Below are 60,948 nucleotides of genomic sequence, written 5' to 3' on the forward strand. Positions count from 1 at the left end.
CAAACTTTAGTATCTTTGATACTTTACAAATATCATTTATGTACATAATAAACATTTTCGGACCCAATACTGATCCTTGAGGTACTCCACATTCAATATCCATCCATTTAGATTTAAACTCATTTATTTGTACATATTGCTGTCGATTCATCACATAGCTGTTTATCCAATCCAGTACCACACCCCTCAACCCATATTTTTCCAGTTTGATTTTTAGAATTTCGTGGTCAACAGTATCAAATGCTTTTTTTTAGATCTAGAAAGACTCCTAGTGCATACTTCTTGTTATCCATACATTCTGTTATTTCTTCCATTAAATCCATCAATGCCAAAACTGTTGATCTATTATTTCTAAACCCATACTGGCAATTTGCCAACAAATCATGTTTATCCACAAAGCTATCAAATCTTTTTAGAAATAGTTTTTCCAGTATCTTAGAAAAGAGTTGGGAACAGATAAATGAGTATTCATTCCTATACTTTTTATTTTACTGTGCTTTGAATCCACCTGAAGAGCATACAGTAGCTGTAGTTGGTGTGTTCAAGTTATGGCCCAAAGAATTGGGCCAGTACATGTTCACTGGAACCCTTGTTTCACCCTTGGTTGACAATTTACATCACGTGGACCTAATCAGACTCTTACATATAGAAGTACAACACCTGCATAACAAAGGGAAGCAGAAAAAGCATCAGCAGAAGTGTGTAACGAGATAGACTGATGAGTGGATGATGGCTTCCTTAAACTCTGTCCAGAAGGATTATTTGACATCATCTCTGTTTCACTTTGATCGCTTCAAAGAAAGCCTTGAATTCGACGCTGGAGAATCGCACGACAGGCACGTTTGCAGTAAAACAGGCGCTATCATACATCTTCAAATATTTTCACTTGTCACTCAAGTCCAAACAAACTGCGGAGCCTCTGCCCTGCATGAAAACAAGAAGACTGAAGAGTAATTCCAAGTGAACCAGCAAGAAAACACTTATAAAAAAGTTCAGGGTTTCTGAGTTTTAAGGAGACTGAGGAACTTACGCATTTCCCACATTTCTCTCAAGGCTGACTGCCGTTTGGTCTGTGTTGGTGTTTGGCTCTTTGTTCAATTCACTGCAAAGCGCTGGTGTGTAAAGGGTAATACTGACTGTTTACACTTCTTACTTCTCAGACTTACCTATGCCAATGGCCCTGAATTCCTCCTATCATCCTCCTAAAAAAGCCTCAAAGTTAATCATAATCCACTATTTTTTATGTGTGTACAATGCATTTCTCGATCTCTGATGACCAAATTGACAAGAAAATCGATTAAAGTAATGACATTTCAATACTCTAAGGTAAATTATAAATTTCAAATAGAATTCTTTAGCGCATGGACTGGAATGCAAGCGCACGGCAATGAAAAACAACTAAAAGGTGATATTTGCTGGTGTGTACAGTGGTCTATTCAGGTGGTTGGTTTTCCTGCTTGCTTCTGTCACCTGCCCTCTCCTGTCCTCCTCTCCCCTCTCCTGTCATCTCTCCTGTTGCTGCAGTGACTGCCTCGGGGCGACAGACACTTCCATGTCATGTCAGGGGGCTCTGATGCTGATCAGTCCTGATGGAAAGTGCTTTGTCCCTGTTTGTTAACCTAAAGCATTGGCATGTCACAGCACCACCTGGGAGGGGAACTGTCTGTCATTCAGATGCATGCTGATATATTCACTTTGAATACTCTGAATTCTTTTCCTTTGTTGTTTTGATAGCTTTCCCCCCCCCCCCCCACATATGTTCCCATTGAAAATTGTAAAGAAAAAAAGAAATTGCAAATAAATAAATAATTTATTCATGTAGTAAGTTAGCTAATTAGTTAGTAAATGTGTATAAAAGTCAGCGTGATTATTTAATTCTGATTCAGTTCTCCATATAGCATCAAATCATAACAACAGTTGTCTCAAGGTTATTAATCTTATGAGGTAAAAAACCTTACAATAATAAAACCCTAATAATCAGGCAACACCTTATGACAGGGAACAGGAAAAAGTGGAGACAAAAAACTCCTTTTCAACAGGAAGAAGCCTCCAGGAGTACCAGACTCAGGGAGGGGCAGCCATCTGATGAAACTGCCAAAATGAACCTAAACTGTGGTGTCTTCTGGTTTAAATCAGCGGCTCCCGAACTTTTTTGCACCATGGACCAGTTTATGTCGGACAATATTTTCATGGATCAGCCTTTAAGGTGTCGCGGATAAATACAACAACACACGGGAAAAGACTCAGGGAACCGAGTTAACCATAAAATTGATTTAAAAAATAATGATAAAAACTGATAATATCCCTGAAAACCATAAATTTCACACCTGAGTCTCAACCCTCGCAGCCCGGTACCGGTCCATGGCCCGGGGGTTGGGGACCGCTGGTTTAAATCAAACAAACACTGCAGAAGTTAAAGATTCGCAATGAGGCTTCAAGTTGGAGATTCCAAAACAATTGGTGATTCCATGGTGGCCATCTTTGTCAAATTGTGCTTCAACAAAACAATACTACAACAGCAATAACGATCATTACAACTACACCTGTATTTCATGTACACTACATGATTCAGAGCCACAGCTTCAACCAGAAGGTAAACCAGATGGACTTTCACTACGGCACTGCACAAGAAGACACTCCTGATGGCCTCGGGTAAAAGAGTTCACCATTTAAATGCTCTGTAAATAACACCTCTGTTCATGTATCTGATTGGCTGCTAGACAGCCAACTAACTAGCGAATGTTTAGATAGGTAGATGGATAGATAAAGTCATTTCTCTCTCACACACACTCACCAATTCTCCACATAATGAGAGTCCAGTTCTAATGGAGGAGGGGTGGACTTCACTCGGAATATCATCATTCAGGCGGGGCTCGCAAGGCAAGTCGTGATTAGCTGACAATTTATTCTGGCGGGCACGATTGAGAGGAAGGGGCCCTGAAATGGTAATGTGTTTAAATGTCAGAGGAAAGGTAAGGTTCTCATCAACCCTTGGTCACCCGTCTGCTTTGAATATTCTTATTGCCATCATGTATTAGTAATGAGAGTTGAAAAGTAAGTAAAATTTAACCTTCGCTGTACCTGAGGAAACTATGAATATTAACGAGGCCTATTATGTGTACCTGATCTGAAAGAATTTTAACCCCACTCTTGGCTGGCTCACTGGCTTTCTCCTTCCTCAAGTTTTCTATTTCCATCCTGATCTCTGCCTCTTTTCCACTTTTTTTTGGTATTCTTCTCTTTCCCTTTTCAACCATCCGTCTTCCTCTTTTCCCTCCCTGTCATTCATTCAGCTCCTCTTCGTTTTTCTAGCAGCCATTTCCTCTCTCTGTCACTTACTCCATCTGCCTGGCCCTCTCACTGAGCTTTCCTCTGTCTTGCCCTTTGACTTTCCTCTTTTATGCTGTTGCTCTCTTCTCTAGTTCATCTCTTTCAGTCTCCTACTTGATTTCCATGCCTGCATCTACGAGTTCCTTGCCTTTTAATTCGTAACACTGTAGGATTCATCAACAACTCAGTATAATAGATTACTTACACATGTCTTACTTTACAGTTAGATAAATGATTTTGAATGCCTGTGTTAGAAAAACCTGAAAAGAAAAACTCTTGTTAGAAAGTGCTGAACTGACTGAGAGCAAGCCAGTTGTCATTGGGATAAACGAGCACTGTGTAGCAGCTACTGAACTTTAACTCAGCTTAGTTCACTTAGTCAGTTCACTCCTATACATAAAATACATACAGTGACATCCTTCATTAGTTAGCAGTCTCCTATTCTGAAGCCTCAACCTGAACGCATCGGTCATGTTGGTGTTTTGAAACTGGACGATCGAGGAGTGGATCTGATGGAAAAACTAAAGAACACTGTAAATGCGTACATTAATTCACATGTTGCTTGCAAGATACCATCTAAATCTTAAACAGACAAGGAAGAAAAATACACTCCAACTCATCACATACCTTCTTAAAGATGGCAGCTGACTAACACCTAGCACAAATGTGTCTCAGCAATGCTTTACTTTGTGTTAAAGACGTGATTTTGTTCATGGCACAAGGCCTACTAAATGGGATCTTACATTTTAATGTGTTTTATCAGGGATGTTACATTGATAAGATCAGTGTATTTCTTATGACCAGCTGTGGGGGCTACCAAAAAGTCCCTCTTTCTCACTTGATTTAAATCACTAAACACTATTCTCATGCAGTTATGATGTGCTAGCTTTGGATAATTTTCAATATATCGTGATATTCGTTTGATAAATTATGATCTCATTTAGACTAAAAGTGACTATGCATCATTAGGACAACAGAAGAATCCAAGGCCACGTATTCCTTTAGGACAAGTCCTTGGGTTCTCACTCGCATCCACTTCTTTCTTGTAACAACTTGTTTCATAACGTCTAAAATGGAGACAGTAAAAATGCTGAATGCAGGGTTTCAAACCTGTCATATACAGTGGGGCAAAAAAGTATTTAGTCAGCCACCGATTGTGCAAGTTCCCCCACCTAAAATGATGACAGAGGTCAGTAATTTGCACCAGAGGTACACTTCAACTGTGAGAGACAGAATGTGAAAAAAAAATCCATGAATCCACATGGTAGGATTTGTAAAGAATTTATTCGTAAATCAGGGTGGAAAATAAGTATTTGGTCACCTCAAACAAGGAAAATTTCTGGCTCTCACAGACCTGTAACGTCTTCTGTAAGAAGCTTTTCTGTCCCCCACTCGTTACCTGTATGAATGGCACCTGTTTGAACTCATCATCTGTATAAAAGACACCTGTCCACAGCCTCAAACAATCAGACTCCAAACTCTGCCATGGCCAAGACCAAAGAGCTTTCGAAGGACACCAGGAAAAGTATTGTAGACCTGCACCAGACTGGGAAGAGTGAATCTACAATAGGCAAGCAGCTTGGTGTGAAAAAAATCAACTGTGGGCGCAATCATCAGAAAATGGAAGACATACAAGACCACTGATAATCTCCCTCGATCTGGGGCTCCACGCAAGATCTCATCCCGTGGGGTCAAAATGATCATGAGAACGGTGAGCAAAGATCCCAGAACCACACGGGGGGACCTGGTGAATGACCTGCAGAGAGCTGGGACCAAAGTAACAAAGGTCACCATCAGTAACACACTACAACGGCAGGGAATCAAATCCCGCAGTGCCAGACGTGTTCCGCTGCTGAAGCCAGTGCATGTCCAGGCCCGTCTGAAGTTTGCCAGAGAGCACATGGATGATACAGCAGAGGATTGGGAGAATGTCATGTGGTCAGATGAAACCAAAGTAGAACTTTTTGGTATAAACTCAACTCGTCGTGTTTGGAGGAAGAAGAATACTGAGTTGCATCCCAAGAACACCATACCTACTGTGAAGCATGGGGGTGGAAACATCATGCTATGGGGCTGTTTTTCTGCCAAGGGGACAGGACGACTGATCCGTGTTAAGGACAGAATGAATGGGGCCATGTATCGTGAGATTTTGAGCCAAAACCTCCTTCCATCAGTGAGAACTTTGAAGATGAAACGAGGCTGGGTCTTCCAACATGACAATGATCCAAAACACACCGCCCGGGCAACAAAGGAGTGGCTCCGTAAGAAGCATTTGAAAGTCCTGGAGTGGCCTAGCCAGTCTCCAGACCTCAACCCCATAGAAAATCTGTGGCGGGAGTTGAAAGTCCGTGTTGCTCGGCGACAGCCCCAAAACACCACTGCTCTCGAGAAGATCTGCATGGAGGAATGGGCCAAAATACCAGCTACTGTGTGTGCAAACCTGGTAAAGACCTATAGTAAACGTTTGACCTCTGTTATTGCCAACAAAGGTTATGTTACAAAGTATTGAGTTGTATTTTTGTTATTGACCAAATACTTATTTTCCACCCTGATTTACGAATAAATTCTTTACAAATCCTACCATGTGGATTCATGGAATTTTTTTTTACATTCTGTCTCTCACAGTTGAAGTGTACCTCTGGTGCAAATTACTGACCTCTGTCATCATTTTAGGTGGGGGAACTTGCAAAATTGGTGGCTGACTAAATACTTTTTTGCCCCACTGTAGTTTTCAGTAAGGCTTGAAACTGATGATTGAAACCATAAAATCATCCGGAAAAATCAAACCAAGGGAGCATTGGAGTCAGTTTCTTGTAGACTTTTATACAACCAGATTTGTTTTTGCAGTCTGAGGAGCTGCCCCCTGTTGGCCAATGCAAAAATCCCCAATGCCTTCACACTGGTTTCACATTTTATACCCCGAAGCTATGTCCTTCTTTTATATACAGGCTTCATTAGAGGTGTGTTTTCCAGTTGAATGGCTGTTTATTCTGTGGCTTAATTATTAATGACAGAGTTTAAGGGGCAACTTTCAGTGGATGCTAGGTGCATTGATCTATGGGGCATTTATTGTTTTGGATAGAATAATACATTCTGCTGCCAATAACTGGAAGACATAGTTAAAAATAGAAGATGCTAGTATACTATCTGTTCTCGAGCTGATTCCGAAAAGGAAGCAACGGGGAAACTTAGAGGACTCTGGTAACTTATTCAAAGTATTTTTTTTTAAATAATGAATTAGTCGATAAATATTTGTAATGATCTTGGGAATAACACATTCATTCCTATTGGTTTCTCTTTGTTTATCTTTCCTCGTGTTTTCTGTTGTTGATGTCTGCCTCTGTCGGCCTGTTCTGTGTGTGTTTATGTGCTAGTGTGTGTCTGCCTGTCTGTCCGGGCTTGATGCCAATCAGCAGCACACCTAAGATTCATTTGAGACCCAGCAGTATTTAAAGCCAGGCTCTTCAAATTATTCTCTATGACACTGTTTCTGTGTGCTACAGCTAACTTGAAGTTAGACAGCGACCCTTGTTTAAGCTCATTGTCTGGAGTTAGCCTTTCTCACATGAAGGACGGAGTGGGAGATATTTTACTTCATCTGCGTCCTCAGTGCCGAGCATGCTGAGCAAGGGTGTTGCCAGAGGGGTTGTAATTCCACCAGACTATTAACTGTGCTGTTCTCACATCCGTGGAAATCGATACAGTCAGACATCAGACAGGCTTACTATGGGAGCTGGCAACTTTTAGTGTCAAATCTAACTATGCCACACATTTGTCTTCTCTCATGCACCTGGGCAAAGATAAAAACAGCTTATGTCTCAGGTTAAGTTCTTTCTCTCATGAGTGGGCCTGTTGCCAGTTTCATCCAGAGTTCCTGCACCTTGTCTCCGTGGATAAAGCCGGCCTTGTCCCACTCTCCAGTCCACCTTCCACTCAGCACCCATCAGCTGGTCTTGTTCTGAGCTCTCTTCACCAGCCCCCAGCTAAATTCTTGCAAGCGCTCCTGATACTCAGTGCCAAACATCAGATATAAATGATGACTGCTGTTTGTCCTGTTACGCCAAGTGTGTCATATCTGATACATGAAGTTTTGGGAGTTTATGAAATTTCTACATCATCAGTGGGATTGTTTGAAAATGTCAGAAGGCTCATTAAACACTTCATTTTCAACATAATAATAATAATCATATTATATAAAGTTATATTATATAAAGTTACTTATGGTTTCAGGCTTTAAAGAGTTTATGTCAAGCAAGTGTAAGAACTGTACAATTTCAGTAAAATAATCCATCATTCTTCTTCTACATACCCAGTTCAGGGTTGCAGTGGGGCTGGAGCCTATCCCAGCTGCCACAGGGTGAGAGGTGGGATGTCTGAGCAGGTTTGTAGTCTGCTGCAGGACTAACACATAAAGAGATACAACCAGATGCACCAGTGCTTCCCTTTGTACTGTGGGAGGAAGCCGGAGTGCCCAGAGACAACCCACACAGGTACACAGAGAACATTCAAACTCAACACGGGATGGGCAACAGCACTAGCCACCACTCCAATGTGCTACTTTAATAAAGGAATGATAGTAAATTAATCCAGGTATTAATTATATAATCTACAAAGACGGTATGGTGGCCTAACTCTGTGAGTCTCGGCTGGGGGGGGGGGGGGGGAGATGGTTAACTGAAGCAAAACAATCGACTCTAAATAACAGCTTCTCTTCTCCTTATTCCCCACTCCTCCTCATTCATTTGCTCTGTCTTCTCATTTCTCTCTGCCGTGAGAAGACTGTTTACCATGCAGAGATAGTGTTTGCATAGATCAGGCTGAAGTGGGACAAGTGTGTGTGTGTGTGTGCGTGTCTTTTATAGAGGGGGTGTTATTCCCTGGATTAAGGCTTGATCAAGGCACACCATTAACGCACACGCCCTCACTCCCACCTCCCTCCTGAGAGTCTGGGGTTTTGGGGGGGGCACATCTATCCGCAATGGACAACAAAGAAAGAGGAGATGTTTGCTGAAAAAGCCAAGAGTGTCTCTTCCAACCTCTCTCTTGCTGTCACTTATGATCCCAAAATGCTGCATGTGGAAAAACAGTCTGAGGCAGCTGTGTGCGTGTCTCTCCTTGTACAAATACTGGGATAGCAACCTGCCAGTGTGTACTTGTGTAATTAGATAGTATGTGTATTGGCATGCCTTAGCTTTTATGGATATATGTGTGTGCGTGTATATGAGTTTGCAGCGGACACCTATCCTGCATAATAATGCAGCAAATTGTTCTATACTATAAATACTGCAAACATCCCAAACACGGGTTAATTCCATAAAGAACAAAAACAAAATGCACAAAGTTTGCACATCTCCCAGTAGTAATTGTTTGCGTTTTGCATATTTAAATTGTACTTCTATTAATTGCATGAGGTACCACTCAGGCATTTAAAGTACACCCTCCCACCCCTACACATGCGTTTCCCCCAGGGTTTCCTTTCTCTCTCTCACCCCAGATAATGTCCACCAGCTTGGGCCTTTTTGTCCTTAAAGCACAGCCTCTCTACGCCTGCTGTGATCTCAGGGTAAGCCGGTAACTGCCCCGCTCTTATTAGCTCTCTTTATTGATTTGGAGAAGGGATTCAGAGCTGAGCCGCTCTCATTAACACTGGATAAAGTCATAATCCACCAACCAGCAACGGTCGGAGTCCTTCTGCTTTTCACCTCAGCGCTCGACTGCTTCTCAATCACTGCCTTGAGTTCACATCTAACGAGCTGCCGCCAAGATGTTTTGCTTGTTAAATGATAATGAGGCTTTCTTCAGAGATACAATGACGAAACAAGAGGTTTTTTCTGAGACATGCTGATGGTGTTGACAAGAGCATCGAAAGCTACAAGTAAAATGCCATCAGCCTGTTTGTCTTAATCGTAAATAGACAAGAAGGTGAGATTTAAGTGTCGAGGTATGAGAAACCATTTAATATTTATTAATGCCATTTATACCAAGTTAATGGTATGACCCCTGCTCTCCGAAGCTGCTGAGTTTGTTTTGGTTTTTTTACTCATTTTGTACACAATAAATAAAGTGCACTACTCATTTCATATCTTATTGCCTTTGTGCCTTTTATAATTGCGTCTCATAGAAGCTTTATTTTCTGTTGTAGATGTGCTTTTACTTATGGAACATCTGTTACTAAAGAGAGACATACAATTTGATGTTTTGATTTAATACACTCTAAGGCTACGTCCACACGTAACCGGGTATTTTTGAAAACGCAGATTTTTCTATGCGTTTGCACCTTTCGTCCACACGTAAACGGCGTTTTCGGTCACTGAAAACTGTGATTTTTAAAAACTCCTGCCAGGGTGGAGATTTTTGAAAACTCTGGACGTAGCCTAAAAGATCAACTTAACCTCCGGGTCTGAAAAGGGAATCCTGCATTCTTCCTAATGGCCAGCAGGGGGCGACCTCTGGGATTGTATAGAATATAGAAAAATGACTTAGCTCACTTAAATTAAGGCACTCATAAACACTTTTGTGATGACTTTATGGTCTCATTTGCCAGCTTTAAAGCTTCCTCAATGCTGCGCGATATTAGTTATATACACTTTGGTCCAATTTAGACAAAAACGGCCTATAAATCTGTTCAGAGCTATGTTATGATAGACAAGTATAAGTGCGATTGTATAAGAGTGCATAGGGTCTCTGGTTTCTTAGTTACATCCTCGCTTGTAACGACTGGTTTCATAAAATACAAAATGGTTCTACTCAGGTCAAAAGCTCTGTTCTACAATGCTTTAAATCAATTTTGGCAACATAAAATGCTCAATGTTCAGCAACAAATAAGTAGTTGAGGGTGTCACTAGCATTTCGCTCTCTCATTGGAAATTTGTTTGTTTGGCAGCTTGAGACCAACGCTACGGTAACTCAATCATTGTGCAATTATTTGTCACTGCTGATGCTAAAATCTGCCAATTTATGGCAGACGTACAAGGTTCATCAAATCTTTTGAAGTTGTTATAAAGTACAAAATAAACTCAGGTTAACTTGCAATGAAAAATCACGCAGCAGAGCAGTAATTTACATTAGAACCACCACGGGGGTCATTTTGACCCACTGCATTTTAAAAACTCATGTAAGCTGAATTAAAATCCCATCATCTCATGTATTTTTTTTCTTTAGGATCAGCATACAAAACTATCTGTATTAATTGAAAACTACCACACTTGTAGTTATAATTCAGTCTGAGGCTTTGTTTTCCTGACAGAAAATTCTCCTCCTGCAGTTTTCCTTTTTTCCCCCTTAAAATGTCCAAGCAGTGACTTTCCGGCAGTCTTGTAATCACTGCTTTATGTCAGCCTGTCAGTCACTTAGTCATTCTGCACATCACACCTCCCTCCTCAGTAGGGCTTGAGGAAAGCATCCTCACCCTCTCCTCCTTCTCCTCCACTTCCTCCTCCTTCTTGTCTTCCTCCTCAAGCTCTCTGCACAAAATTCACTCCTGGCCTGCTCCAAGCGGAGAGTTATTGATCTGCCGGTGTGATAGAGGTGGGAGGTGCGTTCACAATGCAGCGGGGGTCAATCGATACCGACTCCTTTTCTCCCCATCAAAGCTTTTCATTCATACAGACAAACAAGGAGGGAAGGGAGACGTGAGGAGCAGCGGAAAGAGAGGGAGAATTGTGAGTGACATGAGAGTTCTCTTCTTACTTTTCTCCCACTTGTCTTTCTCTTCTATCCTCCCTGGACTCGTTGCCTGGCCTCAGGGTCAAACCCAAGAGAGAGAGGGGAGTGAGAGGAAAGAATAGAAAGCGGTAGATGAAGAGAAAAGGGCGAGAGAAGCAAGCAGGAGGTCGAGCAATAAAAAGAGTCACATAGGAGGGGAAAAGGGAAAGGCAGGTGGAGGGAGGTGAAATGATAAAAGACTGATACCTATATGCTAATTTGAGGAATGAGAGTTGAGGAATATATACACTGAAGATGTTGTCGATGAACAGAAGACAGAGGTAGATGCAAGGACGGGGTGTGCACACCAATATTACAGTAGAAGGCATGAAAGAATAGGCCGAGGATGTAAGGATTGTAAACACACACTAACTGTAATAACGTTTGCCCTCAGCAGGCTTCAGCAAGGTTGCTCTGTAGTTTGAACCTCAAGGTTTTTACATCACTTAGGATGAAAAGGGTATGAAAGAAGGAGACGAGTATAATGCCTGTTACTTCCTTCTTATTCACCTTCACCTTCCTTGTCTGCTTTCCTACAGCCATTCTACATCTCCCAGTGTCAAACCTTCGTCGACTCCCTTCTCCTTTCTTTTGTTCTATATTTCAGTTTGTCCATCCAGAGTCACTTCTTCTTAGTTCAGCCAATAACAGCGCTGCATTTTAATTGTATATGAGCAGATTAATTTCTTATCAAGTTTAGTGCTTTGCAGTCTTTGTGAGGGAAGTTGTTTGTATTCACAAATATCGATCGGAAAGTCCTCGAGCATACGGAAAGTCCTTTTGAATACAAATCTGTCTTTCTAAAAGGGAGAGAGATGAAGTGTCTGAATCTATGATGCTACACTTTCTTTACCAGCGGGTTTGCTCAGTGGGTAACACACATCTAGTTTGTCACCTTTTGCAGAACACAGAGCAGCAGCTGAGTTTCATAGTGATGTAAATTTGCTAGCTGGTTTGTGGAAGCAGCACATGCACATTTCATTTTTATTCTCCCACGTAAAAATGAGATGTTTGGTAGTGATGGGATCTCAAAACCTCTCAGACTTCTACATTGGAGAGACCAAACAGCCACTTCACAAGCGCATGGCACAACACAGAAGAGCCACCTCCACAGGACAAGACTCAGCAGTCCATCTGCATCTTAAGGATAAAGGACACTCTTTCGAGGATGCCAATGTTTGAATTTTGGACAGAGAGGACAGATGGTTTGAAAGAGGAGTGAAAGAAGCCATCTATGTCCACTGTGAGCGACCATCTTTGAACAGAGGCGGGGGTTTACGACACCAACTCTCTGCCATCTATAATCCAGTTTTGAGATCCTTTCCCAGACGACTTAACGCCCACTCACATCCTGGGCCATCTGACCTCAGGAATTCACATGATAAGGTGGGGCCAGGTTTCACAATGAACACACCCGAAACTCTGGCTGATTGGGACCCACGCCCAGTTTCCCACCTTGGCTCAGGCGATTAGAGGATCATCAGGGGGTCCTTTTGTCCCTCTGTGGGGGGTCACTCCCACTAGGTTTATATCTGGGACTCTCCACCATTTGACCTTAGAACTGAAGAAGCTTCTCGGATGAGAGGTGAAACGTCTTCAAGCAACTTAAAGAAGTCCAGACGCTTTTCTTTGCAAGCTCCTTTGACAACCTCTAGAAATGTGCATTTGGTGAATGTGCAGAACACGTAGCCAAAACAAGTCTTTTGGTACTAACCGTTTTGTAGTTCTATTATGACGTCTTATTTCAGCTACATACAGGTAAACAGTTCATGTGGAGAGCAAAATATGAAGCACATTTGCAATAATGCAATCGTGGAAGCCATCAACTATTACTGCCGGAGTTTTAGAGCTGAAGGAGAATAGCTGATCTGTTCCCATAGCTTAAATCTGATTGGTAAAATGTCCAAAATAAGAGCTTTAAAGATCAGATAATTAAGATAATCACTGTGAGATAATGACATGTTTTTCAATAATGTATATTATACAGTATCCGCATCAACTCTTGAGTGGGTGATTTATGGATATAATGCTGAGTGAAATAATCTTCTCTTATGCTGCATGTAAAAGGTGGGATTTGTAAGGTTAAATGTCACTCATTAACAAAGTCTTAATTATTCGAACAGAGACACCACTGTTCTGTATCCTTCATGTATTAAAGACTTTACTGACAACAACCCCCCTTTAGCTGATTTATTGGTTAATAAAGATCAAATGATATTAAGAAAAACTCGGAAGATTTTCAATAAATACATTCAGCAGTAAACACAGCGCCGTCTGCAAGTAAACTTTCCTTGAGAGCTTTTCCTATGTCTCAGCTAGTAATGCCATCCGTGGCTCGAGGCATCAGAGACAATTACAATTTGGTTATATCGCTTCTTTTCTTCACCAGAGGTTCTTGCTAATTTGATGCTCTGGCGAGGAAGATCGTTGGCTTTAATACAAATCATGTTTCAATCGTTACTTGAAGACCTTAAGCCCCAGCCCGGTTCTCTGGAGGACCACAGTAATGAGGCCTGCTGGGATTTCAATCATTTTTACATCTGTTGAAAAATAAGGAGAAAAGAGAAGAGAAAAATAAAAGAGAGGGAGAAAAAAAGAGAAAATCAGCCACCCACAACCCTCCCCTCCCCTCCCCACAGAAGAAAAAAAAATATTTGTTTTGAGGATTGATAATGAAAAAAATATATAAAGAGCTGCTTTTTTCTTCTACATTTGTGCTCTCAAATTTCTCCGGCCTTGACATCTCCCAGTACAGTACCTCAATGCTGAAAACTCCCCCAACAATTTCTTAAGCCCTCTTGTCTCCCTCTCCTTGTTGCAAAATAAATAAATCCGTCTGATATTTGATTTCAGACACCTCTTTATTGCACAAACGTACTCTTTCTCCCCGCCATCTGCGCCGTCTCTCAGAAAACAGTAGCTCCCCCCACTGCACAGAAACTTTACTTCCTTCCTTTTTCACACCACCCGCTCGCCTCCTTTGTATTCCCAGCTTTAATTCGCTTTAAGTTAAAAGGAACAAGAAACATGCAGCCTTAAGTGCCAACAGCAGTAAAGATGAGAATTAATCCTGCCTGGGAGCCTCAACACAAAATACTGTGTATTCTGTACACAAAATTAATTAATAAATAAATAATCTTAGCTCAAAACAGGTAATACCTTTTTGCAACATGTAACTTTCATTGGTCTTTTTTATTTCAGTGTTGCCATGGAGATTTTCAGAAAGTAATGTTGGCTGTGAGTTTGGATAAAGCAACATGAACGATGTGTAATTTATTCTCTCGTTAAATCACATTTTCCAATTTGGTGTGTGTGTCTGCTCTGACGCATGCCACACTCTGTGCCCAGAACTCTGAGATAAGTATGTGACACATGATTATGAATTACTTAGCAGCTCCATTTCACTCACAATTAAGACTCCACTAATGCATCAGTTTGAAAATATCACCGCCTTGATTATAGCAGCTTCTCAAGATTTGGTGAAGGCCAGCGTAATAAAGACAGTAGGTCTGCATACATATACCAGAAAATCAACTGAAATTCAATAAATATCATATCTTCATGACATCTTTCTGTGAATTAGGGAGCTAGTTTCTGTGAAAAAACATGTTTTCGTTCCTCACCTCACAGTATTTAATTTCACTCTCTACTTTTAATGCCTGGAGTGCAGCTTATTTGGTGGGAACGTGTTTTAGGTTAGCGGGGTAAGACTGTCCCAGGTGAGGAGAAATGGCTCCGAAATCTACATTGCAAAGCAGCCGAGAGGGTTATCCACAGTCTTGCAGCACTGATGTAACGGTTACAGAGGAAGGTCCCATTTATAAAACGCTTCCTTTTTTTAGCGCTAAGAGAGTTTCGCAAAAATACACAAGTTCATTAAGAGGCTCGCATCAGTTTCAGCACATGTTCATGCATCCATCCAATCACAGGTTTCCTGTCTGCTGGTGTAAGAAGACTCTAACAACACTTTACATCATTGATGCCAACAGGTTAAAGACATCTCCCTTAATGCAAATAAGCTTCTTTTCTCTCACATTATTGTCTGATTGAGCTCACCGTGCATTATTACTCTTCTCCCTAAAGTGGATTAAGGAGTTTGTCCTAATGCAGGATTTGTTGGTTCATCTATTCATTCACGATCTGATGACTTTTGTATCCATTGTGTTTGTACCAGCTTGCCCTGTTTTGAGTCCATATTTTTTTTAATTTGAGCATTAATGACAATAAAGTATTGATGGGAGTGTGGACTGGTTATCATCTGTTATCCCCTTGAATGTAATTTGTCACCTCAGGTCAAACTGTTGTGATTGTATTGTATTTATTCTCTGCAGTTGCATCTAACATGAAAAAAGTATCAAAATCTGTTACTGTGTATCTGTATACAAACTGTGTTAGTGTGTACAAACAGTAAGTGAGGTATTTTCTGACTTGTTCTATCTAAAATGTTTTGATACCTGTGGCAATATCTGATCACTTGATCGTTTCTGAGAAAAATCTAATATATTTTTGAATATCAAGCTATCAGGCAGACATATCACTGAAATCTGGCTGCCGGAGCAGCCTTTGAAGCCTCCTGGCAGAGCTGCGCCAGGGAGCTCCGAGCTGGCTGCATTGAAGTTAGCGTTAACACTCCACCTCCACGGCAGATCAGAAGCTCCCTGTAGCGAGACACCTCACCTCAACGCCACAACTTCAGAGGCAGGCCCGCCTCTACGGGTGGAAAGGACGGCTTGCTTTGCTTCTCGCATCAACACATGTGTATGTCGCTGCTGCTTTCTGTTTGACTGATGCTTCTTCTGTGCGCGCTCGTCTGTCTTCCTGCATCAACGGTCGACTTCCTCCTCTCTCTCTCTGCCTGTCACTTTGACTTTCCAGCTTGGCCTCCCAAGTGCTTTTTTGTCCATCTCATTGCTTCTTCAGTTAGCTGACAACACTGTGTATGTTCACCTGCCAGTTTACCTTCATAGTTGTCAGTTTGTGTGACAACCTCTCCGTTGACTTCCTCTTCACCTCTGCCTGCATTGCTCTTACTGATCTGGGTTTGACAGACGACAAAGGAAGGATTTTCATGCACGTTTTTTTTTACTGCACCCATGATTTTATTTATTAAAGGACAAAAGATATCCAAATCTATCTGGCCCTATGAGAACAAAATAAGTTCCCCCTAAACCCAATAACTGTTTGTGTCACCTTTGGCAGCAAAAACTGCAATCAAGCATTTGTGATTACTGGCAATGAGTATTTCACATCACTGTGAAAGGTTTGGACCACTCTTCTTTGGAGAATTGTTTAAATCAATTTGTTTTAATGCATCTTGATCAGATTTGAATCAAGACCTTGAAGAGGCCACTCCAAAACCTTCATTTTGTCTTGTAGAGAGCAAAATTCATGAGTCGGTCAATAACAAGTCGTAGAGGTCCTGAAGCAGCAAAGCAGCCCCTGACCATCACACTTCCACCTCCATGTTTGACTGTTGGTATGATGTTCCCTTTCATGAAATGCTTCTAATGGGCGTCATATCTTCTAAAAAGTCCAGATTTTATCATGTCAGTCCACAGAATATTTTCCCAAAAAACTTGGGGATCATCGAGATTGTTTTTTGCAAATTTTAGATGAGCCTTTGTGTTGTTTTTGGTCAGCAGTGGTTTTCACCTTGTAACTCTCCCATGGATGCCATTTTTCCCCGTCTCTTTCTTATAGTTAAATGATGAACTCTGACCTTAACCGAAGTGAGGCCTGCAGTTCTTTAGATGGTGTCCTGGGATTTTGTGAGACTTCTTGGATGAGTGTTTGGCGCGTTCTTGGAGTTCACCACTGTTCCGAGTTTTCTCCATTTGTGGATAAAAGCTCTCAGTGTGGTTCGCTGAAGTCTTCAACCAAAGTCATCACACTTTATCCTTCTATCTTACATACAGTAAATGTGTGCCAGCAGGAAATGTTAGTAAAGGGTGTTGTTAGCAGCAGTCAGTCTGTTCAGCTTACTCTTCTCAAAAGGTAATGTTTGTCTACGATTTATACTTTATGTGCTACAAATAATCTGAAGACAACCTGCTTTAACTTGTCTTCATACTGATGTCATTCATGAATTATTTGTACCTTTCTGTATAATGGCTGAAGTCTGGGGCTGTGAGTGGGTGACTGTTTATGAGCTGTTTGCATTTGTGTACTTGCGTATGGTACATAATGCTGTATTAATAATAATTATAATTTATAAAGCACCTAAGACCAGAGTTTACAAAGTGCCTCATCAGACAAGCAAATACAAAACGCTAAATTTTAAAAATGAGCCAAAAAGATAAAAATGAAAGTAGAGAGCAAGAAAAAAGACAAAATGCAAAATTTAAAAGAATAATATCAATATAATTAACAAATGCCTAATAAATAAACATTAATATGTACCAAGGGAAAAACACAATGAAACCAATAATGAAGAAAATCAATTCACAAGAAAACAAACAAACAACAACAAAAAAAATAAAGATAATAATAAGAGGCAACAAATACTCAAATGTATCATATTTAATACATGAAACCTTTCATCATGAGTATGATTCCACCCAAAAAAACCTAAATTCATTTTTAAGGTATAAAATGTAAATAAAAAAAAATCCTGGATTCAGGAAATGTTATAGAATAAAACTAATTTTGCAAAACTGCAAATTATGCAAATATTAATTTTTTTTTTTGTTGTCAGGAGATTAACAAACACGTTATTTTTTTAAAAAGAAAGTGAACTCTCATTCAATTATTTCAAGGTTCAGGCTTTAAAGGATCAAAAGTCTGTTAAAAATGTGATCTACAGGAAGTCACAGATTTTTCAATCCAAAGCCCTCGTGGCAAAGGTGCATGAGCAGTGAGTTATCCTTACATAAAATCTAGTCGGACTCATAAACAGTGAGTAACCACCTGCTCCAGCAAACAGACAAAATGTTAAAAGATCAAGGCGACAGATACAATGGTGCGCTGTCACACCACACTTCAGAGCAATCAGCCTGACAGACAGTCAGCCAGTGAGGGTATCACAGGCTCAGGCCTTCTCCTCTGCAGTTGTCAGACACTGGATGAGTGACAGCTAACCTCCCTCAGTGCCACTTATTGATCAGCCTGGGACTCTGCTGCTGCAATCCACACATGTATTGCTGTGTGTATTGACAGACAGAGAGAGAGAAAGAGAGAGAGAGCATCACAATGAATCACTTTGGGTTCAGAGGTCATAAATACAGTTTTTAGTAACCCCCCTTTTTAAATGGTCTGCTTCTACAGGTGCTGGCAGCAGGAATCTACCCGACACAGAGCTGTGTAAGAGCACATGTAGTGACACAACAACTTCATTTTCCTTGAAGTTGAATCTTTTTGGTCCTTCAAGTAAGCAGATACATAAATTAAGAGGAATCACAAAGAATATCAAAATGAACTATTGTATAATCTTTGTTGATTGGTTCAGTTTCATAAGCTTTGCTTTATGTGTTTTTCCAAACAGGCTTTGGCCGGTGAGCACTTTGAGTCCTTCAGTTTATAAAATGTGCTAAATAAAGATGGCCTGACTTAATTATGATTATAAAGTTCAAGCGTTGTGGGTTCTGATCTTTTAAAGTAGCTACTTAATCAACCTTGAGGGCTGAATGATCTTTTCCTGATACTGAAATTCAGTTAATCTGAAGCTAAAACTGTTGTACAGTCACAATCTGTATATGAAAGATGGACATAGCTACCAGCTCTGAAATGTGACACCAGCACATAAGTGTCTTAAACCAACAGGGGGAGACTCTTTTGTTTGCAGGAAGAGATCTGATTGTATAGAAATCGATGGGAAAATGACCCATCGGCTCCTTTGATCTGTAATTCAAGCCAAACTTGATGCATTTCTGGGATCACTTCCTCTCTTTAACTCTTATTTAATAAAACATGTTTATTTTGTAAATGTATGCCGTGATTAGAGTCAAATAAGAAGTAAGCCTGAGTGTGTGGCTACACTGTGATTGCTAAATCATCCTGCAAGTCAGGTTTTCAAAAACTAAGATGTAGATTACGTAAAGAATTAAAAATAAAACTCAGCTTAAACACTAAAACAGAGTTTTATCAACCAGTGGGTGAATATATATTGGAAAAACCCTCTGGCTGGACACATATAGCAATTCATGCCTAAATGGAATGGGGGGGTCCCATAAGAAAAAAGTAGCTGTCTGAAAAAGCTAAAGTAGAGGCTGAAAAAAGTGGAGGTTGGAGGCTAAATGAATCACAAAACCTGATAAAAATGTTCCAGACTGTGTCAGACATCATACACCACATCTCCTAGCGTGAAATAATTCTGGCTGGAGTCCTCAAAAAATATATTATAAGCTGAGCCATTTAGAAGCCAGTGAGTTAAAAGGTAAATGGCCTCTGTAAGGCTGGGAAAGCACTGCACAGGTATAAATTTTACCAAAACTGCTGCCAGGAAGCCAGAGCTCCCTGAAGCTAGCTCGCCGGGCTTGTAGCAGGTTGTCTCACAGCCCCCTGCTTCACGTTTTTTCTAAGGCCTTTAATTCCTGGCTGCAGCAGGGGTAGCGCACTGCTAGGCCTTCTGACTCCTCCAGCAAATAATCATTATAGTGCTCCAATACTGACACTGTGTGGTCACAAATAGTACTGCATCAACTCAAAAGCTCCAGAATGATTAAGCACAGTTTCCTCTTTTATTTCCTTTGTTCTTGCTGTTTTGTTTTGTTGTCCACACCACTTCTACCCATCATTTTTTCTACCATTACTTTCTAACAGTCTTCTTCCTTTTGACATTCTCTGTAGCTCCTCAAATGTTTCCATTCTGTGGAATTCTCAGCTGATCTTCTCTGGGCCACTAACTGCTCTCTTACATTGCTTAACCTTTTCTCATCAGAATGTTTTTCCTTTGTTATACCACCTCTTGTTATCCACCCTTCTTTAACTTTGACCCTCTACCCCCTTCCTTTTACGCCTTTCTTTCCTTTGCAAGCAAATTTTCCTTCTTTTTTTAAAAGGATTCTATTTTCTTCCTCTTTATGTCTCCCTCAGCAGAGAATGTGCTTTTCTTTTGGTTCTCTTCTTCTACTCTTTCTAACGCTCTGTGTCTCTTTTTCCCTCCCTCTTCAATTGCCTAAACTCATTGTGGAAAGTAGAGCATCTATTTATTATTAAAGAGAGTCGCTATGTGGTGAATGGAAGAGGTTATATAAACATTTGTGCTCTCTGCACTTTGTTGCTCACTTGGTTTTACAGAACACCTGGGACCGGCAGTACCAATACCTTTACTGATAACTAACCAGGTCAGAAAAAAGAAATCATTTCCTTTTAACCTATTGGTTCTGCTGTGGTTGACAAACGCTGAGCTGAGCTTAAAATATTGTACTGCTTTACAGCTTGTGGGGAGGTATATGGTTTAAGACTTGAAATGGGAACTGAAATTTGATCAAACATAAACCAAAATCCGAACTTTATACCTTATAATTTGATTTCTTTTCCTCCAAAACCATGGAGGACAATCTTTAACAGCCTCCACTATTCTGCTTTTAGCCCACAGGAATTTGCAGGGGGGATTAAGTGGGATTGCCGGTGATGTTGCAACCATGAAGTTGGTTGACGCTTGGCTCATGGGCTGACATTGTAGTACACCCTAGGGTGTCAGATGGCACCGCAACCAGCAGTCAAATACTAGAAAGAAAAAAACCCTCCTACGTCTGTTTCTAATCATTCTGGAAAGCATGACTAGGTCAAGCAAAGGTTTGAAGGAACATTTATCGAGACCTTGAATCTTAGATTCATTACCCAGTGTTTTATTTTCATGTTGTTTCATGCAGGTCACATGAAGCTTAACAGCTGGTAAACAAAAACATGTCATTCAGTCCACTTATATTTTCTCTTCCAGGATAACTATTGCCTTTGCAATGTGACAAAAAATTAACACATCCAACACACAAACAAAAAAAGCTGAAAATTGTCCACAAACCTTTGGCCAATTAGTATAGTGCGCACACTGAAATACTACAATAAAGCTGTGGTCACACACTGAATTCCCAAATTGACCAAGAAGCATTAAGAATCATGTGTTTGCTCAGTTGCATGAAGGTGTGTAGATGGTCGGGGTTGAATGGGTTCAAACAGATATTTTTAAAGTAAAAATGATAAAATTCTAATAATAGATAACTAGTAGTTGTATCCTAAAATATATTTAGGATTGTAGCTAAATAGCTAACCTATCCTATTCTGTTAACAAACGAAAAACAAAAGGAAAACAAAAAAATAGTGTAGTGAACTTGTCTTTGTGATTTCGCTTATTGTGGTGGTTTGATTTCAGCAACTTTTATCTGTGGTTGTATTGTTTTCTTCTGCACTGTGCTTTTACTGACTTTTGTCTCATATCAAAGCAGTTTTATGTACAGATAAAATGTGTTCTATCTTATACACTCTCTTTCATCCAAAAGGGAGCTTTTATATCTTTGAATGTGGTGGTCATGTGCCAATATGGCCACAAGAGGGAGCTAAAACTCCACAAACGATTGAGAATTTTCTTCTTTGATAAATCAAATAATTCATCAGGAACTTCGACTTTTCTAAAAGAGCAAACTAATATTTGGTGCAGGCAAAAATGACAACCTTTATTGAAATTTTTATTGTTCAAATAACAAACAAATGGATAAAATCTTGACTTTTTTCTGGCATTTGTTTTACAGAAAAGTCACTGATCAAGGTTTTTAAATCTTACTCCCATGCAGATCTGATTTAATGGTCATAACTGAAAGGCTTTTTTGATGCCTGTGTTTCTCTGAACCCTTTTCTACCATCCTGAATGTTTGCAGAAAGAAAAGTTCTCCTTGATACCAACAGGAGGCGTCAAATACTCTGGTATAGGCCTAAGAAAACTGTCTCAAAGGTGCAGTCCTCCTATGAGGTATGTCTAGCAGCATTAGCATCCAGGTCCTAGCACCTGCAGACAGTTTGCCATATATGATATTTGACCTAAATGGTGTATCATTCTAACATGGTTTAATCAGCTATGTGATTACAGAATCCAGTGCACACAATCTGTGCATGTACTGCACCTGCGCAATCACGGCTTGGTTGTTGGACTGAGGGTATTTGGTTGAATTAAGTTGCACAGTGTCATAGTGCTTTATAAAAAGCAGTAAGTAAGTAAGTAAAAGGGTATTAAAGGTGTACAATTTTGTGTCAATCTCATAATTTGTCAGTGAAGATGTTCAACTAAAAAATTTGCTGTTAAAAACTGTTAAACAGACACTGAGAAGACTAATTTGAACTTTTCAGACAGGCATGTGGATGCTGGTGTGTTTGTGTGTGTGTTTACACTGTGACCTTTCCTTCCTGTGAAAGCAGTGGGCAGTCTGTTACCCAGAGTCCCTAGCGGGGCCAGCTGTCAGGGCCTCCATCCAGTCCAGCGTTTTTCAGCTCAGACTGTGGGAAAGTGGGAACCCCAGCGAGTCCCATAAGGTTTGCTAATATCTAACAACTGCCTTCCTTTCTCATCCTGCTTCCCGCACCAAACGGCTAAAAATAATGCTCTGGCCATGGATTTCCCGCTTTGTCCCAAAATACAGCAGTGACATCAAACATGTTCTTTTGGAGATTTTACTTCCAAATTTTTCTCTCTCTAAGCTTTGATGTTGTCATTTCTGTTGCTTAGCTAGAATCCTATTTAAACTTTAAACTGTATCCAAATGATGCACTTCTACATGCACAGATTTTCATGCACCATGAAAGGAGGTGCATGCACAATGAAACAAATAATGCATTTTATTAGTTGTGAGTGAGTTCCTCACCTTGCAGACAAAGTTAACCTAAACATTAACCACACCAGGTTGTGGCGGATCTCCAGAGCAAAACGAGATATGGCGCTCCCAGCTGCGGTCTAGGATGGTGGAGCTGAAGTCTGTCCCATTGTCCTATACATGATATTCTCTGGGGAAGCAGCTGAATTATATCAAGAACTGCCACAACAGCTACCTGGCCAGTGGGCCAGCTGGCAGTAAAGACAACAGGGAAAGAAACCTTGTCTGACGGGTCTGCAGTGACTGAACTCTCAAAATAAGAGGCAGTTGTCTGATTACAAATGGTAGCATTGTTTTAGATGGAGGAAGCAAATACAAATAGTCCCATAAATATAATTTTAATATAAATATATTTACAGCTTTCTAAAAGTTTCTTCACAGTTTGATGTCCCAGTCCCCTCATAATGTCCCAGTTTCTATGCTTTATGGTTGAAATATTCTAAGACTAACCCAACTTGGCTGGATGGATAGATGAATGGATGGTTGGTTGCATGGCTGCCTGAGTACACACAGCACTTAACCCCATCACTGAATACCACACCACATCAGCAGAAGGCCATTACTGTTCAGGAAATATGCTGAATTATTCAATCACTTCCTCTCTGCATTCTCTACAGGATGCAAAGTGTTGCAAGAAAATCACAGTGTGTGTGTGTGTGTGTGTGTGTGTGTGTGTGTGTGTGTGTGTGTGTGTGTGTGTGTGTGTGTGTATTGAAGTGCTCACAAAGAGTGTGAGTGCAATCAAATTCTTGTCATGACCTACATTAGGTCACCTTCTTGCACCAAATTGAATCAGAATATACAATAGTAACGTCTAATGTTATATTAAAAGTACAAAAACTCATGTTTTACAATATTTGTACTGGAAAAAAGACACATAATTTGCAGCTTTAGCATATTATGAATGTGTTTTTATTTATAAAGTATATTTAGATCGATGAAATTGGTTTTATATCACAGCATTTTTACATAATCTAGTATAGACAAGCCACCTTTTTATCATTACTGTATATATCACTGTCATATCACTGTCACTATTTAAATGGACATGACTTTAAAAGCTCAGATTGAGTTGTTGCTGTTAAACGATTAGTTACTATTTTCCATATGTATATTTTTTACATAAGCTGAAGAAAAATTCTGCCTATTTAGATGAAAATGAGGAAAACATTTTAAAATTCCCATTTGCGGAGGAACTGTTGAAACCTGTACTTTCTGAAAATAAATGGAATTGTTGTTTCTAGGACTGCATTTATCCACAGTTAGTTTTCCAGGTATGAAATGTCGTCTCAACATCTGTTTCCTCCTACATATAAACACTTGTGTTTTGCGGTTGTGGTCTTTGCTTCGCAGTTTTGTTCTTAACAAGCCCCACCGTTTTTTGGTATTTCTGTTACTCGACCAAACAAAGCAAACCAGTCTCATGTGTGCCTTCAAAAAGGGGGTGGGAACATTTCTGGAGCAAATGGGTTGTCTTAGTCCTTGAACACAGCTGCATCTGGACTCCACTGGGTCAGCAACGCGCATCTGCAAAACGAATGGACAGACATTCTTGTTGATGCTGACTGGCTGGCTGTGCTTTGAGAACACAAAAACTACATGGAAACCTAAACGGTCATTAAGCCATCTTGAACTGAACACATTTCTGAAAAACTGGGGGCTTTGGAGCCCTGGCCGTCCCCCGCCTCTCCTCTACCATTTCCCTGCATCATGGTTTGATGAAAACATCTGAATGAGAACCCAGCCACTCTGAAGTGCACCAGAAAAAAGCTGAAGACAGGACTAGGCATGAAAGAATGAGTGTGGGAGGATGGGATGGACGTGAATTCCAGAGAGGAGGGAGATGAGTTTTGTCATCCCAGCAGCAGAAACAGGAAGTGAGTTAAAACCTCTCGCTTGACCTCCAGACCTCTGCAGATAACATTCCCACCCTCCCCCATCTCTGCAGCTGTGTGAAGCCCTCCCTTGCTTCCTAAATCTGACTCTCCCACTTGTTTCCTGTAAATCACTACAACTCCATCAATCTCCTCTGATAACGGTCTCCTTGCCAAAGCATGACTTAAAATGAATCAGCCAGTTTGTTTTTAAAATCATATTGCTTAGGTTGTAAAGTTTTATATTCATCATGGTATTTTTGTGTGGATACATTGCAGTCAGTAAGTCAGCTTCTATTTTATGGGCGTTTTACAACTTTACCACAAGTTTTGATAGATAAAATCTAGAACAGTTTCTCCTATGCACCGATTCCTAACAGCTGGCAGATACAAGTCGAACAGGCCTGATGGACCCCACAGGATCATTGCAAGATAAACTCTGAACCCCTTAACCCTTTAAGACCTACCATAGAACCAAGTCCGCCAGAGCTTATATTATATTTTTACATGCTGTAGAGCCATTTTTGGGAGCATTTCAAGTTGATATACATCAATACAACCATTATAGCCCAAATTTTAATAATATATATGCATTAAGTGTACAGTAATTACATAAATTGCAAAAAAAGTGCAATAAACCACCAAAAAATTGAAAATCGTTTTTGTTTTTTTAACATATATTTCTAATTAGAGAAATTTAAGAGGCTTATCCCTCAAAACTGTACAAAAAAGTTGCACAAAATAGTTTCCCACCACAGGAAATTTATTTTGAGTGTCTTCATATTTTTATTTTTGAAATTCACCAATTTTTATATACTGCAGGAAAAACGAAAATAAATGTTATAATGCAAATTTGCAAAAAAACTGAATATGCATCAAAATAAACTATTTCCAGCAGTGCAATTTGAGTCCTAAGAATCCCAGAAACGACACAGAAAGTCATAAAGTCAAAGATAACTTTTAAAAACACCAGTATAGGCTCATAAGGCCCTGATGGTAAAAAACTACATTTCTGCAAAAATGACGTCACTTCCGGTTTCGGGTAGGTCATGGCGGAAATGCGATAGTTCGCGCTGATGGACGTATTGTTACGAACAGCTGATCGGATCGGCAAAGCGTGTTTTTGGAATATTATGTTTTTGTTGCTGCAAGTGCTTTTTATGCAATTTTTGCAAAGCTATATGTGGAAGGAAACCGTGACCGAGGACAAGATAATGACATAAGATGTAAGTATAACTCCTCTGGTTTCATATGCAAAAAAAAAAAAATTGCGCTAGCTTACGTGGTTGCAGTGCTACCTGGATTTAAAAATAGTTACGCTAAACGACCTGCTTTAAAGGGTTAATGTAAACTCACCTGCCACTTATATTCGGTTGTTGATACAATAATAATAAGTTGCAGGATATTTAAAGCTGCGCACTCATTTGTAAGTTTATGAGGTGCACTGAAACTAGTGATGCAACAGTCCTGCAATAACTTTTTAACATTTTAGAGAGGCACTGATTCGATTTAATGGGCCTTTTAGAGTCTGCAGCATGCAGTGCTGTTAAATTATAATGCATAATACTGAGAACTGTTTCTGCTATTCAGTGTACCCATCACTGCTGTAATTGGAGATGACAAAATACTATAGAAAACAGAGAGGCAAAAGCTCACTTGAGATTGATTTTTCGGAATGAAGGCAGGGATATGCGAACGGGAGGACTCACTATTCTTTGGAGCATTGTGGGGTTTTGTTTTGTTTTTTTAAGAAAGTGATTTAAGATATAGGATGAGGGGTTTGTGCTGGCCAAGTTTTGATAGTGTCAGTACTTTTTAAACCTTTGGCTCTTCCTCTCATTGTGAACCAGAGCTCATTAGCACACATTCAGTAATGGGGAACGTGATCTGGGTTTATACCATCGTGAGACAGATTAGTTTGAACATACTGGTGATGTGGTGCTGTAAGAGTAAATCTGTTTGGAACAGAAGAAAGAACTACGTGTCCAGACATTTGATGGGCATACAAGCTTATCCTAAAGCTGCTTAGTAAAGTATCTGTGGAACTGAACTAAAAGTCAGGAGTCTTAGCTGCTTGTTACGGGGCGGAGGCTGTCCCAATGTCACACCAATTTCGCCTAAGAAATTGTGTTTTAAAAAGGTTTGTGTGCCGCAATCCTGAACTCACAGAGGCTGCAGAGCAGAACCAGTATGCTGTGGACTACACGGGCAGCATACTATTTCTCTATCATTTGTCACACACTATTACCAGAAGTATTCATTTTATCTGCATTCACACTAATATGACCTTGAGTGGAATCCTACGTTGGCTCCCAAAAGTGTTCAGTCAGGTTGAGGTGAGGACTCTGTGCAGGCCAGTCAAGTTCTTCCAACTTGCTCATGCATGTCTTTATGGACCTGTCCACTAGTGCTATGATGTTATGCTTTAGAATCTAGCAGCATGTTTTAAACTGGATTTGATGCTTTGCATTGCGCTTCGTAATGTAAAGCATGGATGCAGCTGCTCAGACATGTAAACCATGAAGCTCTCTGAAGGCCACATTAAGTTTGGAGGTCTGTAGAAATTTTCTGATTTCACGTGGCATACCACTTCATGGCTGAGTTACTGACATTCTTAATTGCCTGCACTTTGTGAAATATTTCACAACCAACATTGCTGCATGGGTGGCATCCTATCACGGTGGCATGCTGGAATTCACCGAGCTCCTGAGAGTGACCCATTCTTTCACAGATGTTTGTAGAAGCGGTTTGCGTGCCTATGTGCTTGATTTTACACAACTGTGGTCATGAAAGTGATTGGAACACCTTGTTTCAGTGATTTGGAAGGGTGGGTGGATACCTGCTTTCATGTGCACACAGTTGTGCTTGTGTCTACGTGCCCTCTATAACATCACCGCAAATGAATTCTGTGGTAAATGTTGTTCAGATTGACATAATACAAGAATTTATCCCTTGTAGTGCAGTATCCTTATACATTTTTTTCCTTGCCTTCCTCCAATCATGCCATCTACCTGTGCAAATACCAGTTTTCCTACAGGAGCTTTCACACGTGTGCAGCTCAAACATTCGGAAAAGCCACAGCTTAACCTCTTGTCTTTTCCAGACTCCCAGCCAGCATCTAAGCCATCTGAATCCATTTTATGACTTGAGTCATATCATAACAGACCTTGGCCACAATCGGAGCAGAACTGTTAATGTTTTCCACAACATTAACATTACTTATTGTTCCATTATCAAAAGTTATGTTGGGAAGTGTAAACACAACAACAAAAAATCATGTGCATGTATAATTTGATAATAAACACCAGCGACAGTGAATATAGGCACATAAGGTCACCACCAAGCAAGACACTGATTCCTTCATCGCATCCCAGGCTGCTGTTCTGAAGCCGGGCTGTTCTGAAGCCTGGCCTCTAACCTTCATTCATTTGCATTACTCTTCTTGTGCTGGTCAATTGACAGCTATAAACCACAGTGATGAATCTGTGTGAGGCCAGTCTCATCTATCTAAGTGATGGCACTTAGTCGTTGCAGAGCTACAGGCTCTTTCGTGTAAACACACAAGAATGGTTTGTCGAGTGATTGACAGCTGTATGGGCTTTTGATAGACAGCCGGTTTTGTTCTTGAGAGGTCATGAGACCGACTCCTAGGGTGCACCGGGACAGCAGCTCCATTCGAACAACAGCGAAGATTCACAAGTTGGAGAGGGTAGGGGGTCGGGCAACGTGGGGGATAGCTCCTCACCTCTGGACGCCTACTGCTTCACCAGTAGGGTCAGAAGTCACAAATGGAAGTGGCATCACTCATCAGCCTGTCTCCTCACTGGAGTGTAGCAAGAAAGCTTTAGTAAATGGTAAAACACTCATCTATTCCTTGAAAGTCATTCTTATTGCTTGCCTGGTGTGTTTTGTAACAATTAACCATATGTTACAAAACACACTGTTTGATTCACAGTTTTTACTCTATTTGTCATATTATTCTTCTAAAACATATTCTTTATGTTGGAGAGTGTTAATGAGTAACAGGTTTTGAGCCTGAGGTCTGTACAGTATCAATTTAATTTCTTTAAATTGTATTATCTTTTGCAAAGTCCCAATTTGATTATGCTGTGGCTCTTGGTTTATTGATTTTAAACTAAAGTTATAGAGGAGACGCATTTTTCAGGCTCTTACTTTTATTCAGCTGCGTGCCAAACTGCCTTCGCTTTTATTCTTAATAAATATAGAACATAACTGGCAGTAAAGCCAGACATACTGACCTTGATTAAAGTCAGTGCCTGATGAATGGAAAAAGAAATGAAGATACGCAAGCAACTGTGCATATAAAAAGTTAGATGCAGTAACCTAAGAACATTTATAAATGGGAAAATGTAATTTCTTGCCCAACATCACTTTGCTTTGCTACTTTCCGGTTATAAGAAGTATTAACAAAGTATTGTGTTACTGGTTGCACTGTAGACTTATTTAGGCAGCGAATCACAGCTGCTACCTTGGGCCATGTGTGATAAATGATCGGTGCTCCAACCAAGAAACAAACTCTGAATCTAAAAAATTAAACCAAAGTCACCTAAAGCCTCAGTTCTCCTAATGGACACTGGAAGCTGAGTCAGTCCTCATAGACCACTATGTTAGAAATGGCCAATTTCATCAATAAAATGAAAATGTAGAATCCTGTGGACAATAATAAAGTACTAGAAGACAAACTTTATTATTGTCCACAGGATTCTGGAGTTGCCCACCCCTGTCCTAGGCTAATATAGTGTCTGTATCTGATCTGACTACATTGGGTAATGGCTTTTTCACATACAGCTACATACAGTACAATTGCTAATATTGAGAAGGGCTGCAGTACAATTGAGAAAGGCTTATGTCCTGTGGCATAGGGCTCATGGTTTGTGCTTCACCATACTCTGATGTAGTGTTATGTACGGCCCAAAAATGGCTTCCGTAATCTAACAATGAGCCCCAGGACATGAAGAAAACTTGTAGGTGAGGTGATTTGTTGTAAAGTAACTGCTGCAAAACATTTGTATCAGTGAATAAGCACTAAAATCATATAGCATACTTGTGTCCCTTTTACTAATTGAGTCAGAAGTCACAGAAAAAAGTGCAAAAGTGACAGACGTTTATCTGTGCTGGGTAAATAAAAAGGCTAATGAAAAAGAAAATGGACCAAAAAAGGCAAGAGGCGTGGACTGTTGCACTCAGTGATGGGACTAAACCATTCACCCTCTGTGGGTTAGCTGACTGTCAGGCTACCAGGTCAGCACTGCATATCGGTGCCTAGAGCCAGTGAATGGGTTTATTATTTTATTATTGGTAAGAGCTTGTGGAGCGAAATGCTCATGCATATTTAATTTACTCTATCACACTTTTATTACACACACACACACACGCACACACTACAGAAAAACTGAAGTGTTTATTTATACGAATAGCATGCTTTTATGTATGTTTGCGTCAACATGGTGGTTGTGTGTGTATATGTGAGTCCAGAGGAAAGAGTGCAAGGTGTAGATCATCTTTAATGTGATGATGAACTGCTTTTTTCCCCCCAAGGCTGCAAACACACGCACACAAATACACACATATACACAAAAAAACATGCATGCTCCCATTCTAACCTAGTAATCGCATCCCCTTTCTGTTTACGGGCACATGTCTTATATGAAAAACACACAAACACACACATCTGTATTCACTGCTCTGGGAAGCCATTAGTGTGACCCAGCCTTGATTACTTATTTATAAGTAAGGCCAGCAGAGTAAAGTGAGGGGAGTGCAGTACTGGGGTGGGATCCTCATTTTTAAAACGTTTGTTTGACTTCACCCAGATCTCACCACAGCTGATGCTATCATTTCTAACAATGTCAGTAAAACAAAGAAATGCATAAAATGTCATCTGTGATATTGTGACATTGTTTGATTGTGGATGACAAAAAGTTAGCAATTCTCAGGTGAAGCATAAAACTACCTGATAGTTTAACTTCTGCCATTTTTTTTTTTTTTACTATAAAAATATATTTTAAAACAAATATTTGGTATCTGCTGTTTTCCAGCAGGTCACATTTTAACAGTGGTCATATTGCTGTTTTCCAGCAAATTCTGACTAGAGTTAATATCATTTTGATATTTGTTCTGGCTGATTTCTCTAGTGGCGTGAAACTATGACAGCACACTGATATGGCAATAGACTGTATATTGTTTCTTTTTTTATGATACAATATTGTTACACCATAAAATATTTTTCAGTGAACATGCAGGAACACTACCTCTGCTTCATAACTCTTGCCAGTTATCAAACTAATGCAGAGAATGAAAGTTAACTAACTTACAGCAGAACAAGTGACTATCACTGGAGAAAAATGCAGACAGTGGGAGAAAAAACAAAGCACAAAGCAAATAAAAGTTTAACCACAGCCTTTGACTCAGTTGAACACTCCTGCACCATCTTGAAACCACAGATGATACTTGCTCCTCCCCTGTCAGATTCAGCCGTGGTGTTCCTCAAGGCTCTATCCTTGGTCCACTTTTCAGCTGCCTCTCAAGCAGGTCATTCATGTCCATAATCTTGTCCAGCACAGCTCTGCAGGTACACATTTATCAAGATTTATCAAAAGCTGTTTCATAAATTCCTGAAACTCAGTGATGATTAATCTAATTTCTACCAAAGATTCTGCAACCCTGGCTTACAGTAAGCTTAGTTCATCGACCAAAATTGTCAAGCAGTCTACTCATAACATGGTAGTAATTTTTGACACTGACCTTTGTTTCTATGCTCAAGTAAAAAATGTTATCCAGTCATGCTTCTGTCAGCTTTAAAAAAAAGTCCAAAAGTCATTCTTGCCTGTTTTTCTGTAGGGTAAGCACTTAGGGAACATTTACCCTGCAATAAAGACTATCTCACCTGCTATGGGCAGGCACCATAACTAACCTAGCTAAGCTCTCTAAATACCTCCAAAATGTAATCTCGCATCTTGTTCTTTAACCTCCTAGGACCTGGCGTCCACATATGTGAACATCACATTTTGGGTTATTTAGACTAAAATACTCAATTTTGCTCTACAAGGGCCTGATATCCACTTACAGGACATTATATTGTAACTGTTCTATCGAAATTTTAAACGAATATCCTTATATGTGGCTCTCATTTTTCTTAGAAACAAAAATCATGTAAAAAAAAAAATCTGGTAATTCTTTGTTTTTACATTCATCAGGTCCCAATCAGCCCAAATATCAAAGACAAATTAAAAATGCATTTTGTGGAAGAGTTTGGGTCTTAGGAGGTTAATCTGCATGTGTTTGAACGAGGGGAATGTGATATACACATACAATTTCACCACATTATTTAAAATAAATTTGTAATAATTATATTTCTGACAATAATGCATTTTTCTAAAAATATTTCTATTACCTGTAAATGGATTTAGATGTGTGTATGTTTCTAATTTATGCAACTTGTGATTGTACTGCCGTTTTTCTTGACAAGGGCACTCAAATCATTTTTTTTCCTGGTTAATAAAAGTTAAATAAATAAATGATATACAGTGACACAAATGTAACCACAAAAGTAGCCTAGGTAGTGTTTTCAGTTTAAATAAATAAATAGCATCATTCATGCATGCCATCTATTTCCTTGTACTTACCAGTCTGTCACATCAACACAGACACTCACACTATGAACTAACTAACTGAACTAACTCCTCCCAGGAACCCAGAGTACTCATGCAACCCATGCAAACATGCTCCACAGGTCCTCCTAGACAGGTCCTGGCTAAATATTGGTTCTGAACCCAGGAGGCAACAGTGCTAACCATCGCAGCCCCCTATGTACTTTTGGTCATGCATCACCAGCTGCCAGGATCACTGCCTTCTTCCTTCCTTCCTTTTTTTGGGGATATTTTGAACAGTGCTTTGTTGGAGATTGTTGAAGAAGCTTCTTTTTCATGTTGTGCTCGATCATATGATTTTATTTCACATTAAAATTTATACTGGTATTATCAACAATGATATGGATTATCCCTAGTTAAAGCACAAAGGTCTGACAGCTTCTTAAGCAGTTTAAAGTAAAAATAACAATTATAATAATAGTAGTTTTTAATATTTTATGCTTCACTGATGACATGGAAAAGTTGCAGAAATTAAAGACTCATTCATAGCACGCAGTTCTTATTTTGAAATTCTGTTTATTGGTTCATCTTTAGCCAGGAGGGCAGCAGCAGCCACACCACACTGAGAGGAGCAAAAAAACAAAACAAAACTCAAAAAATAAAGATGACAACAAAATCTGTGCCTTTATCTCTGACAACTGTAAAATAAATACATCTCAACACCATCCTCACGATTAATGTCAGCGCCATTGTTGCAACCATTTAAATAAATATCCATGAAGCAAAAATGGCAAAGAAACAAAGTGTGAAAAGCATACTGTTCCATATATAATATATTCATTTAAGATAAATTTCTATATATATTTGTTCCATATACTCTCCTTAAACTCTTTTGCAACATATAAGATGCCAATTTGTACCAAAAGCGATGCTTGCTAAGACACGAGGAGAAGTGTAGTGGTTATAGTGGCAGCCTGCGTACGTACAGCATCACACAGGTTCAGACATGAGCTCCGGCCCTGAGGGCGGACAATGTTGAAAATGTTTAGGATTTTAAACTGGAGCACTTTATTTATTACATACAGATGCACAAGCCATGCAGCATGGGGGAGTCACTATTTCAAGATGTTAATTCCCTCAAATGACTGAAAAAAGGTGTTTGAAATGACAAAAACAGTCCTCCATTTCTATTATGCAGTAAAAATGGTGCCTTACTCAGGTTTACTGACACCAGTGCTGTTTCTATTACAATTATCTAGCTAATTAGCTCTCATTAGCTCTTGTCACTATACTGAGGTTTTTAAAACGTTTGACTCGTACCCCACCCATAATGCATTGCTTATGCCTCTGTGTGTATCTGTTGTACATACAAAAGACTGCATACTGTAGAGATTATGATTGGATAGTTGTCACTGCAAAGATATTAAAGCTACTCTGAACACAGGTGAAACAGTTAGCTAAAAAACAAGTGCAATATCATCCCGATAGAAAAAACAATCCAGATAGAAATAAATGTTCCCCAAGTCATCTTCACAAGCACCAAAGATCTGACTGAAGTCGCTCAGCCAGGGTTAAAGGAGACAGTGTGCGCATCTGTGTGGAAACCCATCAGAAACTCATGTCCACAGTGATGCAGCTGAATATGAAATGGTTTCCATTTTGAAAGTTTTACACTCACACTATTGTTTTCAGTCAGGATTTTCTGTTGCCTTTGAAGCATTGTTGTTCACAGAGATGCATGCAAGGTAAAATACGCCAGCTATCAATCAAACAAACAGTTCCTTGAAAAGCTCACTTTCATGCCACTGCCAATTTTCAAGCAATTTCTAATATCTTTTCATTAAGAAGCTAAAACTGGCAGTTGCGATGAAATGTTGGGTAACTTTTCAGATTCATTAGCATTAAGGTGGACATGTTAACCCTGGTGATTTGCTTAACGAATATCAAATATGTCGACTGTTGTTTTTCTTGTTTGTTTTTTTTGGATGCCAATACTTTGAACAGTAATAACCATGGAAAAAGGTGGAATATTAAAAAAAAGAATGAGAGAAAAGTTCATATTTAAACTGAGTGTGTCCTCCACAGTTGCCAACCCATCTATCAAAGTGGAACCTGTGACGAGACCAGAAACATTTAGGGCAACATTTGCACTTCCCAATGCATTGGTGAAGGCCCGAAGACATTTAAAGAAGACATGTTACACATTTCTGTTGCATAATCCTTATAGGCCTAAAGCATAGGCTTCAGACTGCTCTAAATATTCACTTCTTTACAGTTTATTTTACTCTTGGCTCTGCATGATGTCAGTATGGTCACCAAAGCCCTACCCTGTTTCTATCCAAGTCTTTTGTTTGTGACGGACAGCCAATCAGAAGAAAGTTGAAGACTTTCAGTTACCACAGCCCAGTGTAAGATAAATAAGGATTAATTTAAACTGATTCATGCAAAGTTGGTATAATCTAAGGAATTAGCATAATAGGTCCCCTTTAAATTTACACCTTTAGTTCCAAGGCACCTTATTAGCAGTAGTTCAGTAGCAAACCCTTGACAAGTCTTCAATTCCCTCCAGTCTAAACTATAAAATGTTGTTAGCACATCTAATGTTAGAAATGGTTACTTGTTCTGTGATAAAGTCATTAACAGCCTTCGGCTGTTTGCAATCCACTGCCTCACTTTCCTTTTATGACAATAATAACAGTTGCTATTTGAAAACATTCACAGATTGCATGAATGATTGTCCCCTAATCCTGATGCATGATTTGGATTGTCTGCTTCAGAAATTTGCAAAAATTCCTCAACCTCCTTTAGAGATTCATCTTTAGAAGCTCTTTCTTTCAGATTTTTTTATTATTATTATTATTGTTGTATAGAACCAATTTGTGCAGCAGTGACTAATGTATGTAACTATAATTGCACTGGTTCTATACATCTATCTGGATTGTTAAATAACCCCTTTGAAATCCAACATACTTTTTAAAAATGCTAATGGGGAGTAATTTTGCATTGCAGTCAGTCGCCCTAAAAGTTCCTGAATGTGGACTCTTAATAGTTCACAATAATGAAATATAGCCATAATATCAATCTCATACAAACAAAATAAAGCAGAATAAAAATAGTTTTACAGTTAACAGCCCATATTTACATATAAAAATATAACAAAGGAACATTTAACATATCAGGTCAATGTGTGTCTGTGCTTAGGTCACTTCCTGACACACACACACACACACACACACACACACACACACACGCCCAAATGCATCCAAACATGAACACACACGCTTAAAAACCTGTACATGCGTACACACACCAGCAAACATACATGCATACTTTGTGTGTGTGTTTTTTTTAACTGATTTTGATCCTCCTCTAAATGTGTTCCATTTATGGTTTGCATCAACACCTGAAGTCCTGAAAAAACTAAAAAACAAACAAACAACCAAAATCCAAAAGTTTAAATCTGCACTGCTTTTGCTGAGTATTCATGGTCTCCAAATGACCTCATGGACCCATCAACATCCTCTGTTACTTTTCCTTCATCGACTCCTGTTCTATTTCCTCTTAGCATCCCTCCTCACCATTCTGTCTGTTTGCCAAACACCACAACTCTACTCATCCTGTCCTCTCTCTTCTCTCCCTCCCACGCTCCATTCTTCTCCAGGCCATTAAGAGCTATCATGAAGCTAATTGCCTGTTTGATGAACTCTCCATGGACCTGGAACTCAAGGCTTTTAGCCGTCTGAGCTTAAGAGGAGAGGCGAATGAGACATTAGGGATATACAATGCAGTATGGGTGTGTAATGTGCCTTGTGTCGGCTCTTTTTGATGGTTAGGTCATTTTTAGTGCTGTTTGGATCAGTTTTAGACCTTTTGCCTTTACCTGTAACTAACCGATATTATTCGAAGTTTTGTCCAGGGAGGCAGGAGCTAATGAAATTTTCAATCCAATTTCAGTAACAGAAAATGAAATTGTGATTGAAGCTCAGGTCCAGCTCTAGGGTATTAAATACTGCTATTTTGTCAAAGCCACTGGTGTCTCATACATACGTAGAATGTTTGCTTTGGTGGTACTCCTGTCGTACATCCTGGCTTCACATGAACGCTGGCCTCAGTACTCCAGGTAAGCCTGTTTTTTCAAGGGGTATTTTCAAACCTAACCACTCCTAACCAGGAAGTGAAAGAACAAAGTGAGTGGAAATTGCACCAATCAAACAAAGAGCAAAGCCCCAGACTGAAGATCAGAACATGCTGTCTCCTGGCTGACACACTCCTGGTTAACAAGCGGCCGTTATTCTCAGCATTGAGTGTGACCTCCAAAGGTGCGTAAAGGCACTGGGCCCAAAGCAACCCTCCTGCATATCTGTGCAACAGCAGCTTCTGGCAAAAGCACAGCATTTGATACCCTAGGATGAGGATTCATTGGTATATCAACCTTTAAGGCCCCGCTAGCACTTTTAACTTTTTACCTTATTAGCTTCCTTGTGTGTCCTTTTCTTCTGCCAAGTAGTCAACAGCTTTTTAGGTTATAGGACGCAATGTCTCCCTATGTTAACCCAAGAATTTGCTTTTAAGTGCTAAAACACTTAATGGATTATATAGACGAATGGTTCATTAAGAATATGGTTTTCAAAACCCTCCAAGCATTTGGATCATCTGGAAGTTCAGAAATGGCATTTGATTTCAGAATGGGTAGAGAACTGATGGGTGGGGTGGGGGGTGTTTATGTGTAGTAGTGGAGTAGAGGATTGTGAAGGAGGTGGGTCAGAGGAGGGAGCGAGGGAGGTTGGCGACAGGCTGGCTTCAGGAGGAAACCCGACCAGACCCTCAGAGCTCCAGCGAAGCAGGACTGCTAAAAATAACACAAGGCAGGCTTCTTCTGCTGATAAAACAACAAACACACAGGCTCATACACAGGTTGTTGCACAGTAGGAGGACACACACAGACGGACACGCACGCACGCTGCCTCACAATAGATGCATCCTCCCTCTGGTTAAATAATCCCCCAATGAGCTCTAGGCTCACAGGGAAAACATTGTCCATCTACCTCACAGTGCTTTTCGTTTACAAATGAGCTTAATAACATTGAAATTCACACCGTTTGTTACAGTGAATGGTCCCTTTTTGGTGTCAAACTGTTGTCACAGGTGTCGTTCATCTCACTTTATATCTTGGTGCTTTGCTGAGTCTCAGTAAGATGTTCACCTCAGTACAACACTGGTTTCCTCGTTCATCTTTAACGTTTAAGTTCTGAATCTCGTTGTAGTTTTAACCTCCATCTCTCACACTTCTTCTGATCAGGTCAGAATCTGTTTGCAAAGTCCATATGCAGGCTTCTTTCCTTTGTGAGCGATTCCTTTGCAAAGAATTAGCACAGAGAGTGGCAAAGGGTTGAGAAGGGAGGAGATTCAATAATAAATAAATACATTTTAACATGCCGAGATTGCACCATAGAAAGCATGTTTTTTTTGTTTTGTTTTGCCTTGTTTTTTGTCTTGGTGTCTTGGTTAAGGTTTAAGGATCGGTCCAGCAAAGCAAAACAGCTTCTTATTCTTCAACATAGGCATTAATTCTCCAACATAAGCAGGCACATTAAAGCTTTGGTCCCTCCTGAGTTGGAGAAATAAAGGTACGTTAGGTGAACAACTTGGTTGTTTGGTTGGTTGGGTGATTGGTTGGCTTGTCATACGTAGGTAGTTGGGTCACAATGGCACTGTCGTCATGATGTCAACCGAGGGACCGTTGATTGGTGACAGCATTGCTTTTGGCCACATCTGAGGGGAAATTCATTTACTTGGCCCTCATTCAAGCCTGTCATAACGGTTTCTCCAGAGCTTTGCTGCGGAGCGAGGGATGGCAAGGATTAGGGTTGGAATTGGAAATCTTGCGGCACACAGTGTTGGTGTTGCTGCACCTGCAGCCGGGCCGCGTAGCCCGGTCGTGGGCACACCGGCACAGAGCAAGGCACAGCCTGGCAGGGGGGTAGCAGCAAAGGCAGGGCAGACATAGCGCCAGCAGTCCCATTGTGCTCCAGCGGGCACAGGCATGGGCTGGAGCACAGGAACATGGCTGGTCAGCACAGTTATCTTCATCATCCTGGGCAGAGCAGTGATAGAATAAACCTTTAACACAGCACAAGCATGTGCCATACTCCACGGCATTCTCAGCAGAACACAGACAGCGTTGTCCACAGGCCCAGCAAGAAGGCAGGCGGCGTGGGGCGCAGCACTCTTGACATTTACAGCGGCCACACCTCTCACAGATGAACTGATGGAGACTGAGTTCAGCCTCATCTTCCGCCAGGCGTTTACCAAAAGAATCAGGCTTCAGGTCCCCTTTAGGCTGTGAATGGACCACCGAACCTAAGCCAGAGTGAGATGGTGTCAAACCTGCCAGTAGCCGCTGGTCTGAGGTGGCACTTGTTCGTGACATAGAAGAGCTTATGGTACTGGAACGGCTCAAATGGGAAAGATGAGTGTGCTGCTGTTGACTTTGGCTGCGGGACATGGCTGAGGGGAAGGAAGGCTGGGGGTGATGGATGTATGCACCGTGAGGGTAACGGTCATCGTGGACCAAAAAGAATCCAGACTGCGTTGCAGGTTCCAGTGCCACGGGCCGCTCCACATAGTCATTGTTAGCCCGAATGGCACGTATCTGGTCAAGCGACAGCACTGAGTCCAGCTCCATCCTGAAGGAATGAGTAGAGTCCATCCTGGTCAGCCTGCTGGATGGCACCAGGGTTGGAAGCCGGGTCTGGGGCAAAGTGCTCCCGGTGCTCAAGGCACATCAGATAAACCTGCAAACACAAAGAAAGGAAGCAATAGTGATTATTGGTTCTAATTTTTCATAAAATTCTGGGTTATAACATCTCTCTCTGAGATACATAAGAACTATTTTTAACTATCAGGAGTGACTTTAGTAAAATGCATCAATAAAAACATGTAATTGGAAATTTTAAGCCACTTCTACACATGGTAGATAAGGCTTTGGTATTGGGTTGGCATTCAACATTCTACATTCAATTTATACCAGGCATATTTTCTGTAATCACAATTATATTAACTAATAAACCTTTCATTTTTGTATATGTCAGATGTTGTTGCTTCATTTTTATGAAGTCAAAGAATGATTTCTTTTGAGTGTATGGTGTATATTTAGTGTTATGTGGAGAAAAATGTTGTGAAAAGCAAACAGTAGCCTGCATGTTGCTCTCCAAAACTTTAAGAAGCATTTGATCAGGGATGGATTTTGGCTGCAAAACCTCCACACAACCATCAACCGTGTCATCATGACCGCTGAGGCGCTCCACTGCTCAAGCTAACACTATTATTAGCCTGCCAGAGCCAAAGAGACACAACCATGAGGTTCACACTGTAATTTAACATCTGTTGAGCACAGCTGCTGATGCCATGGAGGAATCCCACCTGCAGACAGAGGCTGGCAGTGTGGCCAAGCACTTGAGCAACAGAGAAATGGCTTTAAAAATGGTTTAATTGATATATATATATATATTAATCATTTGTCTCTGATTGGCTCAACTCTGCCAGCTAAAGATTTTAGACTGATTTATTGAGGTACATTTTCACTGAGCAAAATATCTCACCATAAAAATACTTTATTTCAGAAAACCATCTGATAAAAATAAAGTAGGCTACTCTGAGTTTCGGTCTGTGGTTCCAATCAAGCAGCAACCACAGCGAAATGCTGAGGCCAGTGCAGAGATACTTAAAGACATGTATTTCCTTAAAAGCTACCAATATATACCAGTAAGTAGCTTATAAAAATCATCTGCTTTCCTGTAACAGTTTCTTTACAAACTATTTTCAGAGGAAGCACTTTCTAGAAACAAGGTTCTTGTGTATGTAAATAATGTGAGCTATTTGGAGCACCACTAATAAACCTTGTTTATCCTCATGCACATTTTTTTTTTTGCATAGGTTCACTCCAGTGGACCGGTTTTACCTCATTTAAACCATCAGCTTTTAGATTTACAGTTATTGCTTCAGTTCATTGAAATTTGTGGGTATTTGTTTATGCGCAGCTCTCATAAGGTCCTGCCACAGGATTTCAGCCAGGCTGAGGTCTGGACCTTGACTGGGATCATAGTCCTTTCTCAAACTTTAGCTGTCAGACAGATGAACTCACATTTGACTCTTGAATAGTATAAAGAGGTGTTCATGATGAACGCAGTGACTCAAAGTGCCCTGGTCCTGTGGCTGCAAAATAAGCCAAATCTTCATCTTTTTATCACAGTGTTTGAAAGTTGCTATGAGGTGTTCAGTGTTTGGTTTTCTCCAAATGTATTTCTTATGGCCAGAGATTTCCACATTGGTCCAGTAAGTCCAAAGAACGTTGTTCTAGACGTTTTGTGGTTTGTTCAGATGTAACTTTAGAGAGAAGAGGCTTTTTTCATGGCAACAGCTTTAAATAAGGCATACAGACTCTTTCTCTAGTTTCACTGTTATGAATTTAACATTTTAAATGCTAACTGAGGCCTGTAGAGCCTGAGATACAACTCGCTGGATTTTAGTACTTTATCAAAGTGTTGGACAATCTGACCTTGGGATAAATTTGATGGGACATACACTCCTGAACGCTTGAAAACAGGAAAATGTCTGAACATCTCCTTTTATAGAGGTACAGTTAATCAAGCCTATTTGAACAGAAGCACCTGGCTGCTAGTTACCCTTTTATTTCCAATGGAAACTGTAAAGCACTGGTAGGCAACTCCAGGCCTCGAGTGCCGGTGTCCTGCAGGTTTTAGATCTCACCCTGGGTCAACACACCTGAGTCAAATGATTAGTTCATTACCAGGCCTCTGGAGAACTTCAAGACATGTTGAGGAGGTAATTTAGCCATTTGAATCAGCTGTGTTGGATCAAGGACACATCTAAAACCTGCAGGACGGAGGCCTTGAGCTCTGGAGTTGCCTATCAGTGCTGTAAAAGGTCTTACAGGACGGGATAGAATTAATTTCACGTGACTGTGTATTGTATTTGTGATAACATAATGCATTTTTTGGGCAGCACGGTGGCACAGTGGTTAGCACTGTTGCCTCACAGCAAGAAGGTCCTGAGTTCAATTCCACCATCAGGCCGGGGTCTTTCTGTGTGGAGTTTGCATGTTCTCCCCGTGTTTGCGTGGGTTCTCTCCGGGTACTCCGGCTTCCTCCCACCGTCCAAAGACATGCAGCTTGTGGGGATAGGTTAATTGGATAATCCAAATTGCCACTAGGTGTGAATGTGAATGGTTGTCTGTCCCTGTGTGTTGGCCCTGCGACAGACTGGCGACCTGTCCAGGGTGTACCCCGCCTTTCGCCCTATGACAGCTGGGATAGGCTCCAGCGCCCCCCCGCGACCCTGAAAAGGATAAGCGGAAGCGAATGGATGGATAATGCATTTTTTGTTAAGGCTTTCTTCTTTAAAAATTTAGAGTGGCCCTACAACCAGTAGGATGTAAGAGTGGAAGGAACAGATTAGCAACTATCAAGGTAAGAGTAAGGGAGGTGTCTGCCATTAAATAAATCCTTTATGTCCTCTTGAATTAAAGAATAAAAATATGAAATGTGACTGGGTAATCTTTGGAGGGTGTTAATATATCTGGTTATCCTGCCCAAGTAAAGTCTGTATGGGAAACACTGGTATAAAATGACATGCATTGTGTTGCATACGCATTCAAATGCTGAGTAAGCCACTTCTTTAAAAGTTAACGTGCATTTGCTTGGAAGTGCAGTAAATGCATGATTATACTATATTAAATTAAAATGTCTGAATATAGATTAATATGCCACTGATTTGATTTCCTGTTTGAACATCAGAGACAGAACGCTGTTGCTTAATTTAGAGAAAAAATGCTCGGTTCTTTGTGTTTGTTTGTGATAAAGCAAGCAGCCAACATATATATCCCCACACACACACACACACACACACACACACACACACACACACACACACACACACACACACACACACAGAGCTATATCCTCACAGAGAAATGGCAGTCTTGCCAAGTGGCCAACGGGGAGAGATCACTGGCTCACTCCTCACATGGGGCCGGCCCTCTTAGAGAGTAATGAGGCCAAATGGAAATGCGTTTAAAGCAGCTCAGATCATGAGATTAGATAGAGCATGGAGGTAAGAGGAAGCAGAAGCAAATGTGTCTCTTTAGCTCCATCCATATGCATCTAGACTTATTTCAAAAATGTTTCCTCTATTAGTGTCCACTCTTCTGCCAAAGCAAAAGAAACACTGGAGATTCTTTTCTTTGGTTTTTGAAAAAGAAAACAATGCATTACACATTTTCACGAGCCTCAGATGTTGTGTTATTGTGTTATTCTGCTGGATTCTAGCAGGTTAATTATTATTAGCTGATTCTGGAATTGCAGTATTGTCCTGCAGATGTTAGACATGGGTGGTCGGCTGGGATTATACTTGTTGGGAATTGTTCTGCTTTCATACTCAAATGTATTAAAGACACTGAGGCATGGTCATGTCTATGCAGCTCAAAGATGCCCCTAAAATTCTGTCTCCCTGTATTAATGGCATCTTTTCCCCAAAAACTAGTCAATTATCTTTAGAGGACTGCATTATGGATTTGTTTGTTGAGATGAGGAAAGTCTGTTTGATGCATGACTTCACACTTGTTCTGCCAAAAAATAAATAAATAAAAATTAAAAAGTCAGACTTAACTGAATGCCACTCATTGAGACACATATTGCCAGATGAACAGCTGATGGAAATTTATCAAACATATGAAAGCCATAATGGCATAACACAGCACTGGTGTTGCAAATAAGGCAAGATGGGAAAATTCTGGAAGAAAGTAACTGATTGTGGGAAAGTTTATGTATTTTACCACTATTACAGTAAGAGCATTCGTGTCTGCCGCTGTCCAAGTTTCAGCAGATGTGGAAAAAACTTTAATTTATGGTAGATGAAAGTAAAATTATTTTATGAATTAAATATTCTGTGATAATAGGCTACACAACCTTTTGCACTTACTTTAATTGCAGTAGCACGTGATGCTTTCTTTTTAAATAATGGTCCAAAAACCTAAATGATTCAGTCTACTGCCATGCCTCTCTCATAAGCAGTAGACTGCTTGAATCAGACTGCGAAATATCTCATCAGGATCTTTCATTTTAGCCAGAAAAATATGTTAAATAATTGCAAATGTTTTGGGAGTTTTTTTGTACTGTTTTGAGTGCCCAAAAGTTAAATAAAAAGGAGTAAAAAAGAGAAGTGGATACTGAAAAAGGCAGTGCAGACACAGCAATGGAAGAGCAAACAGATGTAGGGATGATAGGATGGTTGAAACCCAAGAATGGCAATCCATCACTGTGAGAGCAGGAGAGGTGATTAGCAAGAATACAAAATACACTTCCTGTCCTCCGTGCCAGGAGACACCTTTGAGCAAACAGCAAACTGTGGCAGCCTGAACTGAATGGTGCCCAACCCTCTGGCTTTTCTATATAGCCCCCCCCCCCCCCCCCCCGCTGTGCCCTGCTTCCAGAAATCCAGCCATAAAGCAGCAGATAAGGAGGGCCAGGTTGTTTGGATGAGGATGCATTTTCAAATTAGTCTGAGGAGAGAGAAGAGGACCTGGTGACTAATCTCATCACAGAGCAGTGGCCGTGGCTCGCTTATACTCTGCTCGCCTATCACACCATCTAATTGTTAAAAAAGAAGAGGCCTGCCAACTATTTCCATGACCTCATATTATTTACTCTTTCTGGTCGTGCCTACTATTGCCCCCCTCTAATATGACATACTTACAGCAAGTAAAATCAGAAGGCTTGAAACTATAGAGTTTGAATGTAGAGTTACTGTAGGACATTTTCAACAAATTCGACAAGCAGTTGAACGACTCACGATTTTCAGAATGGATTTCTTTTCTCTGTTGCATGATATTGTTAGGTTGTAGACAAAGAAACAATTAAAAACAAGAGTTTATTTCAGAACTAAAACTTTGTCCAAAGCTTCTATTTTATGATTAAATTCCACCATAGACTGATATTTATTGCTGCGATGAAGACTGATGGAAATCTTAGTGAAGTAAATAAGCAGCTCTACAGGTAAGCATACACTTTTAATACAATTATTGTTTCTAGGAAGATTAGAGAGGAAAATATTGTCTGTTTTAAAGGCCCTGGTATCATAATCAACACATGGCCTTTATGCATGCAATCAGCCACTCTGATTGGCTGAGCTGAGATTTCCTGTTGTTTTCAGTTGTGATGCTCAAGCTGTGTCCCAGTTCAGGGTCTGCACGCTTGAAGTACGCGCACTACGGTGCGTACTATAAGTACGACAAGTGCGGAAGTGAGAGGCTTGTGAAATGGGACGGTATACGCTTCGTCGCGCTGTTCAGGTTGCCTAGCAACCACGATACTAACCGCGAGACACGTTACATACAGCTTTGTTTGACAGAAATGAAGGAGAAAAATGTTTTGTTGGTCATTCATTTTTGTCATGACATCACTTTGATTAGCTGAGTATCTGAGGCTGAGACCACGGGACTGTAAAACATGATTGTTGGGCTTCATTTCTGTGCTGAACAGTCATTTAAGATTAGTTAGTAAATAACAATTAGTTAATGTTGTTCATGAGACTAAAGTCATCTCACTGTGGTAATGTAAATATAATATGGCCAATATTATAGTATTGTCAGATTATTATCAGATAGATAGATAGATAGATAGATAGATAGATAGATAGATAGATAGATAGATATCACTGACTTTCAGCTTGTTGTGTTTGTTTCACAAATTTGTGTTAACTGCAAGAACCTAAACCCACGGACTTGGAGACAGGGGAACATGGGGGAATGCAAAACACTAATGAATTTTAGAGTTTCAGGACTCTATAGCAGCGCGCTGCATCACACCTTTCATCAAACACTTTGCTATTCTAGTAAATTTAGAATAATTGAAAATTTGGATCACATGCTTTCCTGATATTTCGTGATCCTAAATAAGATGGATGTTCCTGGGTAACTTGATGCACGTTTGTGGCTTATACTGAACTTCCATGGCAAGAAGCACCGTAATTGTTTTATAATCTATCTGGTTCAGAGTAGAACGGGGATTGGGGATTTTTGTGAAAATTGTGCTCGGCAGCATAAGAACAGGATAAGAACAAGTATCATTGTGGACATAGGGACAGAAAAACAATCAACAGGAACAGGAGACGGACAGAGAGGGTTAACAGTATGAATACGCGGTTTGTTTTGGCACGTTTTTGTTTCTTTCCTTTTCTTTTACCATGATGAATTCTCCAAACATTGCATAAGTAACATAAACAATGGATGTCAATGAAGCAAACCAGCCTAAAAGAAAACAGTCATAGGGAGCTGTTGTTTCAAGAGGCCGTCAGCGGTAACCTGAGGATGGACCTCTGTGCTAGGGGAGTATCAGTAATGACTGAGCCTGTGCCCTGGGACACACACACACACACACACACTCCTCTATCACACATTTCTACAAAAACGCACACCACACACTGATCTACACTGCTGCCCAGTCGTTTCTCATACTGCCATGTTTAAACTTCAGTGCAGTCTATCTGTATCATTGATACACATAAAACAGGAATTCATATTTTTTTCTTTTATTGCCTCATATGTTTTCATGGTTGTGATGTAGGTAATCACACAGGAAGGTTTTTTCATATCTTTAAACCTTCATATACCAGGAAGCAGGAAGTCTGTGTTTTTCTCAGTGCAATTAGACATGAAGCAAAGACTCGCTGCTGCGAGTTACATTATCCAAGCAGCGTTTTATCAACTAAGTCAGAAACACTAAAGTCATCACTTTTTGTCCAGGTGACAGCCATCCATTAGAGAACAGGACAGTAGACAATGATAACAATACTATAACATAAGCTTATTTGTTTGAAACCTCTAAATATTATCATTAACAGTTGGCATATTGTACTTCTGGCATTGGGTTTAAGAGCTGACCATCACTGTTTGGATGCGGTCTATGCTAAGTGCGCTTCCAGAGTTTTATAAACTCTGAAAAAAAGTGTTTAATGTTGAAAACCCATTTGCCTCATAAAATCAAGAGGAAAAAGAAACTTGTAATTAGTCCTGATTCCTTGTCTGCCCGCTGACTCTCTGACTTCCGCTGAGTCTGGGCTCGACCTGCTGATGGTCGATGGAGTTTAATGGATAAGGCTTTGTTGCATCTCCCCCTAGATGACATCATGGTTTCTGGCTATTTTAGAACTGACTGCAGTGACCCTTTGCCTCGAAATGAGGAGGGGTTGCCCTCTCCTCACGTCTCCTTTCCTTTCTTCTACTTCCTTCTGTCATATCTTCCCCTATCTTCTCTGCTCCTCTCGCTCCCAAATGTCACCTTCACTGCAATCCCTCCACCTTCTCTTTCATCCTCTCACTGCTCTCCTGTCCTTGTTACTCCTTTAACGTTTTGCGAGGTGTTAGAAATTGTCTTTCATGAAAGATGCTATCAAGCGCTGACTGTTGTGGTAAACAATCTGTTAGTTTACATAAATACATTTTGGGAAATTATCCTTTTTTTCAGCAGAGAAGATCAATATTGATTTAATGTTTGTGCCAATATGCCACTGAGCCTGAATATAAGAAGGGAAACCTCCAACTCCAAACAGGGGCATAGCCAGGATTTTAAGCTACATCCACACTGGAAGCAGTTCAGACCAACATGGCAAACAGAGACCATAGAAAGACATACAGTACATATAGATATTTGGCAACTTCAGGCAACTATGGGGGAACTACTTGCTGGGGATGTGAAGTGAGCGTGACCCAAGATAAACTTTTCTCAACTTTTGGGCAAGTGACTGAAGCAACTACCAGTGAGTTTAAAGAAAGCCACTGATAGTAATGTGTGCAGGTAGTAAATACAGTAAAGTGACCAGCAGTCAGGTTCAACGCGATTAACATCTCGTGTGGCCAGAACTTCAGAAGTACAGGGATCAAGAGTCGGCCCCACGTTTCAGAGAGAAATAAAACTACACTTGGTAAAAGTGTTAAAAAAAAAATGTGTGTGTGTGTGTGTGTGTGTGTGTGTGTGTGTGTGTGTGTGTGTGTATATATATATATATATATATATATATATATATATATATATATATATATATGTGTGTACTTAAAAAAAAACCTTTTGGGAGGCTCAAATCACACATATTGAAATAATGAATTCTGTGCTTAAATCATGAATTGTACAATAAATTATGTATTTGCAAATTCATTTTTTAATTATTTTATTTATTCAAGCATTACTACAGTAATTTATTATTTAATAATAAAATTTTAAATAAAAACACTATTTTTAAATCTATTTTTCAAAATGAATCATTAATCCATCAATAAATACTTCAAATCGAAAATGATTTTACAAAAAAAGAATGAAACTCAATTAAAAAACATTTTTAAATTCCAAATTAAAAAACTAATTTTCAAAATCATTTTTAAAAAACAATTTGAAAAAGAAAAATAATTAAATGGTTTCCAGAATCAAAGATTTATTTCTGACATTTAAAATGGCAATTCCACTCCTCATTTGAAAATCCATTTCCCTTTCCTGTTAGCTCAAGGATTAGCTATTATATTAGCTATTGGATTAACTATTGGATTAGCTATTGTGCAGACAATATGGAGAATTTTAATTACATTTAATGCTTTTTTTTTCTTTTTTTTTTTACTTCTACTTCTGTCTTCTTAGAAACAAGAATCACCCACATTATGAGTGTGGACAAGCATTTTGTGTCCCCAACTCACACACCTACACCGTGGAGGTTAGCATATAGGTCTGCACGGTGCCTGTGGGATACCATTGCAGTGCCATGCTTAGACCATTAATCCCATGCTGTCTTTGTTACTTTTCCTACTATTGAGCTGCCTGATTTCCCAGTGTAAAACTTGGAGCTATTTTAACACAAGAAAAATAATCTATAACTACAGAAAACCTTCAATATTGAAATATGATTTGATCTATGAAAAAATAATGATGGACTGTAAAGCTTCTAATTGCCACAGACCTCTCATTTGAATGCACCGATATACTTCTAGGCAAATAAGTTACATATTCATGTACTTTGCTGTTGTATGTAAAGACTTTGGACTCATAATGGAGCACTACAAGACCCAACTATACTAGATATAGATTTTAATCCATTCTGCTCAAATTCCAGCTGTATGTACATGCGTGTTTGGCCAATCAGGCACTAAGACCCAGGGGCCTTCCTCTTGATGCCCTCCGGGAGCGCAGCAGGATTGAATGACAATAAACTGGATGAGATACCGGATGTGCCGAATCTGACCCCAACGGAAAGACTGAAATAGACACTGCAGACCAGCAAGTCCAGGCAGAGGGGGTGGGACAGGAGGGGAAGCAGCAAAAGAGGAAGGGAAGAGACAGCGCATGAGTAAGGGATGGTGAAATTAGTAATCATAAAAATGAAAGTGGTGGAGATTTGTTTCAGGAGCTGCACATAAGTTACACTTTTTTTCTTTTTCCTGACACATAATTTATGTAAAACTAAGTTATAGACGGCCAATAACATGAACTGTTATCTTGAGAAATCAGTATGTTTTTTTAAAAAGTACCAATGGATGAAATAGTGATCGCTTATAGGCTACTGTTCATATTACGGTACATGGCAGGCTGCCATCTTGATCTGCACCATTAAGTGTACAATTCTGCCCACTATAGATTTAGCTGTAGGCACGAATATGGATCAATGGATGACGTTTGGAGTTGGAACTAAATAGTTCGAGCGTTGCTGATTTGGATTTGAGTTTACTGTCGTGATTTTTAGGTACATTTTAGACGTTATAAAGGCTCTACCACAGTACCCATAAGAGCTTTTCTGGTTCAGACCAGTTAAGTTACTTCCTAATAAGAACTTTACGTTCAATAATGTTATTTTCACGCCTACACCCCTGAAACTGTCTAGAAATAGTCAGCTGGTTAGACAAGATATTAAAGTAGACCAATTATGCTTTTCCTTGTTTTATCTGATAGAAGTTGCATCACAAATGATGGATCCTCAACAAAAACGTAGTCAATATTTCTAATAATGAGGTTAGGATTAAGCCCTGTGAGCCTAAAGGTCAGACTTCACACTGCTCTATATGTTTCTTCAACTTTTCAGTCTTTGTGATGTCAAACAAACTTTCAGCTCCTTTGTACAAAGTCTGAGCGATGTCTGATTTTATGGTGACAATATTAATCTTGACTGTTTGGATGGACTGCTTCTTCTTTGTGCTACACCTTAGTGAGGACAACTTCAATGTCCCGACCTCTAAGTTCACACGTGAAAATGGCTAGCAGTGGATTTACTAATAGATTGTGTGACTTAGAGGCCCAGAAGGAGAAAAAAAGATTGATTTAAGACTAAACAAGTTAGAAGAAATGTGTGAGAACGAGCAGTACTTCATTAACAGTAACAAAGGGGACGCAGTCTAAACATCATGAAAGTATGATAAGAATGCACATTTCTCACATGTGTTGTCAGCAGAGACAAATGAAACCTTGATACCGACTCGATCAGCATTGTTTTTCTCATCAAATACTTCAGCGTGCAACAAAATTAACCAACTATACTCAAAAAGTATCCCATGCCGGCATGTTCTTCTCAGTCTGACCACCTATTGTCATTTAAAATTGCTCTATGTGGCTTTATTACCACTTTGGCCTTCCGATCAATCTATTGACCTTCAAAGAGAGGTCAAAGGTCAAATGTGACATGATTTTTTTAAATCTTTATCCTGCACTTTCTATATCTTGGCAATACACACCACACTTGTAAGACCTATAGTTATAAGGATTTTTTTTTTGTTTTTAGTTGTTAAAGTTGACATTGACGACCTTTGTGGATTAAATGGATTGTTAACATGACCCCACTCTACACCTGCATGCACTCACATGCATGCATGCAAACATTACCAAAAACATAGCAACTTAGTGGAGGCAATAAATACCAACCAAGTGGTGACATTTGTGCTGAACGCTTAAAAAGCCCAGCTTGTCTTTGTGATTCGAGTTGCATGCTCTACCAAACTGGTTTAGGGGTATGAGAGAGTATAAAAGTATGCAAGTAGTTTTCCTAATGGAGAAAAACACTTCTTTCACTTTCTGTAAAAGTACCATATTTGAGTGTTTGTATTAATACATTTTTTTATGTATATTTCCTGTACTCCGGTCAGTTTAGTTTTCTTAAATCAGTGGTTTCCAAATTCTAGCTTCTTGTACAAACATCGTTGGTGTTATACAATCTGTGATTTGAAGTTTAAGGACAACTAAAGACTGAATAACATCAACCACATGAGGCCTGAAACACGAACGCGACGGTAAAGATTCACACCTGTTGCTTGTTTCACACTCTCGTAGTACCATAGATTTGAAGCAAATTATCAGCTTTCTCATTTTATTCTGTTATATGTTATATAATATATATTTTGAATATTTTATTTGTTCTTTTATAACAAAAGGGAAAAGTTACGAGATTGTGACTAGTTATCTTAGACGTAGAGCCAAATGTGATGTTTGATTGTTCGGAGTAAGCAAGCGACAACAGTCCAGAGAAGCCAGTGGAAAATTCAGATCACATTAAGCGTTTTATTAGAAAATCCTGAGAATATATTTGTAAAGAGCTTTAATTTAAAAGGAAAATGGACTTCTTTAAGCAAAAGAAGTCCATTTTCCATCTTTTTTCAAGCCCTAAAGACTACTGAGATATTACGAGCATATAAGCAACATTATGTATTTCTTTCTGAAGGTAAATAAAAGAAATATACATTTAAAGAGGGAACTAGTGGCATCTTTTTACTGTTATTGTCATAAAAAGTATAAAATTCAAATCTAAACTGTATGACATCACTGGATTGACTATTTGGAGGATTTTGTTTGGGGAAAATAAAACTCCTGTAAATATGTTTGACTTTTCTGATGACTGCCTTACAGTCAGGTGACATCTGATGACCTTATGCACAGTTAGCACAAGTTTGTGTTTGATTTGATTGAATCTTCCCAAAATCTGATAAGTTTGTGGTTCTCTAGTTTATTAGGAAGTGTATTAGCTCCTGTTGCGTTCCATCTCCATCCATCCCATCCCTATCTTCAAACATCTTATCATTCTTTTTTGTCTCGTCATAGTTTTCCTCTACAATCCATCCATCCTTTCATGGTCAGCCCCTCTGCCTAGCATTGCCACTCCTCTAATCCCATTCACTTTCTTTTTCTTTCATGCTATCCCATCGGTCCATCCCATCAGTTTCTCATCCACCCACCCCTCCAGTCCCACCCCAGCGGAGATGGGTATTGACATTCTGCATCCGACCTTGAGGACAATCAATCCCAACCCCACATGTCCCCGTTGCAGTTCCCCGCACACACATACTGGTTAAACGTACCGAGACTGATGTTAACATGCAGAAACAGTTGGCTAATATGATTATAGTACACCATTGCATTTGGTTGTTTGATCGCACCTCCCGGTGATTTAAAAGCGTTTGATTAAAGTCACCAGACCTTGTGCAGTAGTTGTTATTGTTTCAAAACATAAATATAAAAGTCAAAATTGACAACAAAGATTCAGTACGGCTAAATGACTGAATGGAGCCACCTTTTGCTTGTTTTACATGTGTAATATGTATTTATAGAGAGTACAGATTCAAGAGTAAAACCCATCTCTTCCTGACTGTTTCTCCAGCAGCCAAGACAAACACAAGAAAGAGAGGAAGGGACAAGACCCGATCTTTTGGAAAAAAAAATGTTGCAAACATAGTAGGGCAGTGATCAGTGAATTTGACCATTGGTTATCAAGGAGCTGGCTTGCAGTTGATGTTAGGTTCATGTGCACTGAGGCTTTGAAAAGTTCTGATGCCGTTTTACCACGTCAAGAGATGAAATCGACAGGAAATGATGATTTTCAGCTGGATTTACATGAAGATCAGAAGGTTGCCTTGATGTTCTGCAAACTTTTTGGTTTCATTTTGAAAAAGCGAGACTTCATTTTTGGAAAATTTTGATTTTTTTTTTTTTTGGTAGGTGCTACTCAAACTCCCACTGTATTACAATAAACTTATCAGTTAATCATATAAAGAACTTTTGAGTATAGAGATGGTTGAGCTTGAAAATTTGCAACATAGTGAACAGCTTATTTTCATTTAAGCAAGTGAGTCAGAACAGGGTCTTTATTTAGAGAACCCAGAAAAAGAACTTAAATGAATTTAACTAAAATGATGCCCAAGTATGAAGTACAAAAAACCTGCAAAGCTGGAAAAAAACTTAATCCGTAATCACTGATTTCAATAAAAAAGAAATTAATGAAAATATCAATTTCATGCAAATCATTAATAGTCCATCAGCAGATCAGATGGCAACAGGATGAATTTATGCTTACCTCCGATTGGTGCGAGATCCATTCTGCAGCAGTGAGCTGGGGCGTCCTGGTTGTCTGTGTGTATGTATGATTTATAGATGTGTCTATATGTCTGTGAAATTTGAGTTGATGTACTTTTTTATTAGTTTTTTTTAATATTTTAATTAAACTCACTTTATTGTACAGCAGGGAGTTATTTTCTCCTCTCCAGTTAATTTTATAAGATTACTGAACTCCTGCTGTCCTAAGGGTGTGTGCCTGAGGGTGACAAAGAGGCTGGGAGGATGCTCTTCCCCAGCACGACGCGCCCTCCTCCTCCTCCTCTTCCCGGAGCTTTTTCCCAGAGCACCACGATCGTGGTGCTGTCCTCCTGAGGTCACCTCCTCCTCCACCTCCTCAAAAAAGCCCAACCATTCCTTTCACACACACAGCAAAGAAGGGCTCCACTCTCTCTGTCCAAGGCATTCAAGTTACCACTGAGCCTTCTGATGCACAGTCTCAAAAGCAGGCACAGTTTTGGCGCTTGTAAATTTTCTCAGTTTTCACGGACAGAAAATTGTCCTCTGCTGCAGGAGAGAGAAATGGGAATATCTCCACGGAGAGCGGAAGGAGCAAAGTGAAATATCTGCAGCTCAGTTCTTTTGGTTGCAAAAATAAACGGTGATGAGAAAAAAGTCTTAATTGAGAAACTGATCGCAGAACTTTATTTTTTATCTTGTGTTTCTCTTTGTGCTGTAGTTTCCTCTCCACTCTCCAAGAGATGAATGACTGAGAGCTGCATGCACTTTCTCTCACTCCCTCTCTCTCTGTCACACAGATACACAGTCCAGTTACCCCTCCTCCTCCCTTCCTCTCTAACTCCTCCCTCTCCCATCACTGAATTAAATTCAATTCTCTGCTGTCTGAACATGACAGAGCAGAACGCACTGTGTTAACTAATAAACAGGTGCTGATTCTTGATGTTTTTCTCTATCCGATGTAGCCCAAACCAGTTTAATTCAAAGTTTGCTCAGTGTTTCCAATGAGGAGTATAACATGAAGTGAATTTTGTGTAGTGGCTGCTGGGCTTAGTGCCACTTCTGCTTTTCATAATGTGATATAATTTGGCTCCAGATGGTTGGTTGGTTGGTTGTTTTGCAAACTACTTGGGTTTTTTTCTGATTTTAGATCAGTGCAATAGCACGTAAAAGCTGTCGATCTCACTCATGTGTAGACAGCCAACAGTAGGTTAACCAGTCCAGCTAACAAAGCAAGCATATGTCTTCACAAAATGACATTTTCTGTGTGGAGTTTGCATGTTCTCACCATGTGTGCATAGGTTTTCTCCTCCCTCACTCCAAAGACATGCAGTTAGTGAGGTTAGGTTAACTGGTGATTCTAAACTTCCCATAGGCATTAATGTGAGTATGAATGGTTGTCTGTCTCTCTGTGTTAGCCCTGTTACAAACTGGCAACCTGTCCAGGGTGTACCCCGGGTCACCCTGTGGCAACTGAAGTAGGCTCCAACCCTTCTACCTGCAGCTTTAAGCAGAAGAAGATGGATGGGTGAAACAAGAGTGATCTATATATTGTAGGGTAGAAATGCTACAGCATTAGAGTGGTAACCCCAACGATCCAAGAATCCCCTGGTGAGGAAGAACCCTTTTAACAGAACGAGAGACCTCTCGCAGAACATTAATAAGATACCATCTCTTAAGAGATGTATCCATTTGTTCTCAATACAACCATTACTTCCACTGATAACATTGTTGTAACACAGAATAATGGAATCCACATCCATTTAAGAGTATACTGCCTTCATACAAAGTAAAATGAATCTAGAAATTAGAGATTTAAGCATGTTTAGCTCTGTCTGAGCCGTCCGATTTCCTGTGTGTTCTCTATTCGCAAATAAAGAGCGTGGAAATGAACAAACTCTCATAGAGTTTTAAAAATTTCTAATTGCTAAAATCATCATAATTAGACATTTTTTATTATTAATTTTACAGCACTTCAGGTGGTCATTGACAGGTTGTGGATTTGAATCTTGCAGTCAGCTGGGAGCTGTCTGTGTGACGCTTACATGTTCCCCCTTTATCTGTAGTTTGCCCATGTTCCTCCGAAAGTCCAAAGACATCCATGGTGGATTCAGTTATTATTTTAAATTGGCCATAAGTGTGTATGTGTGTTGTTCTCTTTCTTCTTTAGCTTGTCTAGAGTGTACACCAACCCTGATCCTATGAAAAATAAGTTAGTATCCAGCATCACCCACAACCCAAAGCTGGATAACTGTTTAAGATCATGGAAGGACTAATGGGTACAAAAGTTCTCTTGTGCTTTGGGAAATCACACAACCTTTAATTCACTGAGGCGTCTGTGCCAAATTATTATGTTGGTAATTTTGACAATAAGTGCATCACGGACCCCCGTGTCATGACTGCTTCTCTGCTGTGAAGCTGGTAATGCAGTTTTCTAAATGAAAACATTTTAGGATTGTTAGGACTATAAATGTTACACAGAACTTAACCGTGGTCAATGGGGGGGGGGAGGAAGACATTGAAATTCATTCATTCATTTGTTCCATTAGGACAAGTGACATCACTGACAATATGCAACATAACTGAAATATGAACCTCATCTTTTATGTGTGTGTGTGTGTGTATATGTTTGTGTGTGAGGATGCTCGTGCATCCATGTGTTCGTGTGTACGAGCTTTTTGTCTTTTTTTGGTCTGCGCCCTTACTCAGCAGGATCCTGGCTAGAGCAAGATGCACTGTGCAAGCATACAAGCGTGTAGTCCACACACGCACACACACATTAAGGTAACTGGACACTAGTCCCTAATGGGGGTGAGGGGAGCTCTGTTTCCTGTTGAGGAAAGCATCTGAGATGAAACAAACTGCTGGTAGAGACGCTGAGGAGAGGGGGTAAAGACAAAGACAATTAGATTATCTAAAGGAAACCAAAACTACCTTCAATTAAGGCCCTTTCCTTTACCTAAAATCTAAAGAGCATTTTTCAATAAAAAATTACCAAAAAAAAAAAAAAAACCACCTTATGGTAACTTAGAAGTGTGTTATGAAATGTACAAAAGGTCAGTATTCATATCATGTTTTGTTTGTGTTGAAGGTTAAAAATACAGCTTGAATATGGGAACAATTTACATTATGAAAATTGATGGCTGCCTGACAATAACTGCCCAGCTAAGATAAAACATAGCTGTCGTGGAGGGTCATCCACGACAGCTATGTTTTATCTTCCTTAGCCCTGAGTCAGATAGGCCTTGAGATAACTGAAAACTGTGTAGTCCCACACTAGTTGGTGACCGTTTGCAAAAGGTTGCTGGCTTTCACTGGGTGAAATCAGTTGCAAAGTGCTCCATCAAAGACCTTCTTGTGATTGCCTCAGCCACCTTTAGTATGCATGGAAGACAGCAGCCTGTCTGCAAAACTCACTAACTTTTAATTATCAAAATTAGACCTATTTTAAGAAAATTTGTGTGATATTTAAAGCAATACTGGATGGGTTTTTTTGGTGACTGCAGCTTCCAGGTAGCAGCATTTAGTAATGCAAACAGAATGAAGGGCAATCTCCATCCTTTTTCGGTGAGCTACTGTCATTGGTGTTTCAAAGTGCAAATATATTGGTAACTTACCACATCAGTAACTTCAATCCACAGCTCACTCTTCCTGTCATATGGAGGGCAGCTAGTGAGCACTCCAGCAAAGCTCAGCTAAGCTTACTTTTTGGTTGCACATCACCAGCTTCTAGTATCTACTCCTCTGACCTCTGGGTTATTTCCATCTTTATCAAGAACAAGTTTCCTCCATATTCTGCAAAGTACTGGGTTTGGTAAAGTAGTTCTTGTTTTAGGCAATAAATCATTAATAGATGATGATGGTGGTAAATGCACGTTGTTGCTATATCACTGATATCATGAAATAAGAATTTTGATGAGATGAACAGTCATCAGTCAACAGCCATTTCTGATGTGCGTCTTATTCTTTCACAACCACTTAGTGAGTAGTTGGGGAGTATTTGCAGACAGATCACTGTCTTCCATGCAAACTAAAGGCTGCTGCTATTTCTGATGTCATGTTTTGAGATTGTATCCTGACATTGTTGTCAAACAAAATTTCCCAAAAAACTTCAACTTTTCTGCATAACTGAACTCATTTGTGTGGAAAATGTATAAAAGACAAATGAGAATCCATAGACACGGGCCTATACGTTCTTTTTATGTGTAGCAAATGCAAACTCTTGCTCGTCTAACATGAAAGTTGCATGCCAGCTGATGAAAATAACTACAAATGTGTGTGTGATAAAGAGGGGGAGAGATAGAAAGATGTTCTGGGTCATGCAGAGATCAATTCCAAATGGCCTGGTTTACAGCACACAGTTGACAAAGTCATTCATTTCTGCCGGCGCTCCACACTCTGGAGGCACTCTTTGTAATTGTGTGTGTGTGTGTGTGTGTGTGTGTGTACTTGTATCTCTGTATGATTTTTGTTATGTGTCACATTGTGCTGCAATAACAAATGCCTTCTGGATATGGAAGAGGCGTCCCACCCATGAAGCACATGGGTATCAACTTACACAACACATTACAGTATGTCTGTCACGTGAACAGAAGTGCACACACACACTCTTTCCTTTCACTGCTTTTATCTGAAGTGCCTGGCTGAACAGTCAGACAGGAAGCAAGGGGGAAATATCTCCTTACTTCATATGCTTCAAGGTTAGTCTGAGAACTGCAGTGCTGACGGGTTTGATGAATCGATGTGAAATGACTGATGAGTCATTTTAGTGGTTTTGCTTGACATGGTTTTTAGTTAAAGGTGAGGAATGATGAAAGTTTGTAGAATAGTTAAACCACAGGCTGTAAAAAGAGTGCTGCCATGTGGTTCCCTGTGTGGTTTCCGAACATGTGTTTTGAACCCTGAAGTTTGGGTTTACCCTCCTTCATGGCAATGCCAAGTGCCAGAAATTCCAAATTTAGCTTATAAGGAAGGAAACTGGGTGGAGCTGAGATTAGACGTTTTATGACTATAGTAACCATCCTACTAAAAGATATGGATGGTTACATGGTCTTGCATTCTTCCCATCATCTTGATTTGATTTCCTTTACTCATAGTGTATCATCATCAGTTTGCTATCTCTATCTACCTTTGCATATATGTGTTGGTGTACAGTGCTGTACAAAGGCCTTGAGTTACCCCTTGTTTTGTCGTTATATTTTTCTTGGAAAAGAAAAACTAGGTGCAGTGATTTATTGAAAAAAAACTAAATACATTTTAACAAAAGTCTTAAAAGTCAGTAATTGGCATGACTACCTTTATTCATCACCCAGGCCTGAACTCTCTTATGCAAGCTTTCTTTTAACTTCTTTAAGTAGTCTTCAGGAATAATTCCACAGGTTTCTTTAAAGACTTTCAAAGCTCTTTGGGTGTTTGTCTCCTTTTGTTCTGATGCTTGTCAAGATGATTTCACACTCCGTTAGTGTTTAGATCCAGGCTCTGGAAAGGTCAACCAATGCCTGATAGTGTTCTGTTTTTTTCTATCCAGGTATCCTTTTACTGTGTTGATGAAAAATGAAGCTGTGAATCAAATGCTTTCCAGAGGGAATTGTATGGTGGATGAAAACTGATGGTGCTTTTCTGCTTTTATAATTCCATCAGTTTTGATAAGATCCCCAACACCACTGGCTGAATGCAGTCACAAACCCACGACACAGCCTCTACCATGTTTTACAGTTGACTGTAGACACCCACTCTTGTACCTCTCTCATGACCTCCTCCATAACATAGTGATGACAATTTCAACCCAAACTTGCACAAGTACTGGACTGATTCAGTCCAGTACTTGTGTGGCTGGAGACTGAGAGAAGATCTCAGATCTTCTCCTGATTGAAATTCTTTTTCCTGCCATGTAGATTGTAATTTTTACTCTGTCCATTGGGATTCGCCACGTTAATAACTTTTATGTGGGGGAAAAAGTTAGCATTCATCGCACTGCGCTAATGTGTTTATATTATCCTAAACATAGCTCTCTAGTTAGCCACCATTATATACCAACTAGCCCAACTTCAGTAACCTGACAAACATTGCCACAGTTTAGTTTACTGTCTTCATTTATGTCTGACATGATAACAGAGCTTTATGCTTTAGATTCAGTTTTTCAGAAATCCCTCAGTCAGAACATGGTGTATCATCTTTAGATTGAAAATAGCAAGCTACCAACCATCCTCTTTTCCCCAGACATGTCCACTTTTCACTTTCTGTCCGGGGCATCCAGGGAGATTTTCGAGATTGATGAAAATGTCCGGGTTTTCCTACTTTGGACCCATATGTGTGACGTCATCTCCGAGCTGCGGCTTTGTGAGTTGTTGTTCTGCGCTCACAGACGGGACAGACATGTGTTTATATACCGTATATAAGTAGGAAATGTTTCTGCTAGAAACAAACAAGCAAAGTAAAACTGCCCTGTTGTGGTGCACAGCTTTACAAGAGTTCAACCAGAGTGCTTCACCTTGACAGTGCCTTTTTAACTCATCAGTGCTCCTGCTACACTCACTGTCCAGAACCAAGAAGCCTGCTTGCTTGATGATATATTGTGAAAGGCATCTATCATCTCATTTCATCTGGATACATGCATATCAGTGTTAGCTGGGCTGTGTGCTCAAATCTTGTTAAAGAGTAAATGTTGATTTACTGTGATGGTGAACATTATATCCGCTGGACATCATCATATCAGAATTATTACTGCAACACTGATAGAATGCTGTGGAATGGAACAGACAAGGAATGTCACATAAATGTCCAACGTAATCCAAATCCTTTAAATTTATGCCCATCCTTTAAGTGTTTCATATAGGGCTGCCACAAACGATTATTTTGATAGTCGACTAGTCACTGATTATTTTTGCGATTAGTTGACTAATCAGATCATGCATCCATTGGACGTAAAACGTACAGTTATTGCACCAGCATGCGTCTGCACTTATATAACTATCATTAGCTTACAGCTTGAACTGTTTAAGGTATGTGCTAACTAAAAATAAAGACAAGATGATAGTTTGTTTCGGTGGACTTTAATAAACTCTCCTGGCTAGCTATCGAGCTGGTGGATAACAGATGTCTCCGAAAACGTTGGAGCACTTTTGCAAATGTGTGACGTCTTGATAAACCGATCAGATACTTGAAGTTTACACAGCTACATTCTCGGTCAGTGGAAGTATACAGGAGTTTCTCTGTGAATGTCACATTCCAGCAGCAGCATATTTGGTGCTTGCTTGGACATTTAGGGGTTTTTTCGCTGTAAAAAGAAGTTTTCTTCCCACACGGTGAGCAGCGGACGCTAATGTTTTTGTCACTTTTTACAAAATCAAACTCAAAGTAAGGTCAGTACTTCCACGCTTTAAACGCTGCACGCTCATACTCTCTCCCGCACTCAATATATTATCCATTTTTGATCTGCACACAGCTGTTGCCACGAACAGGGCACTCGCTTGCGTCATTGTCATGAGACACTGACGTACTGACAGCGAGACAAATCACGGTTTTAGTAACGCAGTAACGCAGTGTGCTTACGGGAAAGTAACAGTAATCTAATTACCTTTTTTGCAGTGGTAATCCCTTACTTTACTCGTTACTCGAAAAAAGTAATCGGATTACAGTAATGCATTACGCGTTACTGCCCATCTCTGCAGCCTACAAAGGATGCGGATACTAAATATGGACACCGCTATGAAACCGGACACTGCTTCTTCTTCTTCTTCTTCGGGGTTTAACGGCAGCTGGCATCCCTGGACATGCAGTGCTGCCATCTTCTGTTTCAGTCCGTTATTACACTCTTAAATCCTACAACTTATTCCTGCGTCTTTCAGAATCTTACAAAGCTTCAAACGCCGATTTTAATAGTCAACGTAATCGTGACTAGCCGACTAATCGTGGCAGCCCTAGTTAAGTATGACATGTTTGAGACATTTACAGTCTTTCCTGGGCATAGGATTAATCCAATCCTGCATTTGGGTCAGGTCAGGTATGATTGCACATGGCTGGTTTTTGGAGTCCCTACTTTTTAGGTGTTGCTCAGTTATACCAAATGCACAAATGCGCACACACACACCTTCTAATTGTTGCTGATATTTGGGTGTAGAGAAGAATAGAGCCACTCATCCATTAACTGACCAGGCCCCACTTGATTGGCTCCGGACAAACCCCTGAAATAGCTGGATTGGCTGTCGGCCAAGCGCTCATTTCCTGTGTGTCTGAGAGGAGCTCCAGCCAC

At 39.9% G+C, this 60,948-nt stretch overlaps 1 protein-coding gene across 1 annotated transcript; it reads right to left on the reverse strand.

Moving 5' to 3' along the window:
• Positions 1–33,714: 33,714 nt before the first annotated feature.
• Positions 33,715–53,459, reverse strand: LOC146661207 (protein sprouty homolog 3). Its single transcript, XM_085421306.1, has 2 exons — positions 52,702–53,459; positions 33,715–39,110 (listed from the first exon to the last, which is right to left on the reverse strand). The coding sequence occupies exon 2, from the start codon at positions 39,023–39,025 to the stop codon at positions 38,129–38,131; it is 897 nt and encodes a 298-aa protein (XP_085277432.1). The 5' UTR covers positions 39,026–39,110; positions 52,702–53,459; the 3' UTR covers positions 33,715–38,128.
• Between the last annotated feature and the right edge of the window lie 7,489 nt (positions 53,460–60,948).

This window comes from Rhamphochromis longiceps, linkage group LG10 (assembly GCF_057381845.1).
Source record: "Rhamphochromis longiceps isolate RC_006_pf linkage group LG10, R_longiceps_female_GT1.1, whole genome shotgun sequence".
Lineage (NCBI taxonomy): Eukaryota > Metazoa > Chordata > Actinopteri > Cichliformes > Cichlidae > Rhamphochromis > Rhamphochromis longiceps.

Excerpts from the sequence above, each read along its gene's own strand:
- LOC146661207 (XM_085421306.1), bottom strand. The coding sequence starts at position 39,025 with ATGGACTCTACTCATTCCTTCAGGATGGAGCTGGACTCAGTGCTGTCG.